The sequence below is a fragment of the Gossypium hirsutum genome, chromosome A02 (genome assembly GCF_007990345.1).
Source record: "Gossypium hirsutum isolate 1008001.06 chromosome A02, Gossypium_hirsutum_v2.1, whole genome shotgun sequence".
NCBI lineage: Eukaryota > Viridiplantae > Streptophyta > Magnoliopsida > Malvales > Malvaceae > Gossypium > Gossypium hirsutum.
The window spans coordinates 57,788,191-57,860,279 of NC_053425.1; the positions used below are offsets into that span (position 1 = coordinate 57,788,191).

General features: G+C 33.4%; 1 protein-coding gene and 1 non-coding gene across 4 annotated transcripts; both read right to left on the reverse strand.

The window, feature by feature from the left end:
- Positions 1-3,433: 3,433 nt before the first annotated feature.
- Positions 3,434-23,908, reverse strand: LOC107944155 (protein translocase subunit SECA2, chloroplastic). Of its 3 annotated transcripts, none has more exons than XM_041086110.1 (32): positions 23,572-23,908; positions 23,324-23,458; positions 23,172-23,241; positions 23,019-23,083; positions 22,747-22,867; positions 22,332-22,423; positions 22,095-22,157; positions 21,880-21,944; positions 21,715-21,802; positions 21,444-21,509; positions 21,193-21,308; positions 20,794-20,884; positions 20,321-20,404; positions 20,126-20,218; positions 19,938-20,033; positions 19,744-19,829; positions 19,502-19,580; positions 19,236-19,349; positions 19,058-19,153; positions 18,926-18,989; positions 18,510-18,799; positions 17,363-17,418; positions 7,959-8,076; positions 7,767-7,847; positions 7,307-7,386; positions 5,904-5,958; positions 5,758-5,827; positions 5,451-5,640; positions 5,237-5,360; positions 4,827-4,901; positions 4,568-4,755; positions 3,434-4,027 (listed from the first exon to the last, which is right to left on the reverse strand). In XM_041086110.1, the coding sequence occupies exons 1-31, from the start codon at positions 23,752-23,754 to the stop codon at positions 4,591-4,593; spliced, it is 3,171 nt and encodes a 1,056-aa protein (XP_040942044.1). In that variant the 5' UTR covers positions 23,755-23,908; the 3' UTR covers positions 3,434-4,027; positions 4,568-4,590. The 3 variants fall into 3 exon arrangements, with proteins under 3 accessions (XP_040942044.1, XP_040942035.1, XP_040942027.1); XM_041086101.1 differs by having other exon boundaries at positions 3,434-3,908; positions 22,095-22,160; XM_041086093.1 differs by having other exon boundaries at positions 22,095-22,160.
- Positions 23,909-52,039: 28,131 nt separating this feature from the next.
- On the reverse strand, positions 52,040-52,146 carry LOC121217208 (small nucleolar RNA R71). The gene has a single exon (XR_005913353.1). It is a non-coding gene; the product is annotated as a small nucleolar RNA R71 (small nucleolar RNA).
- Between the last annotated feature and the right edge of the window lie 19,943 nt (positions 52,147-72,089).

A 72,089-nucleotide genomic window follows, 5' to 3' on the forward strand; every position in this document is an offset into this window, starting at 1 on the left:
CAGATTAAGACTACTAAATAAATACGATTATTTATCTTGGTGCTGTCATCAATCCTAAGTAAGTGTTGAGTTAACTTGTGACACCATCTCAATCAACAACATTATTAATATATACAATTAATGGAGGTAATAAAGTGTACATAATAAAATTAACATGTACAAAATATTAGAGTATAATTTTAGTCGAGTGATAAATTTAAAGTTGTATTAACCTAATTGACATGAATTCAAATCTAATCATATGTATATTTTATTTAATTTTTTAAATAAAAAATTAAATTACCCTTAAATAATATAATTTATTTTAATACGAAACTAACTAATGGGTAAATAGTATATATTATGTGTGGTTTTTCTTTTTTGTTCAAAAGCTCGTACATCGGGTATACGACTTCAGCATGATGTAGCATCACTCCACAACAATGGAATTCATTGCCCAATAAAGGATAAATGATATCTTGTTATCAGTATTAAATGATAGATTAAAAGTAATGTGGCCACATGTCATTTTCCCTAAAGGTAAATGATCTAATTACTATTTGTTAGTAATTGAATTTCCATGAAGAAATATGTAATAGTACCATGAAATACAATAAAATTACATTCGAAGAACAAATTTATACCAAAAATATTAAAAATATCCTATGAGGGTAACACATTTATGCTAAGGTCATTAGACAATCACTTGATGGATAACTTTCGTAATGGTATATAATAAGGAGGAGCTCAATTATAACACTGTAGTAGAATGACATCATGACTAAATAATGTTGTAACTAATAAGCAATGAGTAGAAACTTAATTACAAATTATTTTAGCCCTAATAATATATGTCTAATCAATCTCTCTACTAGCTCGAGATAACCATAAACGAATTGTATGTAGAACCAAGAAATATGGAATGGAGAAAATGATGAAGTAAGAGAAATAAATAGCATGTATCTCTATCTGCAATAAATGCGTTTTCTCACTAAGTACAAAAGATGACTTAAAAATTAATTTAATTTGTTCGAATAGTTATTTAATTAACTATAATTAAATAATTAAAGTTCAAAATAAGAATTAAACTAATTAGTCATCATGAATTTGTTGAATAAAGCAATTAAATATATTTTCTCATAGATTATAATATGGTAAAATTGGCATGACTTCAATGGAATTAGAATTGGGTTGAAAAAAAATTTTAATTGAGAAATTAATTAACTAAATTAATAGATTAAAATAACAATATTTTGAGAAATAAAAAGTTGTTATAAGGTTAGATAAATTATAAGTGTTGGATAAAAGTCTAAATAACACATACAATAGGACCCAATACATGAAAAGTCTAAATAGACCTTGTGAAACACAAGGGCCGACAAACCCTACGCCCCTAGCTCTTTTACTTTTGTAGAAATTGTGTTTTTTATTTAAATATTAGTATTTAATCAAACCTTATTCGAACAGACCTTTTGTGTCATTTCTCTATAAATAAGAATTATGTATTGAACACAAAACACACATTATTGAATGTTGTTATTCTGTTAGAAAATTGTAGGATCGCTTACTTGAGCTCATACCTAAATCCGAGCAAGGAATGTTACATTTCGAGACAAATATTTTGTTCAAGAGCCAATTTATGTTATTCAAGTTCTCCTCATCTTTTAGACAATTTTAATGTTATTTAAGGTTTTTTGTAACACTCCTAAGCTTTTTCTAAAGTTTGATTGCATTCGAAGTTCTTTTAGGACTATTTCAGATAAAAAGAGAACAAAGCAAAAGAAAATAAGGCAGCATTGTAGCCTTCAGTTATCTTATGCTAAACAAGTCAAAACTTTTTTTATTTTTGTGTTAAGATCAATATCACATGACCCCACACATGTACCAATCAATTTAAATCCATAAAGTTCTTTAATTTATCAAGTAATACTTCATCAATTCATCATAATACAATTACTTAATATCTCAACAATTTCATTTAAACTTATCTTACTTGTTAGCAATTTCATCACTAATAATAACTTCTTAGCATTACAACTCTTTTATAATAACTTCTTAGCGTTACAACTCTTTTATTATTTTCCTCCTCTCCATTACATATCTATATGTAATATCAATTATTCTTTCACTAATTATATATATATATATATTCTTAACAATGTTATTTTCTTGCGTAGTCACTAAATTATTTATACATTGGCCTATAGAATTCAAAATTAAAATCTACTTATTGCTTTTGAAACTAGACTCAATGAACTTTCTACTATAAAAATTTTAGAATTTTCACATAAGTCAATTAATACAATTTTTTTTCTTCATTTCTTCTTATGTTTAGTTGCTAGACAGCTCCAACCCTTCTCCACTAAAACTTATTAATCTTTCGATACATGATTCATATAATGTTTTCGTTTTAGACATACAAATTTCATCTCCTAAATATTTTGATAAAATTTTTTACTCTTTTTCAAAATCAAAATAAGAGAACCAAAATCAATCTAACCATGTCACACTTTTATTTATCTCATATTTTGCTATACAAAACTAATCTCAACAAGCTTTAATTTCATATTTGATTCAACTTTCTAAATTAAAATCTACAATTTTTGGTGAATTTTCAAAATTGAACTACTTACCATCTAGAAACTGTATTAATGAAAATATTTACTTTTCCATGATTCTTTGCAATTTTCAATTGGATGTAAATAATTATTATTCAATTTAGTCATAAATTCATAAGTTAGGAACATATTCATTTCTTTACCTTAACATTTCTAATAATACAAATCATCTCTTTTTCTCATAAAAATTTAATGTCTTTATATACAATGCATTGTAAAAACACTTTCCATCTCTACTATTTTGATGCTCCAATCATGCACAACGGCAATTTTCAATGTTGAGAAATACATGCACTAAATGGTGGTTTCCAACTCTGATTACAGCTCTAGGATTTGGACTTTTCGAGTTAAAACTTAAATTATTGATTCTGGATTAAATCCGTTTATCTTATTATTTAAATTGCTACTTAACATAAACAATTAACTTCAATTTCAAAAAGGACCATCTTTGCTCATTTTCTTTTAACCTACATAAAATCATTTTGCTCTTTCTTAAAATACAATCTGCGACATTATACAAGAAACTGTGCACTAACAAATGAGTAAACTCTAATTTTTGGACAAGCTAAATCCGATGGCCTTAAACCCGGTTCTACTGCTCAATACCTTAAAATGTATTATTTATATTTAATTCATACTGAAAAAAAATAGATCTTATGGTTCCGTATGCAAGGAACTGGTTTAAATACCATGTAACATACAGATGCAGCATGGAAATAGATCATTACAGTCTCTAATACATAGAAGTAGAATCAATAACATTGATTGACAACATACACACAGCAATAGTTTAGTATTATTAAGTCGTGCATTTGAAAACATCAACTGCCACAGTGTAAACTGAAATTAAGTCATTCAATTATTACTTCAATATGTTCCCAGTAAAAATAATATATATATAAATATATATATATATATATCAAATTTCCTTTCAGCGCAGCAAATGTAAAAAGTCCCATCATCTCAATTGTGTGCGCTAGTGTGTGTATATATGCACATATAAGCCAGAATGAACTTTGAAAACGTCAATGCCATTGTACAACTGATATACTCTTCATTGGAGATGAAATCTATGCTACAAGTGAAGTTTGCGTAGAAGGAAAAATTGCAGGATTATCTCAAAATCAGTGTGAAACTTGTTGGCCCAAACCACAGCTTTCTTGTATTGATAAAGCCACAGTAGAACACAGGGAACCTTGTTCCTTTGAACTAAAAAGAATATCCACAACCTTGTGGGCAGACATTGTGCTGATCCCATTGGTCACCTTGCCCATCAATGAAGAGTATTTCTTCTCAAAGCAGACTTAAGCACTTGCATTAAGAATTGAGAGTAAAAATGGAATAAGAAACATACGATACCCCAGTCAGAATGATACTACTTGATCTTTCTTGGGCATACCATTGATGAGGTTTCATCTAATGGCAGTTCACTGAAAAGACCAGCACAACAACTATATCAATCAAATGCAGTAGATACATTCCCAGAGGGTGTACATAATCAAATATCCACAGCCACCAGAAAGGAAAATGGTCTTATGACATGCTATGTCCCCATTCTCATTCTGAGAGAGAGAGAGAGAGAGAGAAAGAGATACGTATATATTTAATCTTTTTTGTATGGTTTTAGTTGAGAGCTTGAGATAGTTTGAGATAAGTGATAGGTTTGCTTTAAGCAACTTGTTGACAGAAAAAATGTAGTAAGAGTTGCTAATGTTTGGTAAGGACTTATGTAAAAAGTATGTTTTTTTAGTGTGTATATATGAATGAAGAGCTAAGTTAAACAAGCTATCCTAGCAGAAGAGGGTGATGTCAAAACCATTAGTGCATTCCAAAGAGAATAAAAATAGCTGGGCCTAAGACTCCAGTTTAGATGCTAAGATAACAAAAAACTATAACCTTGAAATAAAACCGAAAGAGTTGTAAAGCAAGCTCATCTAGGAATTAATAGACAAACATGTGAATAACCAAACCTTAGCTTGAGCAACATCAGCTTTCATGAAAAAAATAGCTCTTGGGATTCCATAGGTGATGACCAATATTGCAAGAGTGATTCTACAGTTAACCTTCGTGTTGCACTAAGCATTGAGATAAAAAATCGACACCCATCAATTTTATATTCTTCAAGAGGATTTCTGTGCCCAAAGCTTCTAACATTTACCTGTCAAAGACTGGCATAAGAATGCATCTATATTTGACAGTTGAAGATAACAACATTTTCAGATTAAATACCGCAGAACTCAGCCTATTCATGTTTACGAGATGATCCCTCCAGAAACAATCCAGAGTCTTGACAAGAACTGCTCTCTGAATTCCAATAAGAAGAAAATTAGCAGCAAAAAGGGGAGGAAATAGACAAGATCTTGGATGACATGTACGAGGCAGTAAAAGGATATTCTGAAAAATAAACAGATAATTAATAAAGTAGTTGAAATGGCTTCTCCAAACAACAATATATTTCACTTTATTAAAGCAAAACAAGTCAAACTCTAATACAGAATTACAGATATTAACTAGAATTTGGAAAGTGAAAAAAGTTAGGTCAAAGGAACACCAATCCTTGTTCCCACAATAACTGGCATAGGCTCAAGGCACGAATTTAAAAATTACCCAAATTATTGTTTACATGTAAAGCACCTGACCTCAATTTCTTTTATGTACGCATCATCATAGCCAGATTCTTGTACAATGTTCAAGTATGAAGCAATCAAGATATCCCCAAGGTATTTACGAAGAAGATTAGTTGTTGGCCGATACCTCCCATTCCTATAGTTAAAACACAAATGGCTATTATTCAGTATCAAAATAGTGTAGAACTAAACCAACTTAAAGATGCAGTATCATTATTCTACTAACTTCGTTGAATCATCAGAGCAAATAGCCAGCCATCGTTTCAGTGAAGAATTTTTTCTGCGGATTCCTCTGAAGCCATCTGGAGGTTTTGGCAAGTTTGGAAGGTGAAAATTGTCAACATCTACAGAATTTGATTCACGTAGCTGTTTAAGAGATTGGAATAAATCTTCCTCTGAGATCATCGCAAATGAGTCTGCAGAAATCCCATGACATAAGGAATTTTTTGATAGGTAGTAATCCTAATCCAATAAGTAATAAATATTCCAAAAAGATATAAAATAACTCAGGTGGTGCTTAGAAATAAGCTTACCATCCAATAGCTTCCCTCCAATATTGATGAACTCTTTCAAAAGCTTAGACAAACTCCAGTATCTTGGATGCTACATGATGAATTAGTGTGATTAGTCTAAAATGTTGAGCAGGAGTTGACGGCATCTGAAGAGAAACACTCAATACCTTCAGTGGATCAGCATTTCCAAAAACAATTTCATCTACAACTGCTTGCATGTACCTGTTAAACAACATTTCTATTTTAATGTTCAAAAGACAGATCAAAGCTAAATCTTTAAAAATAGTCAGATAGAAAGTACATTGACAAGCTGTATTCTGCCAGGCAACAAACTAATAATTGCCAGCGTGAGTTAGATATACATGTATAACATTTTACCGAACATCATGATACCACAGACACCTGTGTATAAAAAGAAATCTAGCGTGATACAACAAATAACAATTGATAAAATCTGACCAGCAGGAAAAGGTAGAAAGAAATATTAAAAAGCTATCACAATTATTCTCTACATGATATAACTGTTGTTTGTGATCAATTTATTTATAAATTCCTTGCTGGTATGGATTACTTAACATGCATTCTAGCTCCTGTGCCAACATAACTGAAATGAACTCTAATGACAGGGGAAAAAAGGGGGCAACCATGCAATTGAACCAGGAACGTCATTCTGCTCTGTTCTTTTCCTTTTTCATCTTTAAATTTTTTAGATGTATGACATACTCATACTGAACAACTTCCAAGTTACCTAGAATATCTGCCTTATCCTAGTCAAAATTGACTAAACACACCCTAAAAAGCAGTGAAGCACAATGAAACTATAATTTGAAGAACATATTGCCTGGTTTTACATGGCAATTTATGAAGGCTCTTTTCATCCCAAATAACCTATTTTCCAAAATTTGTACCTTAGAACTAGTTCAGATTCCAAGAAACACAACAGCAGGGTTGACTTGCTTTATATTGATCCAATCCAATCTAGGGCTAAGTTCGGTCGGTTCTGTCAGGTTTTTTGGACTTTTTTGAACCATCCATGACAATCCAGTCCGGTTCTTGGTTTTCCCATATTAATTTTGGGTTTTGAGCTTTTGAACTTTATTTTGACAAAATGGACTTTATGTTATGACTTGGGCATTATTTGTAAAGTTTCAAAGTCTTTTTCATAAATATTTCTAAAAAATAATTTTTCAAGTAAATAAAATATAATCAATAACTCTTATATGGTATCTTTTGAAAAACTTCTATATAGTATTTTAAGTTATTTTCACAATTTTAAATATAAAATATTTATTTTGTGCATCATAAAAAATTAAAATTAATTAAAAATTAAATAAAAGTAGAATCTGGTTCGGTTCTAACTGTTTCGAACTTGAGAAACCAAAAAATATCCAACATTACAGTTTGGATCAATTTTTGGTCTCTCAGTTTTTCTTGCTCGACCCTGCTACCACATATACGCTAAAAGGATAAATAAAAGAGAGCCAGGCACCGTTCATTGGCTGCAATTTGAACTTGGGAAATCTACTAGGCTAGGTCACACATACAAATCTAAGCATATTAGAATACTCACTGGAATATATGCTGTGAACAACTTTCATCATCACCCGTCAAAATCAATTGCCTGAGATCATAGACATGCTTTCTTTGAACCTGAGAAAAAAAGTCAAATAACTTAATGAGATAATTGATGGTTAGTCTTCTGTTTAAATTGAACATTCATGGATTTAGTTTCAGATTTAAGTTAACTCTTTCCTGGTTTATAAAATGAAGAATTCAAATGGAAATCAGTCACCGATATATCTAGTACAAAAGAGTATCAGTTAATGAAAAATAATGAACTAAATGTTGCAGTAACATCATTTCAAAGTACTTTGTCGATAATCCTTATCCAATTAAAAATCACACCAGAACCTACAAGATGGTCCTTTAAGAACTTCACCAACATATCTAGTCAAACTCTTATCAAGGCAAGATCATGTCAACTAGTTGGGCAAGATGTTCAAATATGGTTGTTGTTTCCAAGTGCATACCTCCAGAACTTCATCGAACTCAACCAGGCTCTTTCTTATGTTAAAGAAGTACTTCTCTGCATTGATTTGAAGAGCCAAAAGCTACAAATATGAAGTCATTGAAATCACTAATATGGAGAAGATGCTACCAACTTTTAAGGCTCTGAAATAGATAAGGTTTCTAGCTTTCAAATAGATGAGGTCAATGCATACCTGCTTTACAATTGCATCACCTTCAATAGGTATATCTTCATCATTTGTAATTTTCGAAATAAGCTTCACAGCCCACTCGGTATCAAAATTAAACTTTTGAAACATCTCATCTTGCAAGCTGTAACATCAATAAATAGAAAAGGTTATTCTAAATAATGCTAATTGTACCCATAAAAGACAAGAAGGATGCAAATAAAGAAGTCCATTATAGATAATTAAACAATTTAGAATTGAGAAGATAATGTAAATTCCAGTTACTCACTAAGTTCTCCAAAGGATTCACTTTATGGAAAGATAATAAGGGTGCACAATCATCAAATTCCCATCCCACAGTGTCTTTTGGTTATCAATAGAGCAATGCAAATTGTTGATATGTTGGTAGCTGTTGACATAATCTTATAATTCATGTGTAAAGATATTATACACCCTAATTATATGCTAGTCAATCCCTAAAATCTCTACACATCAATTATAATATTATATCAACAACTATCAACATATAAACACAAATCATATCCTCTTCATCAGACATCACAAGAGTAAAATCACTCACCGTATAATATATGTTAATGACATAGTAATGACGGGAGATGAAAAAGAAAAAATGACTCAGCTAAAGAAGCAATTGACTCAGGAATTTGAAATCAAGGATTGGGGAAAATTGCAATATTTCCTGAGAATTGAAGTTCCCAAATTGAGAAAATCTTTATCTCCTAGAGAAAATAGAGTCTAGATCTCTTGACAAAACAGGCATGATAGATTGCAAACAAGCAGAATCGCCTATTGAGAGCAAATCATCAGTTGCAAGAAGAGAGTCCTTGAATAAGGAGAGATATCAGAGACTGGCTGGACAACTATTTACCTTTAGCACACTAGACCAGATATAGCATACGTAGTTAGTTTGGTAAGCCAATTTAAGCATGATCCTCTAGAACTTCACATGCAAGCCGTTTTTCAGGTTCTACGCTACCTAAATCTGCCATAGTAAAGGGTCACCTTTTCTCCAAGCATGGTCATCTCTGTATTGAGGCTCTTTACAAATGCAGATTGAGCTAGTTCTCCAAATAATAGATCTACCTTTGGATATTACACATTTGTGTGAGGAAAACTGTTGAATATGTATATATTTTAAATTTATTTAGGTAGATAAATCTTATTTAGGTAGATAAGTTTTATTCATATTTTAGAAATATTTTATTTTATCTTTTAGTAGTTTATTAGAATAAGGGAACTATTTTTCCTTATATTTTAATAGTTTATTAGAATAAGGGAATTATTTTCCCAATTAGGATTAAGACTCTTTTCTCTATTTAAATTTAGTCCTTTAATTAATAAACATAGAACAGTTTTATTAAAAGCTCTCTTGAAAACTTTTATGGCATCTGAGCTAGGTTAAATCTCTAGTAACATCATGGTTAAAACAACATTTACTGGAGATAAGAGATCCAACAATCAAACAGAGGAAAAGAGTTCTACCTTTGAAACAACTACTGAGAGTACAATGACTCAAAGGACAAAGGCGTCTCACCTTTCTTTTCAGCTAACATCTCACAAGTTAAATGGCAAGAATTATCTGGATTGGTCGCCGTCCGTAAAATTAGCAATTGATGGGAGCGGCAAGCTAAGTCATTTAAATGGAGAAGTCAAGCAACCACAGGTGCGCGATCCAAAGATAGCCAGTGGAGGTTAGAAAATTCTATGATAATTGCGTGGCTTATTAATTCCATGGAAGCATCCATAGGTAAACCTTTTCTTTTTCTCCCAACTGCTAAACATGTTTGGGATGCCGTAAAATTAGCAATTGATGGGAGCGGCAAGCTAAGTCATTTAAATGAAGAAGTCAAGCAACCACAGGTGGGCGATCCAAAGATAGCCAGTGGAGGTTAGAAAATTCTATGATAATTGCGTGGCTTATTAATTCCATGGAAGCATCCATAGGTAAACTTTTTCTTTTTCTCCCAACTGCTAAACATGTTTGGGATGCTGTAAAAGACATCTATTCAAATTTAGAAAACGCTTTACAGATCTTTGAGTTAAAAATAAAACTTTAGAAAGTTAGGCAAGGGGAAAAGAAGTTACTTTTTATTATAACGAGATGATGACTCTTTGGCAAGAACTGGATCAGTGTTATAATGATGAATGGGAATGTCCCGAAGATGGTGTAAAAGCTATGAAAAAAGAAGAGAATGAACGAGCTTATTTGTTTCTGGCTGGTTTAAATAAAAAATTTGATGAAGTAAGATCTCGGATCTTAGAGAAAAAACCGCTTTCAAAATTTCGTGAGATTTTTTTTGAGGTTAGAAGAGAGGAGACAAGAAAAAAAGTAATGTTAAGGCCAGGATTTGAAGCTAATGATGATAATTCTACTCTTTTAACTACTAAAAATAATGATAGTGAAAAAAGGAAAAAACCTTGGTGCGATCACTGCAAAAGATATTGGGACATCGAGAAACGTGTTGGAAGCTCCATGAGAAACAGACAAATGGAAGAAAAAATAGTGGCAATGGTCGTGGTTCATAATCAGGGGATAGCAGTGCTTTCCAAACAATTAATGAAAATTATGAGGGTCAAAGTTCTCTGGAAAGGTCTCCATTCACTAAGGAACAATTAGAGCATCTACACAAACTTTTTCAATCACCACAATTTCGGATGAATTCTTCTATTCCTAACTCATCCAATAATCTTTCTTCCTCTTATGACCAATCAGGTACTGGTTTTTCTGTTTTTTTCAGTGTCAAGCCTTGTAAAACAAACACGTGGATCGTTGATTCTAGAGCTAGTGATCAAATGACTAGTAGTCATTTTCTTTTTACAACTTACACACCTTGAGCAGAAAACAAAAAGATCAAAGTAACAGATGGGTCCTTCTCAGCAATAGGCGAGTAAGGAGCTACTAAAATTTCGTCTTCCTTGGTTTTACATGATGTTTTACATGTGCCAAATCTAGTTTGTATCTCATATCGGTCAGTAAATTATCCCAATACTTGAATTTTCATGTTATATTTGACTCCTCTATGTGTAAATTTCAGGACAGTCTCGGGGAGGATGATTGGCAATGCTAAATAATTGTGGAATTTACTTTTTTGACGACGGCCATCTAAGTCAACCAACTACTACTTTATGTTTAAATTCTATTTCTTATTTTGATAAGGTTATGATTTGACATTATAGGCTTGAAGATCCTAATTGTTACTATTTAAGATATTTGTTACTTAATCTATTTAAAAATAAAAGTCCATATCACTGTGAATTTTGTGAACTAGCATTATAGTCACAATTTGATGTGAAAGTAGAAGTATTTCAGAGTGAATAATGGGGAATTTTTTCGTGACCAATTAGGTGTTTTCTTAATCCAACATGAAGTAGTCCACCAAAGTTCTTGTACAAATACACCACAACAAAATGGAATTGCAGAAAGAAAAAATCGACATCTTTTGAAAGTAACTAGAGCCTTGATGTTCATCAGTCAAGTACCACATTATCTTTAGGGCAAAGCCTTGTTAACAGCTACATATCTTATTAATAGAATGCCTGGTAAAACTCTTAACTATAGAACTGCTTTTCGTCTCTTTAAAGATAACTTTCCTAACTCTAAATTGATCACAGATTTATCCATCCGAGTTTTTGGGTGTAGTGTTTTTGTTCATCTTCACAACTAAGGTAAACTAGATCTTAGAGGAAAAAATGTGTCTTTGTTGGCTATGCTTCTAATAAAAAGGGTTACAAATGTTATGATTGAATTGATAAGAAGATTATTGTTACCATGAATGTCACATTTGTTAAAACGCAATCTTATTTTAATTCTAATCTTCAGGGAATGAATTATAGTAAGAAAAATTCTATAATTGATCAAAAAAAGACTAAGAATATACAACATAGGGATTGTAATAATGGGGAAGGCGAATTTATGATTAACACAGAAATTAATAGTGTTAACGCTAATAAAAAGGAGTATGAAGGTGTAGAGTCTGATCATGAGAATAAAAAACAAACAAAGGAGTTAATTGTTTACTCAAGAAGAAATCGAAATTAAGAAAATGGAATCTACTAGATTTATCACCAAGAATCCGACCCGCAAAATCTTGTTAAAAGTCCAGGTAAAGCTCATAATCCAGCTAATGAATTTTCTTATTTAGATATTCCAATTGCTAAGAGAAAAGGTGTTAGAAATATTGTCAAATATCCCATGTCTAACTCTGTATCCTATAAAGCCTTATCTTCGACATTCTCAGCCTTTGTTTCGTGTCTTAATACTGTAAAAATGCCCAAAAATGTGAAAGATGCTTTACAAGTTCCTAAGTGAAAGGAGGCTATTTTAGAAGGCTATTTTAGAGGAGATGTGCACTCTTGAAAAAACAGGTACATGGGAAATAATAGAATTACCTGTAGGGAAAAAAATAGTGGGCTATAAATGAGTGTTCACAACCAAATTCAAACCAAATGGATCTTTAAATAGATAAAAAGCTCGGTTAGTGGCTAAAGGGTACACTCAAACATACGAGATAGCTTATCTTGAAACATTTGCTTTAGTAGCCAAATTAAATTCCGTTAAGAGTTCTTTTATCAATTGCTGTTAATCTTGATTGGTCTTTACAACAGCTAGATGTGAAGAATGTTTTCCTAAATGGGAAACTTGAATAAAAAGTTTACATGGATCCTCCTCCAAGTTTTGAAGAAAAATTTGGAACTCGAGTATGTAAACTCAAGAAATCTTTTTATGGTCTAAAGCAGTGTCCTCGAGTTTGGTTTGAAAGGTTCAATCAAGTTATTAAAAGACAAGGTTACTCACAAGGGCAAGCTGATCACACAATGTTCTATCAACATTCACAAAAAGGTAGAATAGCAGTTATTATAGTTTATCTCGATGATATCATTCTTACAAGAGATGATGTGGATGAAATAAGGCATCTCAAGGAGCATCTAGCATTAGAGTTTGAGATCAAAGACTTGGGTCCTTAGAAATACATTCTTGGAATGGAAGTTGCTCGATCAAAGAAGGGTATTGTAGTCTTTCAGAAAATACGTGACTGATCTTTTAAAAGAGGCTGGGATGAGTGGTTGCCACCTAGCTGACACACTAATTGATCCAACTGTAAAAATCGAAAATAAATAAGGTCGATTAATTGATAAATGGCAATACCAAAGATTAGTTGGTAAGTTAATTTACTTATCACATATAAAGGCCAAACATAGCTATTGCAGTGAGCTTAGTGAGTCAATTTATGCATTCCCCAATGGAGGAACATGAAGAAGCAGTGTTTTGGATTCTAAGATACTTGAATAATTCACCCGGAATGGGCTTATTCTTCATGAAACCCGAACAAAGAGGAATTGAAGTTTATACAGATGCAAATTAGGCAAGCTCAATAACAGATTGAAGAACTACATCAGAATACTGTACATTTGTTTAGGAAAACCTTATGACTTGGTGAAGTAAAAAACAAAGTGTTGTAGCAAATAGTGCAGAGGCTGATTTAGTTCAATGGCTCAAGGAATTTGTGAAATGATATGATTAAAAAAAATTATGGAAGAGCTGAGGAAACCAATAACTTCACCAATGAAGTTGTACTGTGATAGCAAAGCTGCCATTAGTATTGCTCACAACCCAATCCAGCATGACAAAACTAAACATGTTAAGATTGATACACTTTATCAAGGAAAAGATTGAAGAAGGCCAAGTTTGCACTTCGTTTGTTCCTTCAAAATAACAGATTGCTGACATACTCACCAAAGGGCTCTCTAAAACAAGCTTTGATTTTCTTGTAAGCAAGTTGGGCATAATTGATATATATGCACCAACTTGAGGAAGGGTGTTGAAATATGTACATATTTTACAATTATGTAGGTAGAGAAACCTTATTTAGGTATATAAGTTTTATTCATATTCTAAAAATATTTTATTTTATCTTTTAGTAGTTTATTAGAATAAGGGAACTATTTTCCCTTATGTTTTAGTAGTTTATTAGAATAAGGAAATTATTTTCCCAATTAGGATTAGGACTCTTTCTCTATTTAAGTTCAGTTCTTTAGTTAATAAAAATAGAACAGTTTTATTAAAAACTCTCCTGAAAACTTTCAAAACCTAGTCACTTGGAGAAGAAAGATGCAATGTGTAGCTGCTCGATCAAGTGCGGAAGCAGAGTACAAGGTTATGGCTCAAGGTGTCTATGAGCTTTTGTGGCTGTGAAAGGTATTCAAATAACTAAATTTGCCAAAAAAAGACGAATTATCCTTAGATTATGACAACAAGACATTAGCAAGGGTGAGCAAAATTCGATTCGATTCGAAAAAATCAAAAAAAATTTTAAATTTCGAGTTAATCGAATCGAATTATTCGAATTATTCGAGTCAACTCAATTAAGAAATTTCGGATTTCGAGTTCGAGTTTGAGTCGAGTTAAATTTTTATAATTCAAATAACAGATTAGTATAAAACCCTTTTGGTCCCTATAAATTTTGAAAATGAGCAAATTGGTCTCTCTTAACAAAAATTACAAAAAAAAAAATCAAAATAATTTTAAAAAATTGAAAATAATTTTTAAAATTCAAAATATTTATAAAAATTCTAAAATATGTATTTTTAAAAAAATTATAAATTTTAAAAAAAATCTAAAAAATATATAAAAAAAAGTTGAAATTTTCAAATTTTAAAAATTTTATAAAATAATAATTTTGGAATCTAAATAAGTGATTAATGATTCAAGTTTATCATACTAAAATATCTTTATTATTATACTTTAAAAAAGTTTTCAAATACATATGGTTTCAAATTTATGTACTCTAACATGGAAATAGTTATATTGTAACAAGATTTTAATTTGATATTATTAATTTTTCTAATTTAACTCGAACAATTTCACTCGATTCGACCAAACGCTCACACTTAATTCGAGTTATTCAAAAATCCAAATAAGAAATGGCAAAACTACGTTGTTTTGATAAATGTTCACCTTATCTAAAGTTAAAAGTCAAAACTATCAAGTTAAAAGGCAAAACTACATTGTTTTAATAAATTTTTACTCGGTAGTCTTACTTTCCTTCCCGAATCGCCCCACTTTCCCTTTTTTCTTTACTCAAAATTAATCTAAAAGCTTGTAGTTCGTCTACAAGTTAAATAATCGGTCCATGTAAACGTAACATTAAGTATAAATAATAAGATTCGTTAACTCAACTCAACTCGATTCAACTCAATTCAAAAAAAAAATCAAATTGAGTTTAGTTGCTAGAATAAGATTCGTCAACTCGACTAACTCAAAATTTTTTGACTCGATTCGACTTGACTCGATCGAATACTCACCTCTAGCCATCAACATAGCGCAAAATCTATTGCAACATGATCAAACCAAACACATTGAAATTGATCAACACTTCATTAAAGAAAAGCTAACTACTAGATTCTTTTAACTTATTGCATTTGACATTCGACAAGCAAGTAGTTGACTTTTTCACCAAAGGACTTGGCAATAAGATCTATTTTGGATTATAAGCTGAGCATGTGCAATATTTATGCACCAACTTAAGGGAGAGTGTCAACTAATTGACAACTAACAATATAATTGGCAATGTATATAGCTGATCTCTAAGGCTTTAATTAGATTCAATTAGCTTATGTTTAAGGATTTTAGTCATTACTAATTTCATTCTCTTCCTATTTTGTGTGTATAAATAGCTATGTAACTTACTCACTGAAATCAACAAGACAGAAATTCTTCTCATATTCTTCTTTTCTGATGCCCTTTCTCTGCTTTTAACACTTTTGACTCCAATTGAGCTAATTTAGTTTATGATAATAAAAAAACCGACTACTGGTTTTGTGGTTTTTCTTGGGCTTCATGAAAGCTGCGAGCTAGAGATCGCTCTTCTACTAAGTAGAGTATTGTGCCTTGGCTTGTGTTACTCCTAAAATTCTTTGGCTTCAACCTATGTTTCATGAAATTATTTCTCCTCTTCATCAGTCTCCTCAATTGTTTACGATTTGGCTGCTACTTATTTAATAGCCAATCATGTTTTTCACTCATGTACAAAGCATAAGGAGACAATCTTTCATTTTTGCAAGATAAAGACCCTTGATGTTTGATATATTAGCTCTCATAAACAGATTGTTGATGTTTTGACCAAGCCCTTGCTTAAGTCTTGGCTTTAAGTCCTTGGAAAGAAGTTGATCGTGCGATTCCCTCACTCAACTTGAGGAGTGTGCGAGATAATAATATAATGTAAATAGGGCTCCTATGTAGATAGACTTTGTAAATAGGATTTCTTATGTAGATGGACTTCTCCTATCTTGTTCAATTTACCCTAGTCACTTATTCTTTTCTACGTGCATGTGTGTGTATATATACATAACCTTATTGTTAATAATAATAGGTGAGCCCAATATTATCTTTTAAAAAGGCCATCAACAAGAGTGATGGTGGCTATTACATGAGAATCCAACTAACCCAAGAAATCATAATCAAATTATTGTCACATACTATTCATGTATCTCTCAAGTGATTACCTCATTTTCATATACATGGTGCACAATTTTCCCTCTATTAGTTATTACCCACTCTGAAATCAACCCTTCAACCGCTATTCCCATTGGGCACAAGAACAAACATTTCAGAGATAAGGCTTTTTCCTTGATATGTCATATTTCCAGTTGACCGCGTGAACCATATTACACCACACGTGCATTTTGTAACCATGTGGTGAATAAGATCCATGAAAATACAATAGCCCCCATTATCCAATGATGCCTTCTTCGATCTCCACCTCCCTTTTTGGCACAAACATCTTTCACTATGTTGCATCTTTTACAGAAGCATATTACACCTCTTCAACTCACTTGTACAAATTACTTTTAGTGCATTTCCTGCATTTTATGCTCAATTAATGCAACGCAAGTGCAATTTGGTTTTCAGATCCACTCATTTCTAATCTTATTTTTTTCACTTCTACCACTACCTTGGCTAACAACAACAAAAAATAAAGAAATCTCTCTAACCATTAACAATTAGTAGTCCAGGGAACGTTAGAGCAGAAGTTTCACCTCAAAGCATCAGTAGGCCAAAAGAAGACCTAAAATAGTGGGTCAAGGCTATGAATAGAACTACACTAGCTCATAACAAGATACAAGAGGTTGAACTGGTACTGACCTAAGTTACAGATCTAGGCCATTAACTGCTGAGAAAATCTCTTCCAATACTGAACTTATTTTTTTTTTCCTAATTTCATACCAGATTGTCTTGTATCTAAATCAGAATGGATTGGAAGGGCAGATATTTGCATGATGGAAAAGAAATTCATTTAACCAATCCCTAGTAACTGGGCAACACTAGCCCAGTTAACTTTCTTTTTTAAATTTTTTTGCCACAAAAGTCATTTTAGTCTTAAATATTCAAATAAATAATAATTGAACACTACCTCACCATAAACCGTGTAGATCCAGGATCCCCTTGCCTTCCTGCTCGACCACGAAGCTGTAAAAAACCATCATCATTGTTATGTTAAAAATTAGAGCCATGTTTAAAATGCAATAAATAGAAAAGAAATAAAAGATACTTTTTAGTTCTCTCTACCCACAGCCCCCCAAAAAAAAACCAAAATAGAACAAAAGATGGCCCAACATGAACAAGGTTAACATTATTGCTTTTCATGTAATATTTTAACACCACATATTATGCTGCTGGAAGTACATGCTCTCAAGAGTAACATGAAGTGATTCTCAAAAGAGGGGAAAAGAGTATGTTCATTGACTAGTCAGACCATCAAATTTTAGATAGTTCACTGCATCCCAAAGTTTCCAATTTCAAACAATTTGTCAACTGACAATGAGTCTTTAATGAATTGGGCATAATTAGATCTCATAGAATAAAGCTTATGGCTCCAACATATACATGCACGTTTATACATGTATAATAATAGTCCGTATCTTGTAATTTACATGTTACATTTGTGAACAAAAACATCACTGAACTGAAAATTTCAGCCTTCTCTGGCATTTGCATATACAGTTACATCTAGATTTCAATCTTCCTAGAGAAATATAATTGTTTGGCATGGCACATATGAAGTCAAACTATCATCAAAGTGAATCATGGGGAATACAAGGTGCATTTTGAAAGTACATGAAATATAATGACCATGGTACTGTATAGATAAAGTTTTACTCCACAGTAAATGCTTGCAGCATTTGACCAACAAAACAATATGTTGAGTGATTCAGCAGAAAGAAAGAAAATCATAAGGGATGACCGACAAATAAGTTGTACTCAATCTAGCAAAGCATCTAACCAATACTTTTATCTGGATCAGCTGATGCAAATGATCAAAGGGAACTACCATATTGATCCTTAGGAAATCAAGTTTCTAAATTGGATACTTTGTCACTTTGTTATGGAAGTTTGAGTCTCCATCTTCCAATAGCAAAAATTGATGCAATTTTCTTAAAGCAAGATACTTCAGAAATGTCTATCAAAAAGAAGATAATTCAGAAATGCTAACTAAATAATGGTTTAGAACTTTAGATGTAGCATAATTACTCAAATCTTTTCTGCATTTAATCACTTACCTGATTATCTATTCTACGGGATTCATGCAAAGATGTACCAATCACATGAAGCCCCCCAAGCCTTTTCACTTCAGAACCTTCTTTGGTGCAGTGTACTTCACAATCTTTAAGAACAGATAAATAAGTAATCGCAATATAAGGGCCAAGAGGGTACATCTCAGACTGTTCATCAATAAGCTTCTGCAGCTCTTTCAAAGGCTTTAACTGACTCATTTCCACAGATTCTGAAATGATAGATTTTGCCTCCTCATGTGTCCAGCTCTTTCCTTCACTTTTGCCAACAAATTTTGCTGTTTGATTCACATTGAAAGGAAGAGTGGTATCAGAATAATTAAATAAATATTCCAACATCACTACAAAGAATGTATATTACACAGAAAAATCAAGCTATACAGAAAGTTTTAAGAATCACAAACCCATTAAAGCAGACTTAGCTAGCAAAGCCATTGATGATGGGCCAACCTTTACCTTTGAAAACACCTACGCCAAAAATCTCGGAGAATTAAAGATTTATTTCTTACCAACTAACAGCGACAAGAAAGAATTACCTTTCTTGAAATTGACATGTCACTGACTTCAATACTAGGAGCTTCTCTCGTCAGAAATGAAAGCAAGCTGTCCTCTATAATTTCTCTCGCTAGCATCTTGATATGGCACAAGAAGTGGTGTAATGTCATTTCCTTATGTATTTCGCATAAAAGAAAAAGACTTCACAACCACACTTACTTTGGGATTTCCCCCAAGAATAATGTCAGTTCCTCTGCCAGCCATATTGGTAGAAATGGTTATAGCATATTTTCTCCCAGCTTGAGCAATAATTTCAGCTTCCCTTGCTGCATACTGATAGAATAGAGGGAAAAAAGAAAATTGCTGGTGAACGAAGCTTGCATAAACATAAAAGGTAAAATGATTGATGCCAAGGAAGAACCCTGCACATACGGTAAACTGTTCATCCAACTGCAAGGTATCATTGAATTAAAACAATAACAAACCTTGGGACGAGCATTCAGGACACTGTGAGGGATATTTCTCTCCTGCAGCAGATCTGACAGGTGTTCAGAATTCTCAACACTGCATCAAGAAGGTGATAGATCATATCGAAGGATGTTCTTGTTTTTGAACACTCTTAACAGATAAAATTTGACCAATTGTTGAACTTTCTATACAATAGCAAGAATAAAAAATAAGAAAAGAGGAAAGGATATATCACAATGACGGCTGCTAGAGAATTTACCTAGTGGTCCCAACTAAAACTGGACGCCCTTGTCTAAACATGTATTCCACTTCTTGACTAACATATTCCCATTTCCCTCGAGCAGTCTTAGAAGAATTGACAAACCAAAAACAACAATAAAAAAAATAGTAACAAACTAATATTAAAAAAATATAAACACTATTAAGAAAACACTCAAGTATTAAATGTCCTACGGCAAACGCTTGTATGGGTAAATCTTTACGAATATTTGGAAGATTTGTGGGCACTTCAATAACGGGCATCTGGAACATTTTCAAGAATTCCCTCTCCTACAAACAACAAGTTTGCATTCTTTTTTGAGTTGCATTAAAAAAGTAGAAATGGCCAAATATAGCACATGAAATCCACTTATCATCCATACTTCTGTTTTTGCAGTCCCGGTCATTCCAGAGAGCTTGGGATAGAGCTTAAATAGAGACTGATAAGTGATTTGAGCCACCACAACTGAATCAGCCTAACAAATATAGAAAATTTACAATTTTGAATGAGAAAGTTATAATTTTTATACTTGATATGGCTCAAGATGAAGTTAAGAACTTTCAGATATCATATCTACCTGAATCTTCAAACCTTCTTTTGCTTCTACAGCCTGGTGAATCCCTTCAGACCATCTCCGTTTTTCTTCAACTCTGCCTGTCAGCTGCAGATTCTCATAACTGTTTAATTGCCATCACAAGGAAAAAGAAATACTGCTAAACATACAAACACCAAAAGCAACAATTTTTACTTTTTCCGAAGCTTTAGCCTTGAACATAAAAAACAACATGATAAGGTTCTACCTCAAGTAAGGGTTAATGAAATCAAATGTATTTTCGACATAAAGAAATCATTAACTTTGCTCCTAAGAATGTTTGTGATGGATATATAGACATGATTAAAGTATCAACTGAATCAATTCTAAAATTTTGATTTGTCTTTAGTGGCTAGCTAAACAGTTTGCAGGAACCAGTAATTACATCCAAACATGGTCAATGGAGACGTGGTGCTGCAACAAAGAGACTGAAACATCAAAAAACACTACATAAAAACCTCGTTGATAATGAGAGCTTTCCCATTTCTGACAATGTATTGGACATCCCGCCGATAAAATTCTTTAGCTTTCAAAGCATTCATCACAAATCTGCAACAACATAAATTTTAACATCAAATAATTTGTGGATTGGATCACATTCAACCACTAGAGAACCAAGTATCAAGGTAGAGAGAGAGTGTGCTAATATACAACAAAGGAAAGAAAGATATCAGATTGAAGTTGGTCAAACATTTTCTTTTGGGGCCTTTTATGTTTTAAAAGTAACATAAGTTAGTTAACTTGAAACAATAGTTTGAGAAGTTGCTAAAAAGGAAACAGATATTCAGAACAAAAGGTGTAGTACAAATTGCTTATCCCGAGAATAAGTACAAAAGAAAAAAGGCCAACAATTTCACCTAGCCCAGGGATCATTTTCATCCCATAGATCATTTGTTTCAAGAGCCAACTCAGCAAGTGCAATTCCTTCCTCAGTCAACTCCACTGAATTATCTTTAAGCTCAATGTTATAATGCTGTTACCAGAATTTACATGGAAACTACTTTAGCCGTAAACTGTGTGTAAAATAACAGTACAAAATTACATTGGCAGCTTGATGGCAACAAATAATATGGTTTAACGAAAGATGAAGACAACCAACTGAACTCACCAGACCCCTCATTAGCAGCTCAGCTACTTTAGCAGCAACAGGATATCGCGCATCATCTTTACTAGCCTGGAACACAATAGAGAAGAGGCAACAGGCTATTACAAGCTATTTCTACAGCTCTCAATGTCCTCCCAACATTTCCAAAAATTTTCAGAGGCAATCAGTTAAACAGTTTAAAATAGGTTTCAGTAATTTTGTGAATCAAAATATTTAGTATTATTCGTGGAATCAGAAAACAGTTAATAAAGGAAGAAAGATTAGTTTATATTACCTCACCACTTATTAACAAAGGATTTCTTCCTTCATCAATCAGAACAGAATCAACTTCATCAACAATTGCGAAATGAAATGGTTTTGGCCTGTTTTCGTAAGTCTATCACTAGTAGTCCATTAAAAAAAATCAAAGACCAAATTGAAATAGCGCTCTGGGACATACCATCTCATCACAAGTTGATCACTGTTTCCAGCAAGATTATCTCGGAGATAATCAAAACCTAGTTCCTAAAAAATGTTCAGAAATAATGGTATGAGAAACATGATATATGGCATAGCATGGCATGGGAAGGGAAGGAAAAAAGATGGGCTGCAGGGAAAAAAAATGCATCAGCAGTAGTCACATTCAATTGTACCAACCAAATTAGGAACACTTACCGAATTGTTGGTGTACGTAATATCACATTGGTAGTTGATTCTCCTCTCTTCTGCTGTCATCCCCTTCTATATATGCAATCAAAACAGGCAAAAACTATTACAATTAGAAGTATATAAGTATGTAAACAGTTACTCAGATCTGCTTCTCATGCATAAAGAAAATAAATTGTTCAGTGGTTGACTCTCCGCAAGAATGACACAAGTTTAACAACATTCTGCAACTTAGTAGACAAATACCTGAATAAGCCCAACTGAAAGACCTAAGGAGCGATGAACACGACCCATCCACTCAGCATCACGTTGAGCAAGATAATCATTCACAGTTACCACTGTTAACAACAAAAGCAACGATGTCAAATTAACACATTACCATTTGATTAAAAAGAACATTAAAAGAGTAAAAAGTTGTGACCCAAAAATCCTGCAACAAAAGGGAATTCAAAGGACTGCTGAGAATCTAGTTAGAGGTAAACCAGATGAAAAAGTTGTCCCTTTTTTAAATATTTTATTAGATCCTTATATCTCCAATATCTGACATACACACAAACCTGTGAGCCTCATAGTCAAACTTTTAGAATATCAACAGAAACAATAAAGAATAACATCTTTAGATTAATTTCTTTTCCAAAAAGAGGAAGAATGCAGAGCATACCATGGACACCATCACCAGCAAGTGCATTAAGATATGCAGCTAATGTGGAGACCAATGTTTTTCCCTCCCCTGTCTTCATCTCCGCAATAGACCCATCATGAAGCACCGCTCCACCAATAATCTACCAGTAAAAGATCTTTAGATTAATACCTGACTTCAAAATGAATTTTAAAAAGAAAAGATACCTGTATACAGTGATGTAATCAAAGATAAATGACCGCACAGTCATACATGCTTTGGTCTTTAATCTTTATACATAAAATGATCAATACCTGCACATCAAAATGGCGCATGCCAAGTTTCCTTTTTGCAGCTTCACGAACCACAGCAAATGCCTCTATATAACAATCAATAAAAGAAGCATTAATTGTCATACAAATTTCATAAATCAACCCTCTGAAACAGAAGCATTAATAAAGACTAACCAGCTTGAATATCCGAAACAGCCTCTCCTTGGTTCAACCGTTTCTTAAACTCGGAAGTTTTAGCAGCCAACTACAACAAACAAGCTTAGTCCATTATCCCAATGACCCAAACAAAGCAAGCCAAGTACTTGATTCTAAACAACCCAACCAACCTGCTCATCAGATAGCCTCTGAATTTCTGGCTCGAGTGCATTAACAGAGTCGACAAGACGATAATAGTCCCGAACAACCCAGTAGTTTAAGCCAGTAAAATCACTCAAAGTCTTCTTAAAACAACCCACCTTCTCCTGAAACAAAACAAAGGGGGGCGTCAAAAGTGAACAGAAGCAACTCTGCAGAAACATAAAATCAAACAGTTGGTCAGCAATTGGGAATGGTGAAAAATGACGCAGAAGAGCACCTTGAGAGATGCAGCTATAGGCGGTTGTACATTAAAACGATGTCGTTGAAGGTTGGGAAAAGAAGGGAAAGACGAAGGGAAGAAGAAAGGAGAATTGGGTTTTGCAGAGGGGAGGGTTTTAAGTTGAGTGCGGGGTTTGGGGGTGAGGAAAGGAGCGTTGAGAAGAGAAAGCGCAGTGACCATTTGAGTTTCAGCTGAAGTTGCCGTTGGCTTCCCCTATGAATTTTAAAGATGATAGCAGTTGTCTAGAGCATGCCCTTTCTGGCAATTGCAGGTTTTGGGCTCTCGGCTTTCCTTCCAGTGGCGAGTACTTTCGTGTATTTGCTGGGTTTTAGGAAAGAACCAAGTGTTCGTGCATCTTAATTAATTAGGTAAAATGCTGCCATTAGTCCCGTTATTATATTTAAGTTTCAAATTTATTCCCTATACTCTAATTTGATCAATTTACTCTCTATATCTTTTCCAAAATTTAAAATTTTAATGTTGAGTGTGGTCCTAAACAATAGCAATTAAATCTATTAGATCAAATATTATCTCTCTCATATTATAAGTGAGTTATGAATTTAATATATGCTCTCTAATTTATCATTTTTAGTTCTTATAAATTTTGAAATTTCAATCTAATAATCATTAATCCATAAACTAAAATAACTTTTATGAATTTTATGTAAAAATAAAAAAACTAACATGGCATTATACTATAGAGACTAAGTATCAATATTGACAAAATAAAATTCATTTACACCCTGTTCAATCAAAGTATTTCTGCTGGTGCAACACAACCTTTTTCTCCAAAGTCTTGGGAATCTTACTGCTTGAAATTTTGTGGCCAAGGTAGTCATTTCTCTCGTCGGGGCGGTGATCCAGGGCTTGCCTACCGGTGTGTCTGGTTTGGTGTTGGTTCGTAACCCAGCTTTCAAGCATTCATGTAATCAAGTCTTGGATGGTCACAATGCAATTGATCATCCTATGTTGCCGAAGGGCTCCCTCCCCAAGACAAACTAGGTATGAGTTTTAGGGATTCAATGTTAAATAAGAGTTGTGCTCCCAAGCTTTCGTGGGTTGATGTATTAGGATCTGACTTTGATCATGGGAGTTGGGAAGAAAATGAAGGCTTGAGTTGGCCTTCGTTAAAGATCATTGAACAAGAACATATTGATTTGTGTATACCCAAGTCTTGGGGGAATTTATTGGGTATGGTTCCTTAACAATAGGTTGAACCAAATTTGGCAGCTTGTATAAGATTTTGATTTAATTGTTTTAGGAAATGACTACTTCCTAATTAGGGTTCAGAATGAGATAATTATTTTTATGTGTTGCCTAACGGTTCATGGGTTGTGGCAGGGCATTACTTGACAGTTCTGAAATAGAAACCTTTGTTTTGCCCATTCTTAGAGACAATTAAGAAGACAATAGTTTAGGTTCATCTTTCAGGCTTGTCAATAAAGAAAAGATGATGGTTGTAAGCAACCTTTTAGGCAAAACAGTTAAAGTGATATGTGGATTGTAACACCCCTTAATCATTCCGACGTCTAGTATGGATAGGAGATGCTACCAGAATAAGTACGAATAAGAAATATTGAAAAAAATTTAAAAAAAAACTTTAAAACATTTTTATAAGATCAATAAATCGAGTTTAAGAAAGTTTAGAGGCTTTAGAATCAATTTAAAATCATTTAGGAGTAGTTGAAAAAAATCATTTAGCGATGGGAGATGCAATGCCCCTTGTTGATTGAGCAATGTCACAACGTTGCAAAGATGAGATCACAATGTTGTAGGTGAATGTTGTGACATCACAAATATGAGATCACAATGTCACCTTCTAAGTAACCCAAAAACACTCCAAATTATCCCCAAATCACCCCAAACATGGTATACATAAAACATGCTTAAAAATTATCAAAATATGTGTAAGAACTATCCCTAAAACATGCTCAATCATGCATTACAATATAAAATCATTGAAATAACATTGAAAACATGATAGCACCTTATGAAATCGTTTTAAACAAGTTCAATAAATATTAAGACACAAGCCAACTATCCTTGCCACAAAATGAAAGTCAATTGTCACATCCAAATATAACGCCAAGAGTAGAATTAAACTAATATATATGCATAAACTAAGAACCCCTAGTACATGCCACTAGGAGTCAAATACACAAAAACAAAAATTACATACTCTCGTAGTCTTGTTATGGTGTGAGGTGGTGATCCACGAGATGAGTCGAGCTTTTGAGGTAAAAAAAAAAACCTATGCGCAAAATGACAACATGTTAAACACAAAGCTTAGTAAATTTAATGGTAAATCAATATCACATGTTTTTCCTTAAATGTTTTTCCTTAACCTATAGTAGGTTGTTTAGAAGCATCTACATAATTAACAAGAAAATTTGAGATTTTACCAAAAGAACTTACCAACAAAATAAATAAAAATAAGTGGAAAATCTAGTTTTCCACATCAATATGCAAGCTTGCCTTTACCTTTGCTTGTAATCCCTTTTGTTGGGATCTAGTGCCCTTAGTGTTGCATTATCGTTTATATGTACTTGTATTTTTCAAACAAATTGGTTTAATAAAATATTCATTAGTTACATTAATATCTTTTTTATATTCTCCTCAGCGGTTTTTGCACTCAAAGTAAAATGAAAGAAAATATTGGCTCATTGATTATCTAACGTTTAAATAATACTAATCGGTATTACGTGATCAGATCATAATACAAAAAATAACTTGTATTAGTAGATAATCTAAACATGTCCTTAGTTTAATTGAAAATAAGAAAATAGATTGAAAGACTAATATTTCATTTATCAAGTCCAATTAGGGAGTTGCCTTTGTCTTGGGTATCGAAATAGATGACTCTCAGAAAATAGAGACATAGATGTAATTGATTGGGCTGACAGTACATCAGACATGACCCAAGTCAAATAGATCCTAGATTTGTTTATAGATCTATTCACTTGTGACACTTATAATGTGACATACCTTAGTCCTAAATGGATAATGGACTATATATGCATGACTTGTATACTTTGATGTAAATGAAAGCCTGAGTTCAATTATATAAGGAACTGAAAGCTAGTACATTGGGTAGAAGACTTCAATAGTATGTAACATCATTCCACAACAGTGGAATTCATAGCCCAACTATAAGGTAAATGATATCCTCTCATTAACATTACATGATAGATAAAAAATATAAACATGACCATGAGTCATTTGTCTTTATGATAAATGATTTAATTACTCTTTGATAGTAATTGATTTTTTAGAAGGAAAATGCAATGGTTACCATAAGATAAAAAGGATCATACTGGGAGAACAGATTTATCCCAAAGAGATTAAGGATATCCTATGAGGGTAACACACTTATGATAAGGTTATTAGACGAGCACTTATTAAATAGCTTCGTAATGGTATATAATAAGGGAGAACTCAGTCACAATATTTTAGTAGAATGACTTCATGACTAAATAACGTTATAATTAATAGGCAAAAGTCGAAACTTAATTATAAATTATTTGAGATCTAATTATATATGTTCAATCGGTCCCTTCGCTGGCTCGAGATACTAGAAACAAATAGCATGTAGGACTAATGAATAAAAATGGATGAAAACAATAGAGTAAGATAAATGATCACATCTCTCACTATCCACTGTGAATGTGTTTTCTCACTAAGTTTAGAAATGACTAAGGAATTAATTTAATATTCTTCGAAATTTTTTAATTAATTATAATTAAAAATTTGAAGTTTGAAGATGAAATTAAATTAATTAGTCATTAAGAATTTATTAAATAAGGAAATTAAATATATTTTCTCATAGATTTTATTATGGTAAATTTGTTATGATTTTAACGGAATTAGAATTGGTTTTGGGAAAATTATCTAATTAAGAAATTAATTTAGTTAATTAAATTAAATAATTGGACCCAATACATATAATTGGACCCAATACATAAAAGGCCCAACTAAGCCTTGTATGTACTACAAGGGTCGTAACCCTATTACAAAGGTGTCACTGCCCCCTCTACTCTACTCAGAGTAGGATTATATTTTTTTATTAAAATAGTATTATTTGTTTAGGATTTATTCAAGCAAAACTCTTATACTTTTTTCTATAAATAAAGACCATCGGTTAAGCAATTTACACATTTCATAAACGTCGTTATTCTACCAAAAAGTAGTGGTAATTTATTTACAAAGAATCAATTCTATTTTTTGAGAAAAAATGAATAATTATCAGTTTATAGAGAGAATTTACTTTCCCATTAAAAGTAAATAAATTGTTTTCATTCTATGAATTGGTTCGTGTTGCTCAAGCCCACACTTGATACAATTTGTGGTTTGAGAATAGAGAAAAAGTTGTTTAGTTGAAAGTCGAGATCGACTTTAGTCTGCCTCATACAAAGCACATGTATGATTTTGGTTAAAGTTTATCACTATAAATGTAACAAAAGAGCTCAGTTTTAGAAAATTTTAAACTTTCGCTGTACCTAAAATAACTATTTTCAAAATAGATTTTCTAGCAACTTGTATCAAAGCCAGGTTATGTTATGTTTATAGTACAAACCAATATCAATTTCATCTCTATATCTCATGTTCCATTAAATTAGATAAGGTGTGATGTTCTTTAAATTGTATGCATGTTTTGGAATATATATGTGAATGAATGTATGTCATTGTTCTATTTTTTGTGATAAAGTAATTTTGCCAAAAGTTGTGCTAGAAATTAGATCCGGTGTTTTTTGGATTTTTCATAAATTTTCGAATATGTATTTAGATTGTGGACTATCAACTCCACATGGGTTTTATTTGAATTTTTTATTTTAGAATAATTTATGTGAGCCGAAAACGGGCTACGAATTTGTGTAACCTAAGTTTTTCAATGAAATTCGAAGAAATGAGGTGACTAACGATGTAACCCAAAATGATTGAGACAACCAAACCTAACCAAACCAGTTAGCAAGAGATCGGTAGTGAGCCAACCAGAGGTGATCGAAAATGACCAATAGTGGGCCAACCAGTGGTGGCTGGTGAAGACAGTGGCCAATGGTTGACCCAATGATGGTGACGAAATTTCAGTGGTAGACTCCTTTGGTGGACTATTTGAGTTTTTTTGGAGTTTTGGGCTAATTTTAAGAAACCCAAAAATGATATTTAGCTTTAACCTAAAAGACCCAAAGAATGCTTTGGGAATAATAAATGTAATTTAATTTTTTTTTATTTAATTTTCTTAAGATGGAATCATGGAAACTTTTGGTTGGTCAGAGTCAATTTATTTTCTTCATATACTATAGCATGTTATATAATACGAATTTGATGAAATTGAAATTGACAGAAAAGTATGTTCATGTATATGTATGAGATAAGCATGCCATATAGTTTAGGGAAAAAATGCCACATGTAATTGTCATTGCATTTTAATCATTCCTGATTGAAATCAAAATAAAAATCTTGCATGTTTTTAAATATTGAGTGAGAGAATGTCCCTAAACAAGACTTACGACCTCCATCAATGGTCACTGCGTGATGGCATGATAATGCTTCAAGCCAGTTTTCCCCTAGCCTCACCCTACAATGAGTATTATCATGTGGATTTCACTGGGGAGATTTCCTTTAAGAGGATAACTAGCCATGTATGTTACTCATTGAAATTGTCCCAAGATGACTCTATTGTAGTACATATTATGATAGGTGCTAAATTAATGGTTATACAATCAAAATTATTAAGTAGCTTCCAGCTCTACTTAAGTTATAATAATGGTCAAACGTGAAACAATTGTTAGTACATGTGAATATTTAAGGAATTAGGTTAACATATTAATTGGATGGAAATCCATACTCTTACTAGTTGATTAAGATTACCCCATGGTAACTTAATTCAATGGGTGTAGGAATTATCATTCCAACGGATTACAAATGTTTTCAAGGTTTAATGTAAGACACATGCATCGTTTAAATGCTTGTCGTATGTTGCAAAACTTTTTCTAGAATATTTGTTTAATACATAGATATAATTGAATAGGTGATTTTATTTTACAATTTAAAAATGACACCAACTCCCTTAGTTAACATCCTAATTGAGAACAAATTGAACAGAAAAAACTATAAAGAATGGAAGAGGAATCTCAACATCATTTGATGCTATGTTAAACATAAAACAGTACTTGATAACAAATACCTTCCAACCAACCAAACTGAGGCAATAACTCATTGGCGCATATCTGATGAGATATCTCATTATTATATATTGGATCTTATTATATATTGGCTATTGGAAAAAAAAATTAGTTTGAAAATGGTTTTCTTGCACAATGGAAAATTAAAATTTTGAAAACTGAGCCAATTTGTGATATTTATAGTAATAAATTTTTTTCCGAAATCGCACATTTGTTTTTGGCTAGATGGATCCTTGTCGTTTCTGGCTTTCAACCAAAGGACCTTCTCCGCTGTTCTCGTACCATGAACTACATCAAGTGTGGGTTCGAATGAATTCAAATCAAACAGAAAACCAAAAATTATTTACTTTACTTTCAGTGGGAAAGAAAACCTTTCTTCAAAAAAAAAAATCGGTAGAATTTTTATTCCAAAAAATAGAATTTATACTTAGAAAATAAATTCACACTATTTTCAAGTTGAACAACAATATCTCAAACTTGTGTGTATAGCCCTACCAGTGCCGTCTATTTATAGGGACAAGAAGTGAAACCCTTGTTGAATTATTATAAGTCTATTCCAATAGAAAAATAAAATCCTAGTCTAACTAAGGGAGAGAGGGACGGTAACCCTAGATAAATATACTAGGGTTTGTCATCTCATGTATTAGCATGAAGGGCTTTTGGGCCTCTCCAGTACTGGGTCCAACTATAAGTACTTCATGTACTTTTAACCCAGTACTTTATAATTCAATCCAACCCAATACAAGTTTTTCTATTTTCCAAAATAAATAACATAAATTAATTTTAATTAATTAATTTCTCAATTAAATAATTTTCTCAACCCGATTCTAATTTTATTAAAATCATTGTAACTTTACCGTAAAAGAATCTATAAAAAAATATACTTAATATTTCTATATTCAATAGGTTCACTATGACCAATTAATTTGATTCTTTTGAACTTTAATTAATTAATTAATAATTTGAAAATCCATAAATTAATTTTTAGGTCATTTTTTTAGTGAGAAAACCACATTCATTTCTAAATGTTTGTCATTTCTCCAACCTTACCATTTTTGTTCATTTGATTCAACATGCAATTTATTTCCGATAGTGGAGGGATCGATTGAACATATTTGATTAAAGCTCAAATGATTTATAATTAAGTTCTATCTTTTCACATATTAATTATAAACTCATTTAGCCACCGATCTGCCACAATTCATTGTGGAAAATTAGTCTTTTCAACACTTAATGAAATTGTTTCTAGCTCTTTTATATGATTTTATTACATTTTCCGTATTTATTAGTTTGTGTTTAATTTTAGTAAAATAAGTGTTTTTACGCAATTTTTAGCCATGTGGTGACTTAACAGGCCAATACGGGCCTAATGACGAACTAACAAATCAAGTGAGTGCACAAGACACTATTTTAAGCTGAGAACGCGAAGCATAACAACAGCATCGCGACATCGGCATGTGGTGTTGCAACATCGGGCTTCAAATCCAAATAATTCACCCTCGAAAGGCAGTGTCGCGACACCGGTTCTATGGTGTCGCAACACCAGAGCGATGAACTGGAATTTAAGTTAGAGGTGTTTTCGTCTGCACAATAAATATTATTCAGTTTTAGGGCTGTTAATTAACCTAGTTAGGACAGAACATTTGGCTACGAATAAAGGTGTTGAACCTCAGTTTAGGAGGCTTGGCTGAGTGAGCCGTTTAGATTAGTTTTAGGATTTTATTTTAGTTTTACTTTTCTTTCAAGTTAGTCCTTTAGTTACTAAATGAAATTTTCTTTCCATTGTTCTAACTTGGATTCAATTTGGATTCAAGCTTTTATTTAATTAGTTTATAGTAATTGCTTTTTTGGTTTTCAATTACAATTGAGATTATCTTCGCAACTTCCAAAGGAATTTCGACTTTAGCACAAATCGATATCGGAACAAATCAATTTTCTTATTCTCTTTTTCTATTTAATTATCTACTTTGCATGTTGAATATGAAATTAGGGAAAATTACATTTAGATCCATGAGTGGCTAATTTATTTAGGGAGATTAACAATCGGATGCAGGAATAATTAATGGAAAAATTAGGGTTTGTTTTTGAGTTAGTTGTGTAACACCCTAAACCCGATCCTATGATTGGATCCAAATCCAGGGTGGTACTACTCATAAACATATGAATTTCATTCAAATATACAATTTACATTCAATAACAACTATTTAATTATAAATTTGTCTAAGAAATACATAGGTGTGATTAATGCGAGAATTTATTTGATACACACAAAGAGACTGTTTACGATTATGATTGAATTGATGTCCTAGTCTATTGTAATTATCCCGTGTGAGAGACTTCTACAAACAAATCAAACTCGAACACGACATTAGACTTGTTTTGTATGCATAATAGCCCACTTTGCCACTCCTTTGGCGTAGCCCTGACATCGTCCCTCCTAACACAAACCCAAATCTGCTTATTTGTGACACAATACACAGAGGTAAGCTCATGAGAACTTAGTGAGTTAAACCTCATTTACCTATATTGCCTCAGTATTATGCATCTGGTGATTTCATTAACATCTCATTATTCTTCGTTCTTTAACCTAACTTTGGCAAATACCTTTTTATTCATAATATAGACGTCATGCCTTGCTTTGTGATCATTCCTAACCCTTAGCATCTTCAGTACGTTACTTACATTCTTCACCTAGCCTTTTTGTGATTCATTAACTATTCTCATATTGGAGCCCATACCTATAAAACAATATTGATTGAGTTATTCTTCTATTCTATTTGGTTTATACTATGAATTTGCCACATTCTTTGGCATGTTCCATCTTTTTTGCACATATCTTAAGACTATATAGGATATGCTACGACATTTCCTACAGAACTATTTCTTCAGAGTTTGCCATATGTACTATTCCTTCAGAGTTCGCCATACGTACTATTCCTTCAATGTTAGCAACACATATCATTCCTTCGAGGTTTGTCACACTTACCATGCTTCAGATTTAGCTATACATATCATTCTTCTAGGGTTGGTCATACTTACCATTCTTCTCCTTTAGGGTTCGCCACAAAAGCATTTCCTTCAGATGATTTCTATAAAGGCCTTCTTGTAGAGTGCATCACGAAGGCATTCTTTTTCATAGATCGCCATAAAGGCTTTAATTTCATAGATTTCCACAAAGGCTTTAATTTTATAAATCTTCACAAATGCTTCCATTTCAGAGATTGTCACAGAGGCTTCCATTTCATAGATTGCCACAAAGGCTTCCACTTCATAGATTGCCACAAAGGCTTCTATTTTATAGATTTCCACAAAGACTTTCATTTTCTAATGTGTTCAAGATAAGGATTCACCTAGACTCATATTGCGCGAAGTGTAACACCCCCAAACCCAGCCTGGACATTATAGCTGAATTTGGCGATGTCACATGATAGGGTGATTGAAAACTAAGTTGACTATAAAACCATTTCCACCTATAAACATTTAATTAACTTTAAAAAAATGCATGTCCACTGTTTTGACTCAAACATATCTTTTTAGCGGAAGCTTTGGAAATCATTCATTTTATGAAAAACCTTAGCTTTTAGGAAATCTATATTTTTGTTAAGAGGTAGTTGTAAATCCATTAAAGTAGGTAAAATTCCCAAAGTTAAAACAAAACAATCCATAAAGTCCAACTACATAAAAATACCCCATAATCAGGTAAAACCATAAACGAAAGTAAAATAGTTTAAAATATGTGTGGCCACCATCGAGTCCTCCACTGCACCAAATCGTCAAATCTGGGGATTACATGTACACATTAAATAGAAGGTGTAATTTTACGTAAACTCAGTGTGTAATCCCAATAGAAAACATGAATACAGGTAATTAGCAGTAAACAGTCAAATGCAGTCTGGGGCCTAAGCCCATTACAGTTTCAGTAGTAGTTTGAGCCGTAGCCCATTTCAGTCCAGTATTAGATACGTATTAGGGCTTTTAGCCCATCACAGCATCAGTAACGCAAATAGTAATCAGTAACAGGGTCCTACCCACTGGCCTCTACACACCATTTGCTTCCATCCCTACACTCCATGTAGGGTTTAAAACACCCACCCATCCCTACACTCTAAGTAGTACCGAATGCGGCACATATTCAGTATATTACAGCTGAGCTTCCAGATAAATAGGCTTAAAGCCTTTCAATACATTTCCTCCAAATATCATCATCACAACCCAATGCAATGCAAACATACAGCATGTCATGCTTTTATGCAACCATTAGTCATACGTATACATATATATATCAGCAATCATGCATAATTTATCATGCATCACATCCACTCAGATCATATATTTAGGGGTCTAGGTAACACTTACCGACCCTACAGTAGGTTCACAGTCGACTTGGGTGACCCGTGCAACCCTAGGGATCATTTCAGATAAATGGGCCTACATGCCCATATGGCTTGCCCAAGGCCCAAATTGGCCTTGGCCGTGTGATCTGGCTTAAAATCCTACAAGTCTGTGTGGCCCATACGGCCTAAATCAGTCTAGCTAGTATGTCGGACATGGCCTACCTGGCCATCACACGGTGTGTCTTGCGCGCACGACCTGGCCTCGTTGATCATATGCCCGTGTTATGGCACACGGCCTACCACGCGGTTAACCACACGCCCGTGTGGCATCGATAGTGGGGTTTTCAACTTTTGCCAAAACCCTTTTTTTGGATTTTTGGGTACAACCTGGTACGATTTCGATGCTACCGCAACTACTAACACCCCAAAACCTAAAAATTGACATGCCAATCGTTCAAAAACATGCTTAAAACATGATTAAATCAAACCCACAAACCGACAAAGATCCAATTCACTGTTCATCACTTACCTCGAACTTCGAACAGTTACGGCTATACTTCCATAGAATAAAAGCCCCTTTCTTGACGATTGGTTGCTGCCAAAACCCCACAATTAGACTAACGAAAATAAACTATTAACACTAGAATGGCACTAAACAAAACTTACTCTCCATTCGATGAATAACACTTACCATAAGATGAAATCCAAGTCGAAAGTATGAATATTGACAAGAGAACAAAAGAAAACGAAGAAGAGGGAAAAATATGAACGTTAGAATTTGTAAGGGAAAAAGGAGATGACCGAAATTTTAAGAAAAAGAGAAAAAGAAGATGTGATACACATCCCTTAATTCTCTCCTTCAAAACCATTACTCAAAAACTTCCACAGAATTTTTGTTTGATTGAAACTCTATCGGTCAAAGGAGCAAAATAAACTTCCACGCTCACGCAGGGATTCGAACACCAGACCTCCAACACACTAAGACAAGTCTTAACCACCAAACCAGTAGGCCCATTTTGATATAGTTTAAAAACTTTTAATTAAAAGCCTAGTAGCCAGAAATAGGGGTTAAGTCAGAAAAATAATAAAATTTGCCAAATCCAAGGCTTGAACTTGAGACCTCTTAAACACACCTAGAATACTTAACCATTGAAGTAGATAGATTTTTTTTCAAGTTTTCAAAAAAGCCGAAACAAGAATTTTGGGGTGTTACATAAAGTTTGCCCCTTATTGTCTTGGGTTACGTAGAAAACTCTATTAGATAATAACCTTCCTTTAGTACTTTCTATATGATGCCATAACCCACCAGTTATGGTCTTATATGATATGGTCTTTCTATGTGATGCTGTATCCCACCAGTTATGGTCTTACACAATACAGTGCCATAGACTTTTCATTTCAGAGAATCATGTTTAAAGTCTCGACGGACTCCTTTAAATGACTCCGCGGATATAGATACTGACTTACCATACTCGAACTCACTTTTGATAGACATAAATCATAACATGCTCTCAACATACACTTATACATTATAAATGTTCATATACAAGCATCCTTTGATTTCCAGTTTCACATCACATACTTAGTTTATCATGTCTTATGTAATTTAGACTAGGCTTCTGTCCTATAATCTATTTACTTTTAACAGAAGTTTCTCAGATGCACATATCACATACAAGAGTCGGCTTTGAAAATCACCTAACAAGAACGTATAATAGCTTAAGCTCTAGATCTAAGACCTTTCAGGAGTTGCAACAACCATTGCCTCTTGAAATAAAAGAACAGCATAAAAATCCATTCAGATAACCTTTCCATCATCTTAAACACAAATAACCTATAAAAAAAGCCTTACTTCTTCAGATATTCATGTAAAGATGTCTTTTAGAGCCATAAAACTCAAATCGACATGGAGAAGTTTCTAGAAGAATCTAGAATTTTAGATCCAGCTTAAAGAAAAATGCTTCTCCTTTACTCCAACCATAGATTTCAATATTTTCAAAAGAGAAGAAGAGAACTCTCTTTATTTTAACTTGATGGCCTATTAATATAGTCCAAGTCTTTATTGGAACTTAACAAATGTCGCATCACTATTGACTTGTCTTATCAAGTGTCTACAACTTCTGAGAAAACTAATTGAGTACTTTTCCTTTCTCTTTTAACTATCATAGTTCTCGTTCGGCTAGTTCCTAATCAATTTACCTTTTAACTTAACTTGTACGATATCACGGGGAAAAGGGTGTATTACTTCTAACATGGGCTCATACCTTCAGTATCTATTTTCCTGACCATATGCTTCTCTTATCAAATCACAATTATTTGGTATGGAACTCTAAACATCTTGAACACACAACAGTGTTCGCCCCCATTTTACACTGGAAAGAACACTTGGGAGATTACCAATTCACCAATCGTACTTTTCAAAGATTATATTAGACCTTATGCCCGTCGAAACCGGGACATTATAGGCCTTCTCAAAGAATTCTTATACTTAGTCAACTTATTATACATTACACACACTCAAAACTTACTCTTTATGTCTTACTTTTGTAGATATTGTTTGAACACTAAGGTTTCATCAGGCAAGATGTTACAACTTGGCTTGCGCAATGTGCGACTAAACCCTAAGATTGACGACCCTAGGAAGTAATTCAGGATAAATGAGATCGAAAGATAAGTTTACCGTGTAAATCATAATTTATCCTGGTCAAGAAAGTGAGGTCGAAAGATAAGTGAGTATTGGTCGATTAGTTAATTAGTTAGAGGCTGAAAGGTAATAACTGGTTAATTAATAGCTAATTAGCTAAAACTCGAATCCTGAAGTTAATAAGGAACATTGATGTAAGTTAATCTTCTACTTACTTAATTGTATTAATTTTGATTGTTAAATTGTTTTTTAATTTTGTTTAATATATGTTATTTCGATTAATTAATTTAATTTTGTTTAATATATGTTATTTCAGTTAATTAATTTTAATTTGGTTCTTCGTACTATAGTTTTAAGTTATTATTGTTTAGCCCTGTTAGTATAGAAAATGAGTTTTAATATAATTCAACCTCCTTCGGGTACGATCCTCGGAATATTTCCCAGAGTGTTTCGTTGTAACATTTTACTATATTACAATTTGACCCATATACTTGCAAACATCGCTACTTAATTAATTATCTTTTTACTGCAGTATTTCCAGCCTAGACATTCGCACATTTGGCAGCGGCCAATTACGAAGTCATTTCACTATAATATCGTGATTGAGTTCTCCCTAATGACATACAATTACAAAAGCAACACAATCAGTGCTACTCCAATGACCTTGTCAAAAGTATGTTACCCTCATAGGATATCCTTAATATCTTTGGGATAAATTTGCTCTCCCAATATGATCATATTTTATCTCATGGTAACCATTACATCTTCATTCATGAAAAGCCAATTACCATCAAATAATAATCAAGTCATTCATCATAAAGATGAATGACCCGTGGCCATGTTTACTTTTCATTTATCATGTAATGTTAATGAGAGGATATCATTTATCTGTGTTTTGGGCTATGAATTTGACTATTGTTAATGATGCTACATACTACAAAAGTTGTTTACCTAACACACCAGCTTTCAGTTCCATATTTATTTTAACAGAGGCTTTTACTTGCATCAAGGTATACGAGTCATGCATACATAGTCCATCATCCACTCAGAATTAAGGTATGCCACACTGTGAATGTTACAAATGAATAAAACCATAAACAGATTCAGGATCTATTCTTTTTGCGTCAAGTCCGATGTACCACCAGTCTAGCCAGTCACATCTATGTCTCTATCTTTTAGAAGTCGTCTACTCCGATGCCCAAGACAAGATATCTCTCTGTTGGAAAAATTCTAGTTTGAAAACAATTTTCTTGCACAATAAAAATTAAAATTTTGAAAATCAACCCGGCTTGTGATATTTATAGCAATAAACCATAGACCGAAATCATACATGTGTTTTCAAATAAGTTTATCATTGATGTTTTCTGGCTTTCAACCAAACGATTGTCTTCGTTATTCTCGTACCACAAATTACTTTGAGTGTGGGCTCGAACCAATTGAATCAAAACACAGAACTAGAAAAAAAAAGTTTTCTTTTATCTTTGGGGTGAAAACAAAAATTCTCTCTTCTTTAATAGAAACCGGTAGAATTGTTATTCTAGGAAAAAATATATTTAATAGTTACGAATAAATTCTCTCTATATTTTTGCAGAGTAACAATCTTTCTAAGTTATGTAAATAACTTTATCGATGTCATCTATTTATAGGGAGTGGAGGTAGAACCCTTATTGAATTGTAGATGTTTATTTCAAATAGAAAAACAACTTCTTAGTCCAAATAGAAAAGGGAGAGGAGCTAATAGGGTGTGCTTCCCCTCAAATATATTATAATGGGGATTTGGGCCTCTCATTGTATTGAGCCCAATTATATGTGCTATTTGGACTTTTAACTCAACACTTTATAATTTAATCCAACCCAATACATATTTTTCTATTTTCCAATTAAATAATTTTCTCATCCCAAATTTACCCCCGATGAAATTATAACGATTTTACCCTTGGTAAAATTTCTAAATATATATATAATATTTCATAATTCAATTTGTTCACTATGGCCAAATGGTTTAGTTTCATTTTCGGGCTTTAAAATAGCTCAAAACATAAACTCATTCTTTTGATCATTTCTAAGTAATCTATGTGCATTTGCAAATGAATCATTTCTCATTTCTTATTTCCATTTCCATTTTTGAGAAAACCATATTTATTTCCAAATGACTCCATTTCTCTAATTCAGAGAAAGCCATAGTCATTTCTTTATGTTTTCCATTTCTCAATTTCTATTCATTCTACTCATTTTGATTAAAATACGTAATTCATTTCTGGTTTCAACAAGCTAGTGAAGGGATTAATTGGAAATATGTAATTACAACTTAAATGATTTATAAACTCATTGAGTCACGAAGTAATTCCACTATAGTATCGTCACTAAGCTCTCCCTAATGGCATACCATTACCAAAGAATTTACTCAGTACTAGTCCAATGACCTTGACATAAGTGTGTTACCCTCATAGGATATCCTTGACCTCTTGGAGATAATATCTACTCTCCCAATATGATTATATTTTATCTCATGGTAACCATTATATCTTCCTTTACAAAAAGTCAATTACTATAAAATATTAATAAGTCATTCTCACAAAAGACGAACAACCCGTGACCATGTTTACTTTTCAACAACCATGTAATGCCAATGAGAGGATATCATTTACCCACATCTCAGGCTATGAATTTCATCATTGTTAGTGACGCTACATACTATAGAAGTTGTACACCTAACACACCAACTTTCGGATCCTTATCTATTCGAACTCAAGCTTTTACTTACATCAAAGTGTATGAGTCACGCATACATAATCCATCATCCACTCAAGATTTAGGTATGCCACACTATGAACGTCACAAGCGTATACGTTACACCCCAAAAACGATGGATCCAAAAAGGTGAGTAAGATATGTATGTAAACTAATTTAGCAATATGGTAGCATAATCTGTCATCTTGTTGGCTTGTTGGTGAATCAGAGTGTTGACGCATACTAGTGTTAAAGTATTTGCTTGTTAGTAGTATCTAAGGATTTAATTACAGGGCATCTACAAGCAAAGAAATATTACGCTCAAGAAAGAGTATGCCTAATGAAGAGTACGACCAGAATATTGGCTGAGCACGAAAAGCCTATCAAGTACTTGAGGATGCTGTAGGAGATTTAACTATCTTTATAACTACGTCATACGCGAGTCACTGTCAAAGTAAATTACGCTCGATTTGCTTGAGCACTGTTCAAGTTGGTTTTTTGTGACGAGATTAGTTGGGAGTCAGTTGAATTGATTTTACCTTCCCTATGATTGGTCAAAAAGTAACGAAGATCTTTGCCAGATTCTCTTTACCTTCCTCTGGATTTTTCTTTATAGGAAACTAGGACATTTAGGTAAGGTAAGCACCATCACTTGTTAAAGTCCATAATAGAAGGGCAAGGAGTTTATATCTAGTAAGAGAGAAGACATTCTGTGACAGCCCTAAATTGAACCTAGTCGGGAAGTGGTTTCGGGACCGCTAAACTGAGTCACCGAAGTATTTGAATGTGATATTTATTGTCTAGAATATGTGAATATGAATGTGTGAAAGTTTTAAGCTTCGATTTAGTCGATTGCATGTGAATTTAGTTAATAGGACTTATGTGAGAAAATTTAGAAATGAGCTAGGCAAATGTAAGTGGCCTATTAATGCATGTTATAAAGATGATGGGTTTGCATGTCAAATTACCCAAAACTTGAACTAGTGGCCGGCATGCTATGGGTTAAAACCTATTATAAACATGTTGTGCTAATGCTTTATGTTAGAAATAATAAAATAAAAAGGGTTAGTAATAAAATAATGGAAATTGGGGGGGGGGAGTGATGAAAAAAATAGAAAAAAGGTTCTCATTTTGTTCTTCTTGACCGAAAAATCAAAGGAAAGAAAGGAAGAGAGGTTGAAGAGGTTCGGCCATGCTTGTAACTAGGCTAAGGTATGTTTGATGTTGTTCCATGAGATTCATGCATATTTTTAGTTGTTAGCTTAAGTTCTACCTAGCCCATGGTTTAAATCTTTGCTATGTGATGGAGATGATACTCGGCCATGGGTGTTGTCTTCTTGGTTGGTGTTTGATGTTATGGTGATGAGGCATGAAGATGATTGAATTTGAGTGCTTAATAAAAAGGATTGAATGTGAGTGTGTGTGAGAATTTGAAAAGGACGGGTCTTAACAACTTCATGAAGTATTCGGCCATGGTGCTAAAATGTTGTATTGTGTTTAAACTTAGAATTTTTAGTCATATGGATGTGTCTTGTTGTATGAGTGCTTGAACAAACTATGATTAAATGGATGCATAGATTTAAAGTGGGAAGAATTGGCTATTATGCTTGATACTAATGCCGAATATGAGAATGTTGTACTTGAAAAAAAAAGAAAATGTAGGTGAACATGACAAGTATATTCGGCTTAGGGCATAAGGATATGAAAATTTTGGGTATTTATTTTTGATTGTGTGTGCATGACTATGGATAGTTGGCTGCCAAAAATATTATAAATACATGGTGTATGTTAAATTTATTAAGCTACAAAACATTATACATGTTCGGCCAAAGTAAATTATTTGAGTAAAGTATATCTTGGTGGTACATTTCGGCTAGTATAAAATGTATATGGATGTCGTATGACTATGTTTGATTTGGGAAGTAAATTGTTTGATTTAGCTCAAGAGCCTAGAGGATCAAAGTTGGATAAGGGGAAGGAAAAAGTGATCGAATAGCCGTCGAAATCGTTCGACAACATCCAAGGTAAGTCTTTGAGTAATGGAACTTAGTTTATGATTTGATTAAGTTATGACGTATAAGCATAACAAATAAACAGTGATATAATGATTTTACTTGAATTATATGTCGAGATAATTAGTTATACCTAAGACGGGTAGTCGAATGTGCATAGAGATCATGTCATAAAGCAAATCAATTTATGCTCTTTGTATGTGGCTATTGAGCCGAAAATGGGAATGATTGATAAGTGTCTTGTGTTTGAGTTCTAGTGATGAAAATGAAATATAGATGTGATATGATTTATTGATATACGTGCATGAATATTCGGATGATAACCGGGCTAAGTCCCGAAGGCATTTGTGCGAGTTACTATATCCGGGCTAAGTCCCGAAGGCATTTGTGCGAGTTACTATATCCAGGCTAAGTCCCGAAGGCAGTTGAGCGAGTAGCTATATCCGGCTAAATCCCGAAGGTGCTTGATTTGGGAATGAGCGATCTTGCTGTAATAATTTCAATTAATACGCTCGTAAAATCCCAACGATGAGGTATGTTTCGTATATGCATTGGAATAGTTGATTCCTTTTAAATAGTATTCGCTCAGTCGATTAATAAGCTTCCGGCCTTTGGTTAAGTTGATCCCTTATGTATGAATATATGGGTTGGAAATGTGAAGTAGGTATGATTTTGAGAATATGTGTATATGAAATTATCCGTTTAGTCATATGAATGCTATACTTCAGTTGTGCCTAATTTCATTGCTCAAAACTTACTAAGCATTAAATGCTTATTCCGTTTCTTTGATTCTCTGTTTTATAGATTTTGGTTCGTCAGCTATCGGACTCGGGAGTGTCAAAGTCGAAGTCGCCCACACTATCAAAGCCCTTTTGGTACTCTTTTAGTTGAACTCTGATAATGGCATATATAGGGCTGCCCTTTTGTTGTTAGTCAAGTACTTTGGTATTGTATATATTTGGATAGCCATGCGAAAATGGCTTAAATATTTTGAGCATAGCATTATAATCATTTTGTATATATATGGTTATTGAGAGGTGTGGAAATGCTTGGCAATGATTAGCCATTGGAATGGTTAATCACGATCATATTTTCGTGTTATGTATGTTAAAGGGCTAGTTGAATCATGGAAATTATGAAATAGGTAAAGTCTACCTTAAAAACAGATGCCGACAGCAGCAGTGATGTGAATTTGAAAATTCTCTAAAAATAGTAGGAATGGAATTAAATATTGAATAAATTATGTAATCGAACCTTGATGAGTCTATTTTCATATGAAAGTAACGAAACGATCATATGAGCCGTATTTTATGAGATGTTTAAGTTTTCGTGAAACAGGGCCAGAGCGATTTCTGGATCCCCTGTTCCGACTTTGGAAATTCATTATAAATTAACCAGAGATAATTAGAAGTCATGCCATATATTTATAGATTCCTTTTCGAGTCTAGTTTCTTTAGAAACAAACGGCATAAGTATTGAAGCCCTGTACAGGGAGATATCCAAGTCATAATGCGCGAAGGTCAGAATGGTCGAACCCTGTAACAGGGGAGACTTTAACTAATAAACTGTACTAATTGGCCAGACCAAAAATTCTAGAAAAAAATTTGTGGATGGATATATGAGTCTAGTTTCAGGGAAAATTTACAGAATCAGTTTTCGAGTTTTGGAACTCGAGATATGATTTTTAAAGTGACTATGATGCAGTTAACCAGCTTGTCTGGGATTTTAAAATGAACTGTGTTAATAAATGGAATAAGTCTGTTAACACCTCGTGTTCGACTCCGGCAACCGTCTTGGGTACGGGGTGTTACACATTCGAAATGACTTTACTTTCTACTTTACATTCTAGTTCTTCTTTCCAACCTAAATGTTCTTTTCTTCTTCGTTAGGATAGAGCTAAGACCTCATTTCATCAATGGATGATTCAAACTTCTAGTATGTCTTATAGCTATATTTATTATGATTGTTATTGAGGAATAATATTAAAATGTGTAAGAATAGTAGCGTGTGAGTAAAAGGCCCTACATAGGGGTCACATGTAGTTGAAACATTAGTAAACTATCTGTAATTGGGGATTCTAATGGAAATTCCATGATTTGTAAGTAGTTGTTGGTACTAGATTGGGAAAGACAATTAAAACAGAAACTCCAAATCGAAGTAATGGTAAGTCTTTGGTGAGTCTCTAGACCTGACTTCTACACAATATATTATAATGATTCCTTATACGGTCGATGTTCATATAGATGAACAAATCTTTTTGAGAAGTTACTGTATGTATGTATGTATGTATGTATGTATGTATGTATGTATGCATGCATGCATGCATGCATGCATGCATGTATGTATGTATGTATGTATGTATGTATGTATGTATGTATGTATGTATGTATGTATGTATGTGAAGCATTTGTATGTATATATTGAAGTGTACGATACACTGCATGAATATGACAATGTGTGGTAAGAATGCATGGGAAATTATGTGTTAGGAAGTATGATTATGTTAAGATTATGAGTGAAATCTGAGTATATGTGTCTATTATGTTATTTGAGTGATGTAAGACCACGAATGGTTGGCGATAAGGGGGTTCCGACGTAGTGTCTATAAAGTACATAATACGATGACAGAGCCTGCGGTGGTGCTTTGATGATGTCCTTAGGACAAAAAAAAGTAGAGAAAAGGCTAGTGTGGCAAAAATGAAAAAAGAAAATGGCTATGGCACATTTTGGGATGGCGGATGAGTTGCATTTGTCTACTAGGGTTTTTGCGTGTCCCGGGGGCATTGATGGGCAAACCTCAGGTGATGCTGAGTTTAGGCAAATCCATATCATCAAACACGATAGTTTATGTGGTACCTTTGTGATAAGTCACCTGTAAAGCCTTCTTGGAAATTTATTTGGGAAGTCCTTGAGACAAGTTACCTGTAAAACCTATGTGGTGTAATGTCTGAAAAGCCTGTCAGGCAAATTTTGTATCACCTAAGTGGTGAGTTGTTAGTCTGCCTCTATGGTGAGAACTGGGTATGCTTTTGAGACATTTTCTGGAGGTGTCCTCAACAGAGTAATCGACTGATGAATCCTCCATAGTAACTCATTAGGTCAGAAAGAAAGTTTAACATATAAGTAATTATGGGTGATGTAAGTGTCCGCCAAATCTAGAAGTTTTCCCTTTTGTATCTGATGTTATCTGAACTTCCATTGGGTGATCTAAAATATTACCTTCATTGAACCAAATTCGTTGTCTCGATTGACATGAAGATATGACGTGATTGGTATTTCGACAACCACTAGAGCTACTATATGAATCCACTAAGAGTAGTGTCTGTAGGTATATCATTATGAGGATTGTATCCAATTTCTATTTTAAACAATTGTGAAATAAGATCCCCTATAAGGTAGGAAGTTTGTAATTCGCCAATCAGGTAGAATGTGTACAATGTGGTCAAGTTAGAGATTGACGTATAGTTATCTTCCAGGAATCAGAAAAGTATTCTCCAAAATCTAAAAGGAAGTCCGGGATTCTTAAGTCAAGGAATTCAACATCATCATTTAAAGGTAAAAATGGTTAAAACTCACTAAGTTCCATTGAACTTATTGGTGTTTATTTGTAATACAGGTTTTTGAGTTAAACCAGTTCACTAGAACGGACCAAGCTAGGAATGGGCTAAGGTGGTTGATTGTAGTGAAATATTATGCATATAGAGGGAAACTTTTGGGAATATGTTTTCAAATGGTGAATAGTATTACACACCACAAATATGTATGTCTTATCAAAGATTTAATTTGTAATATTTTATACTGCTTTTAAGATTGTTATAAATGATAAGCGTTTCATTCAAATCTTTTAACTTAGAAAAGATTTTTAAATAAATAAGAAGTACATTCAGTATGGTTTTTCACCAGTTGAACAATTTTGTTAAGTATGTAAGTATTATGACATCCTACATTCGGATCTGGTAAATCAGGTTGAGTATAGGGTGTTATAGAATAAATCCAAAAATGAATTCAAGATCTATTCTACTTGGTTCCTGTCTGATGTATTGTCAGTCTAGTCAATCACATCTATGACTTTATCTTTTAGGATCCATTTGCTCCGATGCCCTAGACAAAACATTTTCTCAATTTGACCTAATAGACGACATATTAGTTTTTCAATTAGTTTGCTCATTTCTGATTAGACTAAGGACATTTTGAGTTTTGTATACTAATACAAGCTGTCTTTTTGTATTAAAATCTAACCATGTAATACCGCTTAGTATTAGTTAAACATTAAACAACCAGTGAGCAATATTTGCTTCCATTTTGTTTTGTGTGCAAAAACCATGTGAGGACAATATACAAAGTATTAATTTAATTCATGAATAATTTTATTAACCAATCTGTTCAAAAAACTATAAGTGTACTTGGTTGAAAATACAACACTCAGGGCACTAGATTCAACAGTCTCTCACTTGCCCTAGTGAAGTAGATGAGTCATGTTTCGCATTCCTATGCCCCTTTATATGTTTCCCAAAGAGCTGTCTAGCTAGTAGAGTCTTGGAAAAACAAAGCCCCAAGGTTTCTCATCAGATGCGATCTTTGACTACACTATTCCATCAAACACTACCATATCCCTTAATGTGTTTTATCCTTATTTGGTTTCTTTTAGGCTTAACTATATCTGCACTGTTATAGTGCCATAGCTTTTTCATACCTCATATTTGACCCTCCATAGTTTGACACTTAACACACTATGGACTCGTTGTCTAGGACAAAACACAACCTAATGTTGATTTCTTCAAATCTTGACATGTTTAAAAGTCATAATCTGTATATTCGATAAGAGTAAGATCTCCTCTGGAATAACAAGCATATAATCCCTCATTCTCTGTAAATATTTTAGATTTATTTTTCAAGAAAAAGGATGGTTTCCTAAGGCTATGTATAAACTATGGATTTTTAATTAAGCTAACCATTAAAAATAAATATCCCTTGCCCAGAATCGATGACTTATTTGACCAATTCTGAGGTGCCATGTTTTCTAAAATAGATCTAAGGTTGGGGAACTATCAACTTAGGGTAAAGGAGGCAGATGTGCCTAAAACTGCATTTAAAACCCTGTATGGCCACTATGAATTCCTTGTAATGCCATTCAATTTAACCAACGCTCTTGCTGCCTTCATGGATCTAATGAACCAAGTGTTCCAACCCTTTCTTGATTAGTTCATCGTTGTGTTTATCGATGATATCTTAATCTATTCCAAAACCAAATATGAACATGACGAACACCTTAGTAAGGTTCTACTATAACACCCTAAACTTGACCCGATTCACCGGGTCCGGATCTCGTGTTTTATCACATGAAAAATTTAAAAAATTTTAAGATACTCTCTGTAACGCCCTCTACCTGACTCGATGAACCAGATCTGAGTATTAGATGTCACGTTCTACAACACCTGTAACTTAAACTTTTTACCTAAGGAAAAGTTCTATCATGAATATGACAGAGTCTCTTATAGGTGTATGTTGTATGGTTACATATACTATTCATGATAATAAAATTTCATCAATTTCTATTTTATCTCTTGGCCTACTGTATGCATATTAGAATGCTACCTAATAAACTTATACTTAGACTTAAGCATGCCACTTAACTTCATTTGTATGCAAAATAGCTTGATCTGTCACTCCTTGGCGCAGCCCTAGCATCGTCCCTCTACGCATACTCCTTTACAACCTGAAATAGGAAATAACTTTAGTAAGTTCATAAGAACTTAGTAAGATAATCCTTAAATGCATGTTTCATTATATCAAAGTGTAATAGATGCTTCGCATGTCCTTCATGTGTCATTTGACTTTTCCTTATTCCTTCTAGCAGTTACTTCACTAAGATTTCCTTTGACAGACTGTAATAACTCTTTTCTATTTTAGACATTTGTCTTCCTCTCAGTGTCTTTAAGGACTTATCTTCCTTTCATATTCATTAAACTTTCACTCTATTAGGCTCCAAATTCGAGGTCCAAACTGGAATGACATTTTTTTTCCTTTGAGCATATTATACTTACAATCTCATCACTTTCTATATCCATTTTTAAAATCTTATTTTTACATGGTTTTTAACCACTTTGTTTTCCTTATTAGTGAACTTAAAATCATATTTCATACATCCTGATTTTACCTCTATCTTCGGGCGAGGTAGACTACGTTCATTACTCCACACAAAGTTCACCCAGATCTTCTTTACTTTAGGGTACTATCTATACATGTCTATAACACATATCTCGGATTCACCACCTTTTCTAGCGCACTCTAGCTTTACCGTTCGTTTCTTGTTACTATGCGGGATTTGCCAATTCATTTACATATGGTGCCTTTCTTTCAGAGTTTGCTGGATACTTTATTTTTTCTACTCATCTCATACATTATCTTTTACACTTATCATACCTTCAGAGTCCTATATTTACTTTGCCTTCAGAGGACTATTCATGTTATTCTTTTCTAATTCATTACAAGACATTCATTCAAAATTTTTCGTGAAGGCATTCCTTCATTTAAATAGCCGCAAAGGTTTTCTTTGTATTTGCCAGAAGTTTTCCTTTACAAATAGCCACGAAGGTGTTCCTTTTCAGATATAGCCACGAAGGCTTCCTTTATAGAAATTTTCATAAAGGATTTCCTTTCTAGAGTTTGCCACAAAAGATTTCCTTTGACAAAGATCGCCACAAAGGCTTTTCCTTTCAGATATTTGCCACACAGGCGTTCCTTGAGAGGTTTGCTATAAGGGCTTACCTTTCTATAGTTTTGCCACGAAGGCTATCCTTTAACAGATTCAACACAAAGGCTTACCTTTCTAAAGTTTTACCAGAAAGGTTGTCCTCTTTAATAGGTTCACCATAAAAGCTTACCTTTCCAAAGTTTTTCTATAAAGGTGTCCTTAAATAGAGGTTGCAACAAAGGCTTTTCTTCTCTTGGTGATTTAGGCGATAGAGATTGACCTAGACTCACACTTAGTAAGGTTTGCCCCTCATCGTCCTAGGACACACAGAGAACCACATTAGGTAATAACCTTCCTTAATTTTTTTCCCATATGATGCTATAACCCACTAGTTATAGTCTTACACGATATGGTATTATTTTCATATGATGCCATAACCCACTAGTTACGGTCTTACACAATATGGTCTACTTTCCATATGATCCTACAACCCATCAGTTACGATCTTACATGATATGGTCCTTTAGTGCGATGGCTATGGACTTGTCCTTTCAGAGATTCGTGTTTTTAGTCCCAACGGATCCCTTTGACGACTCTGTACAGACTCTTCATACTTAGACCCATATTTCATGAACTCATTAGATCTTGAATTACTCGCAACAGACACATCTAGACCTTTTAAACACATTAACATATTTCCATTATCCAAACACAAGCATCCTTTAACCTCAAGATTCATGATTCATACTTTGACGACAAGACTTCATGTTATCCATACATGCAAGTCCATAAATCTTATGTTCCTCATTAGAGCCATCACATCATATTTTACTAGTTCTATTTCACGATTTCATCAATTAGAATAGAAGTTTCTAGAAGGTATATTATGCACGCATGAGTCAGTTTAAGGATTTACCTAATAACCTCAGAGGCGATTTAAACTTTAGATCTAGCTTTTCATTGTGGACTCGATAGTTTGTGCTCCAGATCCATCATTCAACAAGATGCTACAACCTCTTCCACCTTGATAAACAGAGACACTTTGTTAGAACCCATTTGGGTAACCTTTATCATCACTTTAAAACCCAAACGTATCACTAAGCCCTATTTTTTTCCCAAGCATACCTACAAATTTATGTTCCCTTGACCAGTAGAGTCATGAAACATACCTTGATGGGAGGGAAAATCACTGAAAAAATCAGGGTTTCATACTCATCTTAGAGATATGTTTCCATCTTCTTTTAGCCCTAGTTCTTAAAAAGAAAGATAACTCTCCCTTAACTTAAATCGAGTGTTCTTTAAAATTAACTTAAGTCTTTATAGGAACTTGGTAAACGTCACATCAATACTGAGTTGTCTTATCCAGATTTGTCACTTCCATGAAACTCATCTGATTACTCCTTTAGCCTTTAACACTTCTAGTTCACGCTTAGTTAGTTCCCATCCAACTTACCTCACAAGTTACTGGTACGGGACACATTGGTTATAGGGTGTACTTGCGACTAGTGTGGACTCATATCCTAAAAATCATTTTACATAGCCATAAGCCTTATTTCACTACTCATAGTTATCTAACGAGGAATCCTTATTTACTTATTGTCCTTTCAAAGTCCACCCACTCTATACGCCGCAAGGGGCTTTTAGGCGAACATTATTTGCTAGTCATACTTATTTATGACTATGTTCCATATATATACATATACATTCTTACTGGTACACTTGACTCGTTATAGTTCCATTTCTTCAATATTAACCGTAAGTTTTGTTTTTTTTTCAAAATATCCTATACGCTGTACATACTAGAGTTCACCATGGATTCCTTTCATTTTGTTCAGAATCCACCAAACCAGGGCATCACTGGCGCACTCAAAAATTCCTTACACTTAATCTAATCCTAATATTGGGCATTTCAAACTTTTATAAACAACAATTAAATTGTTAGAACTTCGCCAGGTGTGATGTTACACTATCTTAAATTCTTGGTTTAAAACATTTTTCTTATTATTTTAACTAATTTCTCATTATAAGGAAACAGAGAAAAGTTTTAAAAGATATTATATTAATGATAGATGCTAAAAGTAACATGTTTTAGCCTCATTCTTAATGTGTTTTTGGATGATTATTTGATTTAAAATGGTGAATTTTATGCTCCTAATCCTTTAAATTCATGTTTCTACACTTAGGAGAGTATTTGGGAGCAAAAAGAGCGAAAATCGAAAAATTAGAGCAAGTTTTTGGAGTCACATGGGCTTAGCCTTTCCATACGGGCTAGACACATAGCCATGTAAGCCACACGGGCTGCCAGATGGCCATGTGCCAGACCGTGTAGAAATCATAAATTGCACTCCAAACATGCGAAAAACTGTAATTTTTAAGCTTTTCAGGTATTCTAAGACCTATATATGACAAGGATAATAAGATGATAGTAAGCCGTCAAAGAATACTCAAGAAAATATCTCGAAAAACACCATTGAAGCTGACTCTGAAGTAGATTTCCATCAAGATTGAAGATCACCTTTTTCTTTCTTTGAAGTTTATTATGAGTTTATTTGTTTCTTGTGGTTATACTGTCTTTGAGATGTTTTTATTTGCAATTATGAACTAATTTTCTAACAACCTAGGGAGATGAGCCCTATGATGAATTTTGTCTTTTGATATCTGTTTTACGCAATAAATACTTGAATCTTGTTCTCAATTATGAGTGTTTAATTCTTGGTTTAATATTTCTAGACTAATAATCCATGTTTGATGTGCTTAAATCAAAGGAGGAAAAGTCTATGTTTAAGAGTAGATCTAGCATAATTGAGTGGAGTTGCATACAATCCTAGAAATAGGACGACATAAATCTACTGGCTTAAAGTAAAATCCAATAAGGGGATTAATCGAGTTAATGCGATAATATGGATTTTAATTAGAAAGAAATTTCAATCAATCAACCTAGATTCAATTGCTCTTACTCTCAAAAGAGATATTAGCATAATTTAGGGATTTCTATAGATCAAGAGACCAAGTGAAAAAATTATTTAATTCAGATTGATAATGACAGATGAAATCTAGGTAGTTTCTTTCCTGGGTATTGTTTCAGTTCTTGGATGTTAATCATTTGTTTTCCTGATTCATTCTTTGTCGTATTCTTTTGTTAATTAATTTAGTTAATTTTAGTTTTAATCAGTTCCTTTAATTTGTTTGTTAAATAATAGAAATACAATAATTACTAGTACTCTTAGTCCTCGTGGGAACGATATCTCTGCTCACTGTAGCTATACTATTAATTGATAGGTGCACTTGCCTTAGTTAGATTTATAGTTAGTTTAGGACTTCAATAATTTTTTTGGCGCCATTGCTGGGGACTAAAATATTGGGAAAACATTATTTCTATTGATTTAGCCATTTTTATTTTTATTTTATATTTTTTAATATAATTTTTACATTTTAATTTTCTTTTGTTTGATTCTAATAAGTTGAAGAGATGGATGATAATCAAAATAATCAGCAGGCTCTTGAACGTCTTGTTCCTTATACTACATTTGATTATGCTAAGCCTACTCTAATTGGGGCTGAATCGAGTATCGTCAGACCTACTATTGCTGTAAACAATTTTGAGTTGAAGCTGAACACAATTCAGATGGTACAACAGTATGTTCAATTTGATGGTTTGCAAGATGAAGATCCAAATACTCATTTGGCTAACTTTCTAGAGATTCACGACACATTCAAGATTAATGGCACTAATGATGAAGTCATACACTTACGATTGTTCCCATTCTCTTTGAGGAGAAAGGCATTTATTACCACGAGGTTCTATCACTACTCAGGCACAAACGACTAAAATTTTTTTGTTAAAATATTTTCCACCGGCTAAAATAGCTAAGTTGAAGAATGAAATATCTTCTTTTGTTTAATTTGATATTGAAATTCTTTATGATACATGAGAGAGATTTAAGGATTTGTTGAGAATGTGTCCTCACCATGGACTAGCTTTGTGGCTCCAAGTTTAAACTTTTTACAATGGTTTGAACCCTTCGACTAGACAGATGATAGATACAGTACTTAGAGAAACATTGAACAAAAAAAACCTAAGGCAGCTCAAGAATTTATTGAGGAGATGACACTAAATAATTATCAGTGGCAAGTTACAAGAGTAAAACCTATTAAGACAACCAATCTTTTTAATATTGATGCAGTTTCTATGTTAGTAAATTAGGTTGAAGCTCTTGGTAAAAAAATGATTGTTTGAGGTTTTCTAAGCAGGTAAATCCAACAGTAAATGTGATGTGAATGGAGCGGGGATAATTAATTGAGAATATTTACCCTTCGGTTCTAGCATGGAACATGAGCAAGTCAACTTTTTGGGTAATAATTCTAGACCTCCAAATAACCCCTATAGTAATAATTATAATACAAGATAGAGGAATCATCCAAATTTCTCTTGGGGTGGTCAAGGAAATCAAAGGTCACAACCCCCTTCGGGCTTTAAGCAACCTTATCAACAAGAGAAGAAATCGAACCTTGAGGAGATGTTGGCTAAATTTATTTCAGTGTCCAAAACTCAATTTCAAAACACCGATATATCTTTGAAAAATTAGCATGTATTGATTCAAGGGCTTGACAATCAGATTGGATAACTTGCCTAGCAACACTGAAACTAACCCAAATGAGCAAATCCACCCAATCACTGTTCGAAACGTGAAAGGGTTAGTCGAGCTTGAAAAGAAGTTGAAGCTAGAAATTGTTGTGAAAATTGATGAGGTTGAGGAAAGTACGAAAAAGAACAAGCCAATAATTAAAAACTACAAACCACAAGTTCCATATCTAGCAGCTTTGAAGAGAGACCACATAAAAGAATAATATGGTAAATTTCTTAAACTCTTACAAAAATTGCACATTAACTTACCTTTTGTTGAAGCCCTTTTGCAAATGCCAAAAGTATGTAAAATTTTTAAAGGAGCTGTTAACAAATAAAAGAAAGTTAGACGACTTGACGATTGTAAAGCTCAATGTAGTTTGCTCGGCCATTCTCCATAACAAACTACCTAACTAACTTAAAGACCAAAGAGTTTTGCTATTCCATGTCTCATTGGTAGTTTAAATGTTGAAAAAACTTTGGATGATTTGGGAGCTAGTATAAATGTCATACCTTATAAGATGTTCAAACAACTTGGTATTGGGGAGCCCAAACCCACTAGGATGAGTATTCAATTAGCGGATAGATCAATTAGATATCCTAGGAGTATTTTTGAGGATGTACTTGTGAAAGTAGATAAATTTATATTTCATGTTGATTTTATTGTATTGGACATAGATGAGGATATTGAGGTACCTATGATCTTAGGTCGACCCTTTGTAGTCACTGCAAGAATTGTTATTGATGTGGGTACTGGTGAACTTGTACTTCGTGTAGGTGATGAAAAGATTACTCTTCAAGAACATGATTTTGTGAGAATCCATAGTGAGTGAAATGATACTAATTGTTCTGTAAATGTTAATAATCATGTGGCTCAACATTAATTGCAGGATATCCCTTATGAAAAAGTGTTGGAGACATATTTAATTCAAAGTGATTGAACTCGAGGGATAAATGAAAAACAAATGGTGCAGCTCAACGAACTAGATGAATGACGAACGAAGGTTAATGAAAAATTGAAAAAGTAAAAGGAAGTAACAAAGCAACACCATGATGTGCATGTAAAGAGAATGAACTAATTCAAAGTTGGGGACAAAGTGCTGTTAGACAAATCGGATCTACGAATTTTTCCTTCAAAGTTTAAGTCAAGACGGTTCGACCCATGTCTGGTAAAAACCATTTTTCCATTCGGGAAAATTTAAGTAACACATCCTGAATACGACACATTCAAGGTAAAAAAATAATCATCTCAAATCTTATTTTGGTGATAAAACTGATAACGAGAGTAGAAGCTTCCGCTCCAAGATTCGCCTTAACCGTTAGCTTGAAAAGGGAAATTGAACTTAGAATCTAAATATGCACTTGTCGGGAGGCAACTCAAGTTTTTATTTTTATTTTTTTAGTTTACTTTTATGTTTTTATTCAACAAAAAAATTCAAAACAAAAAAATTAAAAAAAATTACTACGGTTATTTTTTATTACTTTTTAAAAAATTTAAAAAAAGAACAAAATTTTGAAAAAAAATAAAAAATTGGAAAAGAAAAAGAAAAAGAAGTAATAAATTTGAAAAAAAATTAAAAAAAAGTGGTCCGCATGGTCTGGGGAGATCCACACGACCTGGCACGCAGCCGTGTGGAACACACGGTGATACGGAATGAGTATGGATGAATGCAGAAAAGGATTGTAAAGTTTTTTCAAGTCGTAAATTTTACTTAGAGCTCTAGACATTTGAAAAGAAAATTGGATCTTGTCACCTCCTGAAACGCAATCGTATCCAATTTAGATTAAACAAATAAAATAAATAATGAAGATAAATAAAATAAAATAATAAATCAAAGACTAGAATAATAAAGAGGAAAATAAAGGAGATATATAGAAAATATAGAAGGTGATATGTAGAATTCCTAAGAAGCTTTGGAAACACGAAAAATCCACAACCTCTTCATGCGGGTCTAATTTCCCCTCCAAGATAGAAATCTTGGAAATAAAAAGTTTGAAGATGATCCCCACAATCTAAAAATATTGTTAAAAACTCTTCTAAAAGAGACTTAAGAATAATTCTTGAAAAGAAAAAAAAATCAAAGAGAACTTGAATAATAATTAATTGTTTGATTTGTGTACAATGCAAAGGCCTATTATAGGCTAGCTAAATAAATCTAAATAAAACTCGTAAGTGTCCTGTAACTCTAATTAATCTAAATAACTAGTTTTAAACTAAACTTTCTTATTGACATAAAACTCCTAAATAACTTAAAGTACTTAATAATTATTAAAAATTTGGAATAATTAAATAATAAAATAATAAAAGCTGATAAACAAAACATTAGGTTCATATATAATAAAAATTAAGCACAAAACCCGAACCCAATATGATTTAAAGTCGAATTAAAAGCCTGAAACTTGTAATTCCAGTCATAATCATGTCCAGAAATTTTGCTTGCGCAGTTTTTATTAAAATGGTCATAATTTGAGCTCCCGAACTCGAAATCGAGTGATTCAAAGTTGTTTTGAAGCTAAGAGGTAGGTCTTTGAACTCCATGAGACGTATCAACCTAGAAATGCCAGGATTTCATCCAAAAAGTCGTCGCAAGTCTTTTGATTTCCCAAGCTTGAAAAGTGGCAGCTTCGGTGAATGAAATTTAATAAATTTCACCCCATCAGTGCATGTATCACACAACTTGGACATACGGGCGTGTCTTAGGCCGTGTGCATACTGGAGCTAAGTTTTTCAAATTTAATTTTCCCCGCATGGGTACAGAGAGTTACACAGGTTAGAGACATGGCCATGTGGCTCACTTGACCTAGAACATGACCATGTACTTTTTTTTCCTTTTTAAAGCTATTTTTTTTCTTCATTTCTTTCCTTCCTAACCCAACCAAAGTGATTTCATTTAGTTTTATATTATTTTTATTTTTTTGTTTTTGTTTTTGCTTTTGCTTTTGCTTCTATTTTTGTTTTTGTTTTATTTTATTATGCATTGTACTTTTATTGTTCTGTCGACTATTTTTTCATTTTGTTATCTCTTTATCTTTTTATTCATTTTTGTCTATTTTCTTATTAGTTTCCTCAAAAATATGCACTTCATTTAGAACCACCCACGATTTTGGTTTTCAAATATTTCGATGAATTCATCCAAATTCAAGACAGTTTTAGTTTTTTCCTCCTTATGATATTGTACTTATTCTATGATTTTAATTGTTTGTACATTGAGGGTAATGCACATCTTAAGTCTGGGGAGGATTTTATATATTTATGCGATATAGCCCTTGAATTATTGTTTGCGTTTAAGTAATTTTCTTGAACCTAACATTCAAGTAATTTCTTTTAATTTGGAGTTTTTATTTATTTTGTTTTGGAATAATTTGTAATTTTTTGTGCATTGTGTGATTTATACTTTAAGACACAAGAGAGTCAAGCATGATAAGTTATTTTTCATAATTTATAATTTTAGGTTGTCTCTCTGAACTGAAAAATTATTCTGAAATTTTATGTTTGCAAGTTTGATATCAAAACCATAATTTTTTGTGAGCTTTTGAGCCTATAGAGCAGATATTTCATTTCATGCTCATTTTATTTTTGGTTGTGAGTGTGTCAACTTGCTTCGATTATATATGTCAAGACCACATTATTGATTTGATATACTGAGATGATAGAGGCACTTAGGATTTAACCCGTTTAACCTTTAACTAGCCTAATTGTTGTGTTAACCCCTAGTAAGCCCCGTTGATCCTAACACTTTTTTTTTCTAATCGTTAATGTTAACCCATATCTATGTTGGAAAAATATCCTTTTTATTAACTCCCTTATTGTCCAGATTTGATTTGGTTAGTTTCTTAAATATGTTTCATATTTTGAATTGCTAAATTTTATTTTGTTTAAAACAATCGATAAAAAAATATAAAAAAATATAAAATATAAAATATTTGATTGAGCTTGAATAATTAGTTTCATATTTTGTTGAAAAGCTCAGTTCCATTTGCGATTATTCTTGCTGATGTAATTGCATTTAATTCAGCAACTAGCTTTTTTCTAGTTTAGTAATTTATTAACTCAATCTTGATTATAACCAACTTTTTTGACCTTATTCATTCCCTTAACCTAAGCCCCATTACAACCTTGTAAATATGTCTTGATTGGTGTGTCATCTTATTTTATAGTAGAGATTTGATTTTTAAGCAAGCCTATGGTAATAATATTTTTCGTTCCATTGTTGAGTGCATATTTCATGAATTTTAAACACTTTGAATGCTTGAGTGAATCTTAGTAAGGATGTCAATTCTTGTTGATTTTGAATTTAAGTTAATTATTTTGAAAAGGGGAGACACTTACGTTTTTGTAATTTAAAATTTTTGGCTTAGATTGCTTGAATCTCTAATGTCCTTTTGGTTGAATTTTCAATTCATGATTGTTTGTGAATTATCTTGAAACATTACTGATGAAAATGAAAAATTAAGGGAAGTTAACTTGATTGTGGATTGAAAATTTTGCTTAAGGATAAGCAAATGTTTAAGTGTAGGGATATTTGATAGGTGCTAATAGAACATGCTTTTGACTCATTATTAATGCAGTTTTGGATGATTATTCGATTTAAAATGGTGAATTTTATGCCCCTAATCCTTTAAATTCATGTTTCTATACTTAGGAGAGCATTTGCGAGCAAAAGGAGTGAAAAACAAGTAAAAAAAAATCAGAGCAAGTTTTAAGAGTCACATGGTCTAGGTCATTCCACTCACATGGCCATGTGTTAGATCATGTGGAAATCGTAAATTGCACTCCAAACACGGGAAAAAAACATAATTTTTGGTTTTTTGGGTATTCTAAGACCTAAATATGAAAAAGATAAGAAGATAAAAATCACATTTTCTTTCTTTGAAGTTTATTATGAGTTTCTTTTTTTTTTTGTCGTTATACTATATTTGAGATGTTTTTATATGCCATTATGAACTAATTTTATAAATACTTAGGGAGATGAACCCTATCATGAATCCTGTCTTTTGAGTTCTGTTTTACACAATAAATACTTGAATCTTGTTATCAACTATGAGTGTTTAATTCTTGGTTTAATATTTCTAGACTATTAATCCATGTTTGATGTGCTTAAATCAGAGGAGGAAATGCCCCTGTTTAAAAGTAAATCTAGCACAATTGAGTGGAATTGCATGCAACCTAGAAATAGGACGACATAAATCTACCGTATTAGAGTCAAATTCAATAGAGGGATCCATAGATCGAGTTAATGCGATAATAGGGGTTTAAATTAGAAAGAAATTTCAATTAATCAACCTAGAGTCAGTTGCTCTTACACTCGAAAGAGATATTAGTGTAATTTAGGAATTTCTACGGATCAAGATACTAAGTGAATACATTGTTTAATTTAGATAGATAATGACAGATAAAATCTAGGTGGATTCTTTACTGGGTATTGCTTCACTTCTTGGTTGTTAATCGTTTGTTTTCTTGATTTGTTCTTTGTCGTATTTTGTAGTTAATTTTAGTTTTAATCAATCTCTCTAATTCGTCAGTTAAACAATAGAAAGACAATAATTACTAGTACTTTTAGTCCTCATGGAAATGATATCTTTGCTCACCGTAGCTATACTACTTGTAACCTCCCAAACCCGGCCTAGACGTTACGGCTAGATTGAGAAGGCTACGTTAGCAACCAAAATGGCTAAGCTAACTTACGTTACTTTTTAAGACTTTAAATAAACTCATTTTAGAGAAAACCGTAGTTGTTCTTTAAGTTAGCTTAAAAGCATTCATTCATTAGGTCGTGTATGCTTAGGATTCATTTTATTGTTGACAGTGTTGTTTTAGAAAAATTGTTTGTTTGTCGCTCTTCTTTAAAAAAACTCGAAGTTAAACTAATGCAGCGGAAAAATAATTTTTCAAGTTATTTTGGAAAATTAGTGTTTTTCAAAAATATTTCCTTTGTAATGTCGTGGAAACTAAGGAACAATATCAAATGTAGTGGAAACTAAGGAACAATATCAAATTTTACTTAAGCCCAATATCATGCATTATCCAATTTGTAACACCCTAGATTTGGGGTTAGAAGTTTAGAGATTTGTAGGTAGGGTCAGTGGCTAGATTGGACATTTGGGTTTGTCTTCGCGTTCAGTTGTGAGAATGGGCCTGCTGGTCTGGTGGTTGAGTGAATGTTAGTGTACCATTGGGTTCTGGGTTCGAATTCTTATGTGTGTATTTTGAGGGATTAGTTATTTCTTTTCGTCTTAAATTTCTTTGAAGTTTGATATATTTATTTATCACTTTTATTATTTTATTTTTAAGGATAATAAAAGAAACTCATCAAATCCACGTTTTCCCATGGTTTGAGTTCTCTGTAAACCATTTTCTTAATTTTCTTTGTTTTACTTTTTTCTCCAAAATAAATCAATTGCTTTTAATTCATTGTTTCTTCCGTTAATTGTTGTCTATTGAGGGAATTTTTCTCTGTGTATTCGATTTTTCAGAAGTGGAAGAGGTACGTTTCGCTTTTGGTTTTACATAGAATTCCTTTCATTTTCTTTTACTATTCAACTGAAGTTTTTATAAATTGATATGTTAAATTTAGGTTTTTGAATTGGTTTGGAGGAGCGAATCGAACGATTCAGGTGTTTACTATCGCTTCTAAGGTGTATTTGGAAACTCTCCCTTTTCGTTATCAAATTTCTTATTTGTTACCATGAAATTTGACATATTTTGTATGTTTTTGCAATTGGCCAATCGAAGTGTTGAGTTTTGTGGAATTGTTTGAAATTCTAGGTGTTTTTGATGTATTTCTGTGTTATTGAGGGTTGGAGATTGTTTTGACATCAAATGCATGTTTTGTAGACTATTTCGGTGTGGTTTTGTGACCACATGGGTGGCTACAAGGGTGTGTGCCTATTCACGTGGCCGTGTGGAATTAGGAATTAGGGTTTCCGAGTAAGATTAGGTGCCACACGGTTTGGCCACACGGGCATGTGGCAGATTTGGGGAAATTAGTTGATTTTTGCACGGCCGTGTCCCATGGGCACATGAGCATGTGTGTTTGGGAATTTAGGGTTTTTAATATTTTTTGGTGCTAAACGGCCTGGCCACACGATCATATGTCCCACACGAGCGTGTGGGGTCTCCACACAGCCGTGTCGCCTCTACTATTAATTTTTAACACTTTTGGACAGTGAGTTGCACAGGCGTATGGGGCCCTCCACAAGGGCGTGTGGGGCTATCACAGGGGCATGTGTGGCCTCTATATGAGCGTGCAGAGCCCCACACGGCCTGGGCAATTCCACACGGCCATGTGGTCCTGCCTTGCCAAAATTTTGTATTATGTTGATTTATGACCTGATTGTGGTTCTGTATGTTCTAACCCTTGGCTAAGCCTTAGTAACGGTAGTCGGGACTCTCTTTTGACTCGGATTTATCTGTTTTATGCAATCGTTGCAATAGTTAAGTGGTTCGTTAATGTGATATTGCCTAACAAATATCTATCTGCTTCAATGCTTAAGTGCTGTGGGTGTGTGTGTGACTGTTTGGAAATTGTGTGCATTGATTCTGTAACTAATTGACTGATTACAAGCTTCTGCGTCTGTGTAATTGACAGTATTTGGTGTGCATTCTTGCATTTGTATTATAATTTCGGGTTTGGGATATGAAGAGAAAGAAGTCTGATATGATTTGGCAGTTTTAACTACAATACATCTGTATAGCGGTTTACCGCACAATACGACACTTCTGGTAGCTCAGCAGCATACTGCTATTTGCATGGCTTAGATCCACATTCATGGTGTGTTAGGTTGGATAGGCCTTCCGAGGTCCTATATGGTATGCAGGGTTGGTTTAGTTTCTTATAGCTCATTTGTGGTGTGAATGAGGGACGGAGAGGTGTTTGGCTTAGGGTTTCATGTTGTTGCATTTGTTCTGCATTTTATCTGTCTAATTGCGAGATTAACAATATATAGATCGATATGTTCCATACTGATGGTTCTGATTTGATTGTAATGATTATTTGGATATTGGATTGCCAATGTGATATTTTGTTTTTATTGTAGCGCTTAATGTTTGTTTTTCTAAAGTTTCGATCTCACACTGGGCTCGTGTAGCTTACCCCCCTCAGTTTCCCTTTTACAGGTATTTCCATTTACTGTTGTTGGACTAGTCACTTCGGAGCTCTCAAATAGCCACGTTTTAAAATCAACTTTAAAAGCATTTTCATAATTTCTGCATTTATAAGTAAACGATTTGAATTGCAAGTTTTATATTGAGTATTATGGTATAAATTTTGGGTTTTACGCACGTACACGTCTTTTGGACGAAAATTTATGTAATATCAGGATTTTACAGCAGAGAGTTTTACATAACTTAAATACTGTTTGTTTTCTAGATGGTTAAACTAAAATTTGTCTTAGGATTACTTCGGTGATCAATGTGACCTTCGAAATCCGGCTTAAACTTCTAGGGCAAAAAATTTGGGGCGTTACATTTAGTGGTATGAAAGCTAGGTTTACAAAAACTCGGCCTGTGTTTTTACGCATCTGTATGCGCGCGTGTTCGTTTAAAAAAAATGTTGTGATAAACCATACCACAATATATTGAAATGATGTGTGTTTCACTGATTTTAAGCAAATGGAATGTTTGAGACTCCGATGCTGGTCCAGGGTGAAAATTCAAAACTGTAAAATTAAAAATTTAGCTTTTTGTATTTATTTTGTGTTTGTTTTCTGGAAATGTAGATACTCTAAGTTAGTCAAAAGACTGATATGGATTCTATTGGTAAGCGTGATCGTGAGGATCAATCTGGTAAGACTCTCGAAGAGTCGTTGGCTTCTCAAAGATGTGAGCTTGTTTAGGAGTCGGAAGTCAATGTGGTTCCGCCAGCTTCGGGTAGTGATAACTTAGAAGTTAGTATAAATGTGTTGACTCGGGTAGTGAGAGAAGTGTTAGAGAAAGTCTTCAAGGATAGTTTAGAAAGGAGCAGAGAGTTAGTTCAAGGTAGGTGTGTGGATTGTGGGAAGAAAAGGGATCGTAGTCCTTTGATGTTGGAGCCTTAGTCTCCAAAGCGTACAAGAACTTAGTTGGGTGTTAGTAAAGCTTGTGCGAATGGTTCTGGTAATGAGGTGAGCGTATCAGTTTGTAGGCACTGTAAGAAGCACCATTCAGGCTAATGTTGGAAGAAGTTAGGAGCGTGTCTTAGATGCGAGTCCATGGAACATCGAATTAGGGAGTGTCCGCGACAATATTGAGACAGGTATGGTTTTAAGTTATTGTGACTCTGTGTGTCATTTATTTGAATGACATTGATTGCTTATTCGTTGGATAATGTTTGAATGTGTGATGAACAAGTATGTATCTACTTCAATGACTAAGTGTTCTAGTTGTGTGTGAGGTATTGAGTTCAAGTCTAGTGTGGTAGCGCTTCAGGACTAGAGTGCGCAGCGGGAACATAGTGGTGTAGCTTGTCTTATACCACTGTTCTGTTAGTTGGAAATTTCGAGGACGAAATTTCTTTAAGGAGGGGTGAGTTGTAACACCCCAGATTTAGGGTTAAAAATTTTGAGATTTTTAGGTAGGGTCAGTGGCTAGATTAGACATTTGGGTTTGCCTTCGCGTTCTGTTCTCAGAATGGGCCTGCTGGTCTGGTGGTTGAGTGAGCGTTAGTGTATCATTGGGTTTTGGGTTCTAATCCTTATGTGTGTATTTTTGAGGGATTAGTTATTTCTTTTTGTCTTAAAATTATTTTAAGTTTGAGATATTTATTTATCACTTTTATTATTTTATTTTTGGGGATAATAAAAAAAACTCATCAAATCTACATTTTCCCATGGTTTGAGTACTCTGTAAACCATTTGTTTTCTTTGTTTTACTTTTTTCCCCAAAATAAATTAATTTCTTTTAATTCGTTGTTTCTTCCATTAATTATTGTCTGTCGAGGGAGGTTTTCTATGTGTATTCTATTTTTCAGAAGTAGAAGAGTTTTTGGGTTTACATAGAATTCCTTTCATTTTCTTTTACTATTAAACTGAAGTTTTTATAAATTGATATGTTAAATTGAGGTTTTGAATCGGTTTGGAGGAGCGAATCGAACAATTCTAGTGTTTGCTATCGCATCTAAGGTGTGTGTTCGGAAACTCTCCCTTTTCATTATCAAATTTTTGATTTGTTTCCATGAAATTTGACATATTTTGTGTGTTTTTGAAATTGGCCAATCGAAGTGTTGAATTTTGTGGAATTGCCTGAAATTCTGGGTGTTTTTGATGTATTTTTGTGTTATTGAGGGTTGGGAATCGTTTTGACATCAAAAGCACGATTTGCAGGATGTTTCGGTGTGGTTTCGTGACTACATGGGTGGCCACACGGGCGTGTGGAATTAGAAATTAGGGTTTCCGGGCAAGATTAGATGCCACACGGCCTGGCCACACAACCGTGTGGCAAATTTGGGGAAATTAGTTGATTTTCACATGCCCATGTCCCATGGGCACATGGGCGTTTGTGTTTGGGAATTTAGGGTTTTCGATAATTTTTTGTGCCACACGGCCTGGCCACACGGGCATGTGGGGTCTCCACACGGCTGTGTCGCCTCTACTCTTAATTTTTAGCACTTTTGGACAGTGAGTTACACGGGCGTGTGTGGCCTCCACATGGGCGTGCAGAGCCCCACACAGCCTGGGTAATTCCACACGGCCATGTGGTCCTGCCTTGCCAAATTTTTGTATTATGTTGATTTATGACCTGATTGTGGTTCTATGTGTTCTAACCCTTGGCTAGGTCTTAGTAAGGGTAGTCGAGACTCTCTTTTGACTTAGATTTATCTAGTTTATGCAATCGTTGCAATAGTAAAGTGCTTCGTTAATGTGATATTGCTTAACAAATATCTGTCTGCTTCATTGCTTAAGTGATGTGGGTGTGTGTGTGACTGTTTGGAAATTGTGTACATCGATTCTGTAACTGATTGACTGATTTCAAGCTTCTTCTTCTGTATAATTGATAGTATTTGGTGTGCATTCTTGTATTTGCATTATGATTTCAGGTTTGGGATATGAAGAGAAGGAAGTCTGATCTGATTTGACAGTTTTAACTGCAATACATCTGTATAGCGGTTTACCATACAGTACGATACTTCTGGCAGTTCAGCTGCATAATGCTATTTGCGTGGCTTAGTTCCATATTCATGGTGTGTTGGGTTGGATGGGCCTTCTGAGGTCCTATGTGGTGTACAAGGTTGGTTGAGTTCCTTATAGCTCATTTGTGGTGTGAATGGGGGACAGAGAGGTGTTTGGCTGGATGGGTGGGTTTCATATTGTTGCATTTGTTCCACATTTTGTCTGTCTGATTGCGAGATTAAAGGTATATAGATCGATGTGTTTAGTACTAATGGTTCTAGTTTGGTTGTAATGATTATTTGGATATCGGATTGCCAATGTGATATTTTGTTTTTATTGTAGCGCTTAATGTATGTTTTTCTGAAGTTTCGATCTCACACTAGGCTCGTGTAGCTCACCCCCTCAGTTTCCCTTTTACAGGTATTTTCGTTTACTGTTGTTGGACTAGGCACGTCGGAGGTCTCGGACAGCCACGTTTTAGAATCAACTTTAAAAAGTATTTTCATAATTTCCGCATTTATAAGTAAACAGTTTGAATTGCAAGTTTTATATTGAATATTGGGGTATAAATTTTGGGTTTTTCGGACGTACGCGTCTTTCGGACAGAAATTTTTGTAATATAAGGATTTTACTATGGAGGGTTTTACATAACTTAAATACTATTTGTTTTCTAGATGGTTAAACTAAAAATTTTTTCTACGATCCCTTCAGTGATCAATGTGACCTCCAAAATCCGGCCTAAACTTCTAGGCTGGGTTTTGGGGCGTTACACGATTATTATGCTTGAGTAGTTCATACATGCAAAAATCCCCAAAAGAAAAGTTACCAAGCTGCAGAATAAAAATAATTAAAAATTACAAGCCAAAGCTAATAAAGGCTTAATCATACTTAATTAAATAATAATAATCTGAGGTCCAAGTTGATTCTCCGAATGTTGAGTCTGGTCTGAATTTTAAGGTTTACCTAAAAAGTTAAACACTATTGAGGGTGAGCTTATGAAAAGCTCAATGTGAGTCAAATAATTATTTAAACAGGTAAAAACATCAAATACAGTGAAACATATTAGCATTAATAGAAGAAAATAGAACACCATAGGAATTACATGTCATTACATAGCCATTATCAAATTGATGTCAAACGGTGTATGAGCATAGGTCATCATTCATCCAAGGAACAATCATTAATTTCGATACCATTCAATACAAAAAAATACAATGCGCAGCATAAATCAATAACATTCGAATATGTCGTGCACATGATGAAATGCAAAAAGGTTCCTACCCATACCATCCGCTACACACCACAAGTTCCCCAGAACCGGTCTATCAAACTCCAAAACATTATGAGCATAGCTTGATGTGGTAAAACCACCGAATAATCAATAATGCAGAAAATATACCGGATATCAAATAGTGCAATACAATCGCTAATAACATATAATATGCGATAAAATCGCCATTCCCCTCAGTACTCTAGGTGCAGTGCACTGACTACAAATAATGTAAACCTAATATGTCACCAGTACTCCACGGAACTCCTCCGTCAACCACAAAATCCCAATCCAATGCATATGCAATATGTCACACAATCTCATACATAATCATATTTTAATATTTTTCACATTCATTTGACGTGCTTAGCATGTCCTCTACAATCACATACTTTCAGTAAATGGAATAGTGTTCCAATCTTTCAAATTACCATTGTGTTGGTATCAATCAATATCGTTGAATTTCACATACTTTACGGATTTTCATTGTGCATAAATAACACCCTTTTCAATACACATTATAACAAATATCTCATGCATTTAAATCATACATAAGCTTAATATCTCAGCACATCACATCATTCAGTCAAACATTCTCATATCTCAAACTCAAATATGCAATTACAAACTCAATCAAACATTCATACTATCAAATGAGCAATTTTGTCAACTTGTTAATCTTTTAAGGCTCGAAACATACCTAGTTCGGCCACTCATAAAATCAATAATTTTGCTATTAAGACAATCCAATCAACATTCTAATTTATCAAATATAATATGATATTTAATATTTTCAAAAAAATTTATGAGTTTAGGACTCACACCTTATTTTTTGCTTCCTTGCAGCACACTAGCTAATCTTCCAATTTTCCTTAATAATTCCTTAAACGAACCTAAACCAAAATTCAGTATAAATTCAATCAATTTACCATTAAACCAGCCCCCAAACACCCACTTATGATTTCAAACCAAATTTTGAAATTATAACTATTTTATGTATCCAAACTAATTAGATTCCTTACACTGTATCGATGCAAACTGTACGTACAATTGTTCTTCGCCTTTACGGATGATTTGAGGCATTTGGGTCAGTACCTAATTCAATAGTATACTGGAAAATAAGTAGCTAATTAATAATTAAATTCCTCCATCTAATCAATTCATAACCTTTACCCAACAACTATGTTGAAATAACAAACTAGTTACCCTTAATTGCACTTACGCTTCACGATTTGTGGGATCTATCAAAAACATTTTTCCATAATTGAAATGGGTTTAAAAGCTGATTAGGAGGGTTCAAGAACTCAAATTATTTCTATAAAAAATATAGGCAAGAACCAAGAAATAAAACAGCCCTTTCTTGCACATACTCGCACACACCACCACCTATGGTGGCCAAAATTGAGGCTAAATTTTAAAATGGTTTGAGATCTCATTAAATTATGAAAAAATACCTTTGAAATCATTTAAAATCCCCCAAATTCCAGATATGAAAATTTAGGTTTTTAATGGATAAGATTAATTAAGAAATTGAAGAGAGAAGAAACCTTACCCAAGCTAGTCGAGAGAAACGGAAATGGCACTTTCTTGGTAATGTTCGGGATCAATCTTGGAGTTCAAGATTTCATATTTGGAGCTGATTTTAATGAGGAAAAATTACTGAAATATGGTGGATAATATGTTAACAAATGTCGTGGAAAAAAGAAAAAAAAAAGAAAGAGATGGTAAAGCTAGGTGTAGGCGACGACAACAATGGAGGATATAAAAAAAATTAAAATTAAAGAGAAGGAGAGGAGGAGAGGAATGGCTAGGGAAATGAGGAGTAAGATTAAAGGCTGATTATTAGTGAAAAAATTAAAATCTATACCTAGGTTAACTAGGCTTGGATGACCCATACATTAAAACAAGGGGTTTTTGTCAAAAAAATTAAATTATTTGCATGAGAAGGGAATTGAAGTTAGGACCTCAAAGATAAATTCACCAATATTTAACCATCAAACCAATAACTCATTCTTGATATAATTTTAAAATATTTATTTTAAAAAACAAGGCATGTCACATACTAGGGTTTAAGGCAAAATTTGCAAAATAATAAAAATGATGCGAGAGAAGGGATTTGAACTTCAGTTTCAGGAAACGTTACACTAACACTTAACCAACAAACCAATACCTCATTCATTTCCTAAAAATTCATTAATAGTTTAAAAAATTAAGGCATGATCACTCTCTCTCAATTTACAAACCCGATTCTACTAACCCTCAATTTTTGGGATGTTACATTACTAATTGATAGTTGCACTTGCGTTAGTCATATTTTTAGTTAGTCTACGACTACAATAAATTACATCAGACGTATTACATCTTGTTACAACAATAGGTTTACTAAAAACAAACTCTTAAGGGCGTAATTCTACAATACGCCACTTTCCCAAAATATCCACTGTATGCAAAATATCTCAACTCACCGCTTTCTTGGCGTACCTAGCTTGTCCATCCTGGCGAAATCATTCAAATAGCAAGACCTAAAACATAAACCTAACACTTGTAAGTTCAGAGGAACTTATGAGTTAGGTCATAATATACCTTTTGACATTTCTTGCTGAATTCTTCATCTTGAATGTTTGGATTTCTCATATTTATCTATGACGGATACCTTCACATCATCAATTAAATACATACCTAGATCTACTTACTACTCTTAACGGATAATTTTTAACTTGGCTCATTGGTTGACTTCAGGTCATACCAGATAATACCACCTCTTCTTCTATTTTTAGACAACCTACAAAGATTAACCCAAAACAAATGTTCACAAACATTGTACACTAGCAAATACTTATACTTTTGACAGATTCTCACATGGAGTTTAATACCATCAGTAAACCAATCAAATCATTTTCTATTTCAATACCCAACATAATTCATACGAATAGTGAACTAATTCATACGAATAGTGAACTAACAACTCAATTAGAAGTATTTCTCACACTCTTATTACAAAGCACCACATACCTAAATTGATAGATGACATAAATATTAGATAATTCTTGAATAGTACATGATGCTATTTAGATATGACGGAAACCAACACTCAGATTTCCCAACTCTACATATCACAGATGAAATTAGACCGATGTACACTTGTACATTTCTTATAACTAAGATACGATCAAATTCAAAACTGACAGATAACCACGATAGATAACCTTTTTAAACATATAGATTCATTCAATTGTATTATAAAATGGTACAATCCAAAATAACTTCAGACAGATCATATACTTATTGTAGACTTATCAGAGTACACCACAAGGTCAAACAGATTACGCCACAATGGCAACATACTGAAAATGCCACAAAGGCTACCACACAAAATACACTATAAAGGCTATCATACAAAATACGCCATAAAGTCATCATACAGAATAAGCCAAAAAGGCTATCATACAAAATAAGCCAAAAAGGCTATCATACATAATACACCATAAAGTCTACCATACAGAATACGCCATAAAAGCTATCATATGGAATGCCATAAAAGCACCCCAAGAAATTTCGTATTTGTGATATGAATTTGCCTAAGCTCATATCGCTTAAGGTTTTCCCATCATAGCCCTAAAAGGTGCAGAAAACCCAAGTTGATAAATGCAGCTCATCCGCTCTTTTCTAGAATGTCCATAGCCATGAACTTTCTTTAGAAATGTCATATCGTATTTCATTTTTACTATCTCGACGGACTTTATCGAATACCACCGCGGTGTTAACACTTACATCACATAACCTCTCAACATTCAATTACACTCCATTTCCCCAACCTTATATGTCACAACCCAAAACGGGTTAGTACAAATTGGGCTAATGAACCGAGAATGGTCATGACTGAATTTTTATTTAGATAATATTTTGCTCATTTGATAAATATCAATTATAGTGGTGGAGTAGTGGTGGAGTTGTCCTTGATATCTAAGTTCAAACCCTTAGCAAAGTCAGCCTACATTTTTTATTTTTATTTGTGCAAGTTTAAGAACAAGGAAGTGAGTAGTATAGTGGTTTATTAACTCCTTAGTTATCCTAGTGGTTCAAGGTTCCAGTCCTAATGTTTACACTCTTCTATTTAATTTTTTTACAATTTTTCTATGTGATTTAAGTGCTTTTCGTCCACCATTTTTCACCATAAATAGGAGGATTCCTTTCCTCCAAAATAGGTCAAACTTACCTTAAGTTGAGGCTGAATTGCAACAACCTGATTTTTAGTGGTATCGAAAACAGTGGTCTCAAAACCATAATTTCGATGAAATAATTCACAAATATTTTTAATTAATATTTCCAAGGATTGTAACATCGTATTAAATTTTGGTTAGGAAGTTTTATTGTTTAGATAGTTTAATAAGTAAAAAGGACTAAATTACAAAAACTACAACGGTTGAGTAGTTAAATTCAAGGGACTATAACATATTAAAGATCCAAAGTTGGTAGCTAAATGAGAATAGATCTAGAGTGATTTGACTACGAGATTCTCTATTAGAGGTAATGGTATAATGTATTTTTGTAACAGACTAAGAGAATGTATCGGTGGCCAGGGATAAAACATGAGATTTCTAAATTCGTCACTAGATGTATGATTTGCCAACAGGTAAAAGCTAAACACCAGGTGCCATCAGGATTACTATAGCCTGTTACTATTCCTAAATGGAAATAAGGGCGAATTATGATGGACAGATTAACTAAATCAACTCATTTCATTTAAGTCTGTACTAATTATTCACTTTAGAAGTTAGCAAAATTATACATATCAGATATTGTCAGATTACACAGAGTACCTTTATCTATTATATCTAATAGAGATCCGAGATTTACCTCAAGATTTTAGGGTAAAATATATGAGGCTTTGGGTACTAAACTTAATTTCAGTACAACGTATCATCCAAAGACTGATGGGCAATCAGAGCGAGTAATTCAGATTCTAGAGGATATGTTATGGTGTTTTACATTTGAGTTTGAAGGTAGTTGGGAAAGATATTTACCATTGGTGGAATTTTCATATAATAACAACTATCAATCTAGCATTAAAATGGCACCGTTTGAGGCTTCACATGGAAGGAAATGTAGAACGCTGCTGTACTGGTCAGAGTTGAGCGAGTCTATGCTTGTTGGTACTAACTTGATAAGGGAAACAAAAAATAAAGTACAGATAATCCATGATTGTTTAAAAGCAGTGTCTGATCATCAAAAGTCGTATACAAATCTAAAAAGGAAAGGTATAGAGTTTACCATTGGTGATCGAGTATTCCTGATAGTCTCTCCTTGGAAGAAAGTATTATAATTTGGGAGAAAGTGAAAGTTAAATTTGAGATTTATTAGACCGTATGAAATTTTCTAAGGGGGAGAGTTATAATAGCCTGATTTTCAGTAGTGTTAGAAATAGTGTTACATGCATGATCTCCCTTTTTACTCTATGTTTCCCTCCCTTGCCAAAAGTTCACATCCTTGCCATACAAGAGGTTTATTGAATCTAGACCTAGTTGGCCATCCTATTCCCACTTTTTCAACCTCATTTTGCCATCCCTACCTCCCTCTTACTCCTAGTTTCTTTCTTTTTCATTTCTTTTCTCATCCATTTTCTCTCCATTTTCAAACTAACCACCACCCTTTCTTTTGGTTTTTGCTCATTTCCTCCACTATAACCAAACCCTCCACCACTGTTCATCACACCTTGTGGCTGTCGTACCTTTTCTCCTCCTCTTTTTCTGCTCCTATCACCACCGTGATAGCCACTGTGCACTATCACGGTCTCATTTCTCCTCCCCCATTACACTAAAACCCTATAGCCCTCCGTCGTCAGACCACCACTCCACCATCGCCAGACCGCCACTGTCACTATCGTCAGACCACTATCATCGCCTTCTCCGATGACCAAAAATTCTTCCTTTCTCTTCCTCTTTCACTTTTCAATTCTTTAATTGATTAAACTTACATATTTCTTTCATTATATCAATCTTTTTAGATCACTTGATTTATTGACTTCATTTATTTCTCGATTCATCGACCATTCTGTATTAAATCAAGTTGTAAATGTGGTTATTTAGATCGCAAAATCCTTCTCTTAGTGGTTTCATATAATTGTTGAATGGTATAGTAGCCATAGGGGCAATGTCACATTTTATTATCATTTATTTATTATCATACTAATACTACTTCTCCTTACTATCTTAAAGGACCAAACGATGGAGACCCCTAGTTTCGCATTGAGAATCATCTTTTCGAGAGTCCAAAAACCATGGAGTAAGTGTTAGTGAGCACTTTGGTAACCAATCTATTACTGATGAATATTTTTCACACAAGTCCTAACTAATAAACGTTATTCATGTGTTAGATTCATCTTTCGAGTTAGATCAAAATGAGATCGTTATTAAGGTTGTGGAAAATCAGATCTACAATATAGGGTGTGGGATCGTTACCATTTTTTTGTGTGATATAGTTATTTTATTACATTAATAATTATATTAAAACATGAATACACTAAATATTCATGAAGAGTTGAAAAACTTAACAAGATGAACACCAAGTAAGTGACTCTAACCGATTGATTCTATCAAACACATGATAATTGATGTGATTATGATTGTAATTATGATGTATGTGTAAATCTCATCCTCATGATATGTGATGTATGGCTTATGTGATTTATGTCATGATTTAAGCATATTAGACTTATATATGTGTATGTAAAAATTGGGATCCATGATCTAATGTGAAAAATATGTTTAACATGTAAAAGTGAATAATATGTATTAAAAAGTGAAATTGCCATATCACATGTATGGGGTGGGGTTTTGTGAAAAGTTAAAGTTATGTAGCAGTTTATCTGCGATTATGTGGTTGTTTTCGACAAATATGTCGTGGTTTATCCACAATACGTTATGTGGTCGTTTATCGGCAT

Excerpts from the sequence above, each read along its gene's own strand:
- LOC107944155 (XM_041086101.1), bottom strand. The coding sequence starts at position 23,754 with ATGGTCACTGCGCTTTCTCTTCTCAACGCTCCTTTCCTCACCCCCAAA. Across the intron at positions 21,803-21,879 it reads GATCAACTTGTGATGAGATG|GCCAAAACCATTTCATTTCG; the intron begins GTATGTCCCAGA and ends TTACGAAAACAG. Across the intron at positions 4,756-4,826 it reads TGAATAGGCTGAGTTCTGCG|GTAAATGTTAGAAGCTTTGG; the intron begins GTATTTAATCTG and ends AGTCTTTGACAG.